Genomic DNA, 62148 nt, shown 5'->3' with positions numbered 1-62148 from the left:
GCATCTTCTATGTCAAGTCAGTTGAATTCTGTAATTGTTTATATGTCATGTATGTGAGAACAAACAAACTATCTTTGACCATTGTTCTTTCAATGGTTATTTTTCATTCTGACAAAGTACTGGTACAAGTCTATGTCTGCCTTAGAGAGCCACCAAATACCACAAAAAGCATATCCGATTTTATATGTAGTGAACAGTGCAAACAGTAATTTTTACTTTCCACTCAAACCCTCGGCCAAGGTGTCTGTGTAGCTCTTGATTTACATCCAGCATGAGCCGCATTGTTGTATAAAGTGTATTGGTTGAAATACAATATCGGGTTATCATTTACTAAATTACATACACCCATTTGATGTTACCATGGTAACTGCAATCTGTAGTGTTGTTTCAGCCATGTGTCAAAGACTGCTCAAGTTCAGCATCCATGTACTACACTAGTCCCGCAGCATGGCTTGATGTTGAGCTATGGCCGCCAGCCACAGATACCCCTGCACATAGAGTACCGCCCACCGCGACAAACCAACGTCCTTGTACCTGCTAACCCCTATCTTCATACAGGTAAGTAGCTGTTTGTTTTTACCAAATTTGAGAGCTTTCACCAGCCACAAATAAGCCATTGTACATCTAGTAAATCTGTATTGCAAGCTCAACTCCTACATGCCCCAGGTTAAAATGTATTTCTTGTGTGGGAATATCAAGTGGTAGTTGGTAGATATGCATACCAGTATAGGCATGAAATGATAAGTATAAGAGGTGCAATGTTCTCTCTTTTAATTATATTCCCACTGTGAGGATTCTGAGTTACAATAGGTCAATCTCATTAAAATCAGATCTTAGTTCTCACTACCGCTAAACAAAGATCTGAGGACGTCCCATTACGGGTCACGTCAGACCGACCTTGCATGATCTTTGACCGACCAATGGAATGACCAATCAGAGGGCAGCTTTCTCGTGCTTTACGGCACTAATTTCAAACTGGTGACTACACTTCAAAACATTTTGACAAATTCTCAATTACAAATTTGAAACCTGGACAAAAGAAGGTTAAACCCGTAACTATCGTTCAGAGTTAAAGTTTTTGAGGTTGCATGATTAGAAATCATATTCCGACTGTCACTTTCATAATCTGGTAAGCGATGCTCTGATTGGTTGGATGAACGGTCGTTCGACGTGACCCCTAATGGGATGTCCTTAGATCTTTGTCTGGCGAGAGTTTGGGTGGTCAAGGCTTGGTGATTTGGTTATTATGTGTCTTTGTAGCCCAACAATGTGGATCGTTGCTCACAATATCTATGATTGGATTGTGTTGTCCAAACTTGATTAACTACAGGCAGCCGTCATATATCTAGAATATTGCTGAGTGTGATAAAACAAACACAGTTTTACTACACATGTTGAGTATGTGTGTTCTGTTGTTGCTGTACTTGTCCTTTACTTGATATCTTTTATTTCAGAAATTCCCCACTTTCTAATGGTGTATTCTAAAGCTCCCCCAGATCATGATCACAAACTGAGGGTAAGAATGATAGTCTTTTATCTATGTTATTATAGAGGCAGATTACGGTTTTACCTTTATAATGACATGTGAATTACTCTGGCAGGAATGACCTGCATTTGCTATTGTTGAAGAGTGATATCACTTACCACTGGTAGCTCATCCGTGTAAGAGTGGAAATGATTGACATTTGTGCCCCTTGGTGCTGCCAGAATTTGATGTTCATGGGTTTGAAAGCCAGAGTCTCTTTATTCTTGCACTTGTCATATGGAACCATATTGTAAATACATATGCTTACATTTAATGGTTACAGGGTCATGGGTTATAGACTTAGATATATGAACATAAGCTGTTCAGTGAGGATCAAGGGTGTCCCTCTAACACATGTGGGGCAAGTGGTACAGTGGTATTCTTCAGGGAGAAATAGAACCATTGGTGAAACCATTTTGTTCTTTACCCATGAAGTAGGGAAGGTGAAGTTAAGCAACGTAGGTGTGAGCAGTCCTTGGATGTGTGACCGAGTTTAGCAGACTTTATTTGAAATAAGCTTCTGTTTACCAGCATCCGGTAGGATGAAATGGCAGTGTGACTGTATACTCCCCAGGGAGCTTAGAATAAAAAATTGAGTGCACACTGATCTATTGACTGGGATGATAATAATGCAGTGCTTCAAGCATACATTGCGTATGGATTTATTAGGTTAGCAATCAGGTTGGTAAGTGGACTATTATTGTTGTGTTGTGATTATTATTGTATTTTACAAGATGTAAAACCATGCCATGAATGTGTTAAAAATGCTGCTTTGTATTCACAGTGGGAGTTGTTCCGCCTCCCAGAACTGGAATACTATGATGCTCTGCTTGTCCGACTGTGTAAGGAAGACCTGAAGAAAATAGTTATGACATATGAAGCATATCGGGGTGCCCTGTATCGAGAGCTGGAACGGAGGAAGGAGGAACGACAGCGAGAACAGCAGGAACGTCAACAAGAACAACAGCAACAGCAGCAATTAAGAATGCTCACACAGAACATTGAAACTAAAGTCTAGTGTTAGCCTGAAGTTAATTTATTGGTCTAATTTTAAGTTAAAATGACAAGTTCATTTCAATAATGACGACATGGCATTTCAGATGTTGATAATGTCACATTATTTGGCACCTTTTTAAGAAAATGATTATAAAGATTTAAACACTGTAATGGTTATCATAGTTGTGCTGCTAATACATTTTTCATAGAAGTTTAATATTTATTTAGATTTAGTTGATACAGTGTGTATGTTGCAAGGTAACAATATTACTTGATAAAAATGATTATAGAAATGTGTGGGAAAAATATGTGATACAAAATTTAGGTTAAACTGATGATACATATATTTGTAGGTGACTACTGTATGCTATGCTTATTCATTTACACATAATTAATATGACATAATTATCAGTTAAATACTGATACCCTCATTTGCACATAGAACGGTAATACTGAGAGCTTAACGCTTATGGCCATTTTCATTGGAAATACTCAAGTGTTGGGAGTAGAGACAGTACTCTGAGAAAGTCTCCGCTATATGCATCTTACGCTAGTTTGTGGTTATGATGTTGTGTAATCTTGTTTAAGTTATGGTTGTCTTTCACTCACTCACTCACTCACTCACGGACACAAACTCACTGACATACACTCACTCAGTCACTTATTCACTCACTCATTTATTCATTTGCTGTAAACTCAGCATGAGGTAGGAAACTGGGTTGGATGTGATGTCCTTGTTTGTTTCCTGTATAGGGTTATTGGTAGCTTAGTGGGTTTGCGTTTTCTTGTCATACCAAAGACCTCGGGTTAAATGTCTGAAGCTAATCCTTGTTGGCTTGAAAATTGCTAAAAGCAGTATATAACCTTTCTCTGTATTCTTGCGTTTTCTAATGACTCATTTTTGTATTTACATGCATACATTCTTGCCTACAATGTCTAACAGGCACAATTGTCGCAATGAAAATGGCCATTTGTTTGAAAAAGTTAGAAGTCAGGAAATATTTTATGTGTTAAAAGAATAAAAACAGGGTTGACATATCTGTTGCATGTACTTATTCTTCTGTGGTAAGACATGGATTAATAGTCCACATGGTATCTTTTCTATATACTTTGTCATTCGTCAACTTCTAAGAAATGCCTGTCAAACAATACATCTGTATCTCTCTCCGTCAAGATCTGGTGAAACCTCTATAGGAAGTCGCAATAGGTAGTCCTTGAATGAACTTTGATGATCCAATTGAAATGAGGGAAATGTGGTGTATAAGCTTATCAGATGTCAGCTTTCTTAAATAATTCATCTCATCTTATTAAACTGGCAGCTTAGACAGCACTTTGTTGACAATTTTACTAATGGTTGGCTTTGGAGAAATTATTCCTGAGCTGAAAGAAATTCTTATGTTGTTGGTGGAAAGAAATTACTGAAACAACAGGTTATGAAATATCCCCAAAATAGCTTGGTCATTCATGTTCACCATTCTGAATTGTCAGTTCATGTTTGTTTTCTACAGAAGTTAAATATGCTGCCTGGAATGGTTCAATAACTTGTAATGAGAATTTAGAAGTCTCCCGATAATTGGTTGGTTCACCTCATGTGACCTCTTGATTGGAGTCGTGACGGAGACAGAGAGAATTATATTAAAAGATGTTATAAGTTTCATGTGATGGGAGCCTCATCATTAAGCCATACTTATTAAGAGAATGTGGAGAGTGGGGTTTTCACTTGCAAGCTCCATGTCATCTTATTCATTGTCTGGTTTAATCATACCAATGTATGGGGCTGGTTAATTTATATGACCACACCTTGAAAATCAGTATTCATTTTATACATTCATCATCTGCCCAAAGTGCTCAGACTCTTGCATGGTGGCACAGTGTTCTGGTACTTTTCCACATTTATTGTAATTACCCAAACAGAAAATTTGTGTTAATATTCCAAGCAGTATTTGATTCATGAAATTGTAATATGAAATGTAATACACCACCATGGAGCCAGCTAAATCAAACAAACATGTTTTAACTTGGTCAATTGTGGCACATGTGTACCTGAAACCAAGTCTAATACAGCCAAATCACAAGAAAAATGAGGTGAGGCAGGAGGTTTTTCAAACGATGGGGATGATAATCTGATGATTAATATATGATGGTCCAAAAGGTCCTAGAATATCAATTGAATCTAACCAAACTGGATTTATACCATCTTATCCATCATTGTGTTTGGTGAGGAGAGTTTGTGAGCAAATACTGGTATACACGGACACTATCAAGTTTGTCATGCAACTGAGATAGGTGAGCTACAGGATCTTTGGCTACATACTTTTCCACCAATAATGTATGTAATTAGACATCAGCTCTTTTTTTCATTCATATTTTCATTCTGTCTGTTGGAGACATGGTAAAGGTCACAGAATTGTTTTCTGTATTTTGCTTTTGCATGGATACAATGGGAATTATCAATACCCACACGCATTATTTTAGTGCAAGTTTAATTTTCTTGCATTTCTTACAGGACAATCATGTCTGTAAATCTAATGAATATAAAAACATAGTTTTTCAACTCTGTGTGACATAGTTTTCAAACTATCTAAAACAGTAAGGATAAAAATTTATGGATGAACAACTTCTTTAATACAATTAAGACCGACGATTCACTTGCTTGATAACGGTGTTAGAACCTACACCGAAACATGGCTCTTAATTGTTCGAAAGAAGTTGTTCATCCATAAATTCTTATCCTTACTTTGTACTTTAACTTCTAAATGCCTATCAAAGAAGTTGTCTAAAACAGTTTACCAGCAATGTCGTACATTGGTTCAAACAATACTGCAATCCATTTCTCCCATACTGCCCACATTTGACAAATTACAAGAACACATGGTGCTTATCAACCCCTAGTCCATCTTCCTGAGGTAAAAGTTTCCACTGGCCTATAACAAAGCCTAGTTTCCACCCTACTTTTCTGTGCTAAAATATGAGTGGACTAATGCACATATTGATAGTCCAGTCAGATAATGTTTGCAAAAACATCATCTTTGTTTTGAAAACATGGTCACTGCTATAGCAAGAGCCATCACCTGTCAAATTTGTCTCTGAAATTATTCCAAAAAGTAAGCTAAGATAAATATTTTCATAGTGTTTCAAAGTTTTCAAACAACTCTCCTAAGTACTTTGAGTGAAAACTTCATTGTTTTTTAACTCAAAGGACTCATTATTTATCGCAGTGACGCAATGCTATTTTTAGATGATGCCCCGCTGAGCGATTTATGTTGCTGAGATGTGCAGTGTTTCTTGGCACTGTGTAGTCTCACTAGTATGTATGGGGGTATGCGTCTGTTATTGTAAGAGTGAAATGAAGCTGTAATAAGTATCTTTACTGGGTAATCAATCATTTTGTTCGCCTGTCAGGGATGAAATCTCAGATCTTTTTGTTATCCGATCAACCAGGTTGTCTGCTATGGTAGTCATCTTTGTGATGTCATTCGAAATAAGAACAGTGATCTGATTGGATATTATGTTTTCATCACAAGGGAGACAACTCATGTTCTACACAGTGTGGTGCCATGATCAAGCCAAGAAAAGTAGGCTCGAAATGACATGGGTAGAAGTTAGGCTCTTATATAGGCTAGTGGACACTCTTGCCTCAGGAAGATGCCTCTGATCTAGAATTTTGAATCAAGTTTCTTATTTAAAAAAAAAGAGTAGTTATCCTATTATGACAATTAGGAATAAATATCAGCATTCAAAGGAGATGCAGTAGATGAATGCGTCTCATTTCATAGACAACGAACAAGAAAATCTCAGTCATACAACAGTATTTATTAGATGCATTGGGGGTATATTACTACAAGCATTGGGGGTATATTCTGATCACCTCAGATTAATTATTTCATGCTCGTGTTGACAAATTCAGGACTTGCAAATCAAATTTAATGGTGTGAAAATAACAAGGTTACAACAGTTATTATTGGTATAGGTCTGTCATGCAGTGACCATATAGGACCCAATTTTTACATACCGGTACTTGTATTGAGAAAGGATGCATTTGTGTAGTAAAATATTTTGCACACATCATGGTTCAGGGAGATATAGTTTGGAGAAGATGAATGCAATAGTAATGCTGAGTAGGAAAAGAACACCAAAATTTAACATAACAGTAAAATAACTTTTGCAGCAAGAGTGCTTGAATTAGTCTATTAAAGAGTCCTGTTGGTTTTGTGTGTGATGATGCCATGGTGTACCAGTAGTCCTTGCTGTAAGTTTGTTGTCAACAACTTGAGCTGTTTCAAACAGACTAAGTTACACCCAATCTTTACATTCATAACAGAAGGCTATGTGACCATTTTACACATAAGGAGAACACAAATATCAAAAGGTACTAAATAGCATGAGGTCTTTTGATGAAAGTCATATTCTTGGTCTCAAGTTATTTTTTAAATTATTTTAATTACAATCAAACTAGTAAAGGTTTGTTTTTAGGGGCATTCTCACATGTATTTAGTGAGTATCTTTTCAGTATATTGTAACAGTTTTTTCTATTTATGATACTTTTTTACAAACTGTAAAACGTGAAAATAACACATATGAATACTATGATAATTATGTACAATTATTGATGATCCAATATTATTTTTTCATTAGGTTACTAATGCATTAACTAATAATACCTGTATGTAACACGGATTAAAGTTCCTTATCAATTTTTATAATGCATTTGATAGACCCTTTAGGCACGCATTGATGCATTAGGAAGCATGTAAGATCAATGGAATGGTACACATTAAATGCAGTATAGTCTCCTATTAAAGGTTCCTGTGATGAACAGTGTCATGCATTTTTTTCTGACTGTTAAAACACCTGGAAAAAAGTTAAAAACCATAGTGTGCATATGTTTGCTTCCACCATGTGTCCACATACCTTTTGCAGATAGGGACACATGACATTGATCTCATTTTGATAAATGTCTATTAAATACCACTGTACCTGCTTAAGAGTTGGTACAAGAACATTATTTGTTCCTCCAGGTGGTTGCAGGTACTAAGGCAGACAAGCAGAGGAAACAAGTGAAAGGGTAATCAAACTAACTGTTGCAATGGAACCAAACATGTCATATGATAATCGACTCTGGTTTTTTTGTTTTTTTTTTCAACATGGGTGTGTCACTATGTACAGAAAGCTACATCTTTCCGAGGCAAGGGTGTTAACTGACTATAAAAGTCCGGTTTCCACCCTTGCCGAAGTAGGCTGGTGTTATGGAGTTACATTTTGGCTGGGCTCACGAGTCTATGCATAGTCCAATCGATATCGTGCACCGAAATCGAAATCCGGTTTGTAAAATGCAGATTTCTGTCAATTGCAGGATTTGCGAAACATGTGCACCGCCAACTCATTGTCAACAGATATTTTCCAAGTCTTTTCATGTTTTAATCAAGGTTGAAACAAATGCAAGTGATAAGAGAGGTGGAAACTGATTGGTCCATAGGTCCAACAGAACTCGTAATAACCACTGGTGGCGGCGGTCTAGCCCAGGAATTCCAACCTAGTTCGGCAAGGGTGGAAACTGGACTTTTATAGTCAGTTAACTCCCTTGCCCCGGGAAGATGAGAAAGCTAGTACAGTATGCCGTTTATGAGTATGTCTATTTAATGTGGAAATAAGTAGTAAGCATAGAAATAACTGCAGTGTGATTCTGTTGTCATCCTTCAGTGGAATTACATTGAAGGAGAGCATAATGAACTCAGGATTGCCATAGCCTCCCACCTCAGGTTTTCCTTCATCTAATTTCGTACATGATGTTTTCATTTGCATTCGGTTTGATCTGGCCAGATTCTGGTAAAACTGACAAAGTGTTGTCCTCGCTTAGAAAGAATAATGTGAATAGGATTGCATGAGATCAAATTCTCATGACTGTTTCGAGTGTTTGGCCAGCCCTCACATGAAAACATGACTCATTTCTCTAGAGAAGGATATAATGAGATGGGACTATTGTGTTTGGTGTACAATCAAAATATCTTCCACCTGTAGACATCCATCCTTTGAGTTCCTGAGTAATGTTTGTTGGTATTACAATGTTCTATTAAACATCCATCGTTATTTGAAATCAGTCAATCTGACAAGTTGACAAGTAACTAGTAACTAAACACTGGAACAATGTTTCTCCAAAGTGGTATATTACCATAACTTCTCTTACCTTTGGTTTTGTCTCCTAACATTTGTCAATGTTTTTCAGGATTTCGAAAATAACAACTTTTTAGTTTACTTCCCGTAGGACATCTCTACAAATTTCAGGTTCCCACAACACAGGACCTTTCATCAGTCTTTATATATATGGGGTGTTTAAGAAAAGATTCTGTACTGCATTTAGGAACATTGATATAAGTACTATGTTATAATTATGGAGGAAACAGTATGGCTGTCCTTGCCAGTCTGATGTAAAGCTGGGGTTTCCATTCCACAGTACTTGATGAAACTGTCAGATAGGCTTCCAGCATGTTTGTGTGTACATTGAAGATATTGTGGTTATATTCTAACAATGAAAAACAGAAGGTTTATTTCGTCAAACTTCTGGATAATGTTCTGACTTACTGAGGTGATATTTGTTTTGTTCTGTAATTGCCCTGATGTAAGGTCCTAGGGGTCAAGAGAATATTCCTCTGTGAAGGAAGGCTGCCAACAAGGTGATGTGTCGTGTACATTATGTCTCCTAGTGGCTGGTTCATCAGGAGAGTAGATGTAACATATGTAGTATGGAGATGACTATGCTGTGTGTTTCAGTCTTTGAAATACAACACAAGTTCATACTGGGCTTCAGTCAACAAATATACCTTTTTCTGAAAAAACATGTAAACATATTTCTTTTTTTTACAGAGTATCTTCATCAATATCCTGAAAGTAGGAAAAATATAAATTATTGATTTTATTCCTTTAATAAAACTATTGAAACAATGTAGGATGATTACAAATTCATATTTACAACATGTTTTGGCCTTAGAAATGTATGATTTATGACAAGTTTATCAAGAATTTTAGTGAAATAACAATACAATGCCAGTTTGTACATGATGTCAAATCTAAATTTTTGTACTGTCTGTAAATATCATAAGCATATCTTCGTGTGACAGCGGTCTTTGAAGCTGTTTGAAGATTTGGTCGTTCTGCGGGCAGAACTAAGTTTTATACTACAGATGAGAATTGTATCATATTTTTTCACCTTCCAATATGTATCCACCCACACTAGTGACAGTGTTTAACATGTTTGGGTGTCGTGTGACTGTTACCTAGCAGTGCAATTGTGTCTTTTGTATTCTTGTTGAACGTGCGGTAGAGAGTGATGTTTGATGGGCCGGTTGTATTGTGGTCACAACTTGGTGTCTATGAACCTTGTTTCACAGGGACTGAATGGGATCTTTGATAAATCACCATGGATGTTTTTAAGGTTTTTCTCTATAACAGTTTACAGTCCTGTGCAATGATTCCACATATATGTTGAATGTACATGTGATTTTCTAAGAGGTTTTTCCTTTTTGATAAGTGTTTGATAAGTTTTTGTGAGGGTAAACTTGACTTTCACCCTATACAGATGTCTTAAATGTCACAAGGTTTTGAAACTTGTTTATGAACATTAGAGATTTTGTAGAAGTTAAGCTTAAGAAAATCTGGTGCTTTTTAGTATGTACACATTTCAACATGGCGCTATTTCTATGCTATTCAGTGTAGAAAAAAATAATATTATCAAATTATTTTCTGCAGTTTACCTAGGTTTATTTCTATAGTGTAGCCAAAATGTAATTTCTTTCCTAAGCGAATACTTGTACGGAAATTCAGGTTATTGTGTTTTATTATGTTCTGAATAGAAAAGTAGCATTTCCTTTGTAACCACGGTGGTGTGCATTGGCGTGCATCCGTAACAGAAAGTGATCTTTTTACCAAACTAGACATTGCATCAAAGAAAGATAGAATGTGTACTGTACATCAACATGAAATTATTTTAGCTACACTGATAGAATAGCAGTCATGGGTTCCTTAACCTGTGGCAATCCTTTTCATCTTTGGTGTATTAGGATAGGATACATTGACATCACAAATAATTTGCCAAATAGAATCATGTTAGCGTTTTCAGTGCATTGAATGCTTGTGGTGTGTTGTAGGTGCTCCTCCAATGTGAGGCATTCCCTTTTATACCTTATTTATAATCATAATAAGGCCCAACAATTTTAATTGTTTGTTTACAGATCCTTTCATCCCAAATACCTCAAGGCAGGAGGGAACAAACATGCTCCTTGTGCATATTACCATATGTATCTTGTGTACAATGAGATGAGAGATGATTGTACAATATGATACAAAAGATAAACAGACATGATTATTTTATGTCACAAAATTTAACTCTCTTTTTCTTTTTTACTCAGCTTTCAGTGCCAGGCGGGTCTGTAACAAGTAATTAAATTGGTTTGGTCTAATGGTCAATTATTGTGTTGTTGTTAGTGGCCGTGATTGGTCAATCAGCAGCTTGTTGAACATGACCATGTTTGAGTTAAATCTTGTGTATTGTCCTTTATCTAGTACTCATGATAAGATAACAAGTTATTTATAGTTGTGTGGGTCAGGCATTTATTGTTTTTGGAAATAGTGCAGATGATATGAATTTCTGAAAAAAAACCAAGAATAGCTGTAAAATTACTAATGTGGCAGAAAGTGATATTTATCTAGCTCACTTGTTTTCAAAATATTTTATTGCCCAAAAAGACAAAGGGATTAGGCACAAATGCACCACTTAAAGCCACCTCCTCCTAGGGACATTGTACAAGAATATTGACTGTGAAGTACCTCCTTCCCTCCTTCATCTTCCCGAGGCAAAGGTGTTAACTGACTTTAAAAGTCCAGTTTCCTCCCTTGCCGAACAAGGCTGGTATTATGGAGTTACAGTTTGGCTGGACTAACGAGTCTGTGCATAGTCCAATCCAAATCTCGCAACGAAATCGAAATCGGGTCGTAAATTGTCGTGAAGATTTAGGTCGATTGCAGGATTTCCAAAGTATGTGCACCGCCAACTCGTTGTCAACAGATATTTTCCAAACCTTTTCATGTTTTCAATCAAGGTGCTCGCGTGATTTGATGCACTTCGCTATGTAAGACCTGTTTTATTACAATATAGATCTTGATTATCGATCCTATCGTCTTGACTGGGCACCGCCATTTTGTTTGAAACAAATGCAAGTGATGGAATCGGATTGGTCCTTATATGAGAGGTCAGAAGGGACATAACTCATAATAACCACTGGTGGCGCTACGAACGAGCCCAGGAATTCCAGCCCAGTTCGGCAAGGGTGGAAACTGGGCTTTTAAAGTCAGTTAACTCTCTTGCCCCAAGAAGATGTCCCTCCTTACGAATTTTGGGTAGTTAGTAGTCAAATTGTTAAAGCGTACATCATGCCAACGTCCTGTGTTCAAATCTTACATGTGTGAAGCCTATTCTCAGTGTCAGTCTCTCTGCTGTAAGATTGATTTGTATTGCTAATAGCAGTGTTAAATTATACTCACAAACACACTCACTCAGCAGCATGTAACACATCTGTTCTGTACAATGACTGGAAATACAACCCAGATTCAAAATAACCATGCACTATGTTTTACATTTTTCACCCAAACCATCAACCACTTTACAGTTTTTAGACTGGCCATGCACGTGATGACTGTATTCATCCCTGACTTGTGCTGTAGTGTGTGGTGCCACCATGTCATCTGTCAACACCCACGTTGCCATCGCTGTAGGTACTTACCATTCCAGTTAAGATGAGGTACCGGATGTTCTGTCACCATGGTTACATGCCCTGTAGTCACCTGACATGTGTACAGACCTACCACATTCTGGGAGGAGTTAGTGAGTTGGTTTGAGAATTTATTTCCCAAATTTACCAGTTGTTAAATTTTTGAGATCTATGAAAATACTGTTTTCCTTGTTACTTTACGAACAGGGCTCGTTCTACACAGCAGTCGAAACGCCTTTGTCTTTGTTAAAGTATGATGGTATGACAGTCGTAATGTAAGATTGCTCTGTCGAATAAACTCCATGGAAGAATACACTAGTTATCTGGTTCTTCTGAGATAAGATTATTTAGTGGTTGGTGTAAAATGATTCATGAGGTCTCAAGAGACAGAAATAAATAATATTTTTAGTGATTTGAAATATCCTTCCTTAACATAAGTCATAGCAAGAAAATTATTAATTCTAATTTTGTAGTATTAACTTTACAAATTGATTTCATCAAGCCCAAGACATTCTATGACTAGCAATTCGTTATTAAGATCTGGTACATTATATAAGATAAGGAGAATTTATGGATGTCAACTTCTTTATTATGAGGAACACAACGTTGTGTTCCTCATAATAAAGAAGTTGACATCCATAAATTCTCCTCCTTATGTGTATCTCTTCTAAATGCCTTTCAAAGACTTGATTGTATAAGAGATTGACCAGGTAGACAATATATGGTGCTACAATGAAACCATTCAGTACCCTGATGGTATTTTACTGTAGGACATGTACTGGGAACATATAATGTGCCAGTGTGGTTATCACTGTTACCTACATTTCGAGGCAAGTATCATTAGTTATTCTCTATCAGGGCTGTTAGGTGGAAAAGCTTGACCCTATTACTGTGTTATTTGTATAGAGATGTTTGTAATTTGTAGATCTTTGCCACAAATATCTTGGTTCAGAATAAAGAGATTTTGTTGTTAACACTGTTGATGTTGTCTGTTTGAGTATTCATTGTTCCAAATGGGCATTTTGCTGATGTAAAGGAAACTTTCTGTCGAAGATTCACAGAACACAAGGTTTTCCAGCCATCTAAGGTGCCAAAATTCACTTCAGAATTTACTTTGATTTTTGTTGCATTTATGGTGGTATTAATGTTTTCCCTGTTTTCAAGATAAATTTTAAAAAGTAATAAAAAACAATCCAAGATACATTTCCTCCTCATCCATGGTGTGTTCGTAATGCAAATTATCAATTTGATAGCCTTGTTATTACATGTTATTAAAGGTCATGAGGGGAATTTATTTACATTTTGTTATAATAAAATGGAGACTGGTCCAGTCTAATCACCTCCCTGACATTGATTTCTGTTTGACCTGTATAACCTCTGCCTGATAAAACAAGGGGTGGTGCTTACTCAGTACAATTTTTTAGGTTATCTGTGTGTATTACACTCCAGAATTAGACGGTCAGGTAACGGCAAACAGGCGTTGTGTCCCACGGCCTGACCTCACCTAGCTGACCACATGGTGGGAGATGACATGCACATGATCTCAACTACAGTCATGTGAACAGCTGAAATGATTAAAGGTTGTTGTTCAAATACTACCAATTTTGATAAGAATAGTTGGTAGGAACATTTAATTTATTTTACTCACAGTTTGAAATCCTTGATAAATTATTACATGGTAGAAAGTAAAGTATTTTTATAACTTTAGCATCCAATGTTAATGGGTGAATAATTAGAATATGTTCTTATGATGTTTATGGTTAGTTCAGTCTAGAACAATATTGTATGCTCTCTCCTGCTGATGAACTGAACATGGCAAGCTTGAATGTCATCATAGATACAGTTAGGGCAATGTTACGACTTGATATGACACAAGTAATTCTCACAGCATTGATATACATTCAACCTCACTGTCGCAATCTGATTACACAACTAGAAATTGGCCCTGTTTGTATACTCTGCAATAGAAGTTCCTGTGACATGATATGAAACAAGAACCTGATCGAAGCAGACGCATACATCTGAAAGAATTCATATTTTCAGACAATGGACCAGTAAAACCAGTTTGCACATTTAATGACACATGTCTATCACAGAAATGATGTTATGACAAGAGAAAGATGTAAGGACAGAATTGTCAATTCACACGTCTGAAGCGCATGTCCCTCTTTCTTGGATGCATACAATGCATTTGCTTCGCACTGATCGGATCAAACATCTAACATAGTTTTGTGTTATGGCATCCCATATCGCCACCAGCCTGTTTCTCAGTTCCTGTACTGTAGTCGGAGCATGTGGTAAACGTCGGAGACCGCGGTCCATTTCATCCCACATGTGTTCGATTAGAGAAAGATCTGGAGAGCCAGCAGGCCATGGGATCACATTCATGTTGTTCTGTCCAAGTGCTTGTCCAGGCAACATTGGGTTGGGCCTCCTCCACAACTCAGTTCACTATGACGTCAGTGTCCTCATATTCGGCCATTGCTGTGAAAATGAGACTCGTTGGTATCCACTCATTTGCCGTCAACGCACTCACTTTCTACATAACTGCAGACGCAATCAGCGGTGATTGTTGATCAGAATTGGGTGTCTGGCTGGTCTCCTCACAACAATCCCGTAACGTCTACGATGGCGATGTACAATCTGTGCCGATAATTGACAAAGGCCAGGGATGGTTCTCGCAATGATTGTTGCAGGCTGGAACCGATTTTGCAGATGGGAGGTTCGAATCCAACAATCTTGAATGACACTCTAATCCCTACAACACACATGCTTTAATACCCTGGTTTACATCATCAATTGCATGGTTCCTACATGAAAGACACTTTTTGCCATCAGATCATATTTTTCTGCTGAGGTTGCGTTTGTGCTACATGTTTTCATATTTTCGTATCCAATTTAAACACAGAAAGTTTTTTCTTGTATGCAACCGGGTGTCACAGGAACTTTTTTGCTGAGTATATTTTGTTTGTTGTTAAATTGGCAGTTCCAGTGTCCCAGGAACTTTTGCTGCTGAGTGTATTTTGTTTGTTGCTAAATAGGCAGTCGTTAATACTCCGGCATATCACAGCAGCCTGTAAATACTAAGGTGTGGACCAAACAGACCAGTGATCAGTGTTATGAACATGTTATCCTATGGGTCAGAGTCAGTCGACATGCAATCAACCAAGTCACTGTGTCTAACCACCTGAAATAAACTTAGCGGTAGTGAATACTAAGATCTGATTTAAATGAGATTGTTTAAAACAAAATCTGAGGTAAATTTTAGTTATTGGCATTAAGTGAGTTCAGGGTGAGTGTTTTGACTTTTTTTTTTCAATACTCCAGCAATATCATCATAAATGGGCTTCACACATTGTACCCGTGTTGGGGATAGAGCCCAGGCCTTCGGTGTGACAGCTACCCCACCGCCACAAGTGAGTTCTGAATGCATTAACCTCTAATCCTCATGGCATCTGTTTGTTTCCTTGTTTTGTTACACTTTTTGATATTAGAATAGAGACCCAATCTAAGTAGGTTACTGTACAAACAAGTATAGACGGGTTTATGAGATATATCTCATTGTCTAATCATAATAACAATAGATTTTACAAATACCAGTAATAGTTTCTAAATCCCTGAAAATAATTACAAAGGATATAATTAATTGAATGTATACATAATTACAGATATTGCTCACAATGTTTTTATTCCACATTGAAGACTCAATCCAGTCTAATACAAGGGAAGAACAAGGATTAAATCATCACAAATAATGATGGGTTATGCTCAAGAAACTGTGCAATGCTGACATCAAGGGGGGCAAGTATGGGGCATCAAGTATAAATAAGAACTGTCGACAAATGTTTAGCTCACCTTAACTGAAGTCTGTCCTAAACATTTACATTTTCAGCATTATGTTAAAAATCACATAGTCTATGAAAATAAATTTTGTATGATCAATGCAATTGCATCCATTAATTGCTCCTAGAATTCTGACTTCAAACATGACCGTCTTGCAGCCATTTTGAAAATGTCATTTTGACCTGATATGTCCCTGAAATAGGCTTATATTTCACAAATCAATTTTGTCTACAGTCATAAAAAAGCATTTTTTTAAAACCTGATGATGACAACAACAATTTAGGTGAGCTAAATGTCCTTCGACTATAAACCATTTAGTGTTTTGATATGAAATAAGATTCATGGTAATGGCTGCAATCCTATAACAATATCTATAAAAACACCTACAGATATCTCACTTAAACCTGATGCTGTCAAGCAGGAAGACTTCTACACAATCACAGAACTGGGGTTGAGACTGTAAAGCACTTACGGTCATAGGCTTTGGGTGGAAGATGCTACAATGGAGGAATGGGTAAGGTCACTAGTGATGTGGAAGTCCTTCATAACAATTCACATTACACTGTACTTTGAATAGAAAATACAGCAATACTACAAGTAAGACAAAATTAGGCCAACTTTTGTAATTACTTCGATCACAGATCCTAATTTTATAAAAGTGCAGAGAATAAACGGAAAATACTTGGCTTTGATTTAGCTGATCATATAGACATGATAGAGTGAAACCCTGTTTCTTCAGACGGTAACTGTCCAAGTTGAATTATCCAGAAATCATGATCATGCTGTGATAACCTTAAATTATATATACAGACATTCCAAATAGTTTGGTTTGGTCATGTTGGTAAGCAGGGGTTACAGACAAACAGGATTTCAGCATAAATATTTGTTATTATTTAAGCAGGGGGTACGTCATGTATTGTACCATGTTGTACTGTATATTTGATATTGCAAAGGTTGGACATAGAAGAAAGGGATAAACTGACTGTTTCTGAAGGAACTTTGGATGTGTTTGTTTGCTTTAACTCTTGGTAAAAACATTTTGGGTACTTATTTTTCCTTATCCAACTGCAGGGTTCCTTTGAAATAAGTCTGTGACCCAAATAGGTTGGCCTTCATAAAGTAATATCTTGAATATTCCACGTTACTGATGTGTAAGTTGTTAGTGATAACTGGTGACAATCAAAATGCCAATTAAGATTAAGCACTACCAGGTATTTTTTTTAGAAATCTGTTATTTTGAATACCATATGTATAACCATGTTAGCTTTTTTAAAATGATATAATGATAATTAATTAAGTTTTAATTCTAATCCCATTTTCTAATCAGACTGTGAACCATACTTCTGGTATTACCATAAGCACTACATGAGCTAGTGTTCAATTGTTAATGCCATTTGTTTGGAATCTGATATCCACCATTATGAATTAATTTCTACATGCCTACAGAAATTGTCAGCCAGGAAAAAGAATCAGAAATGTTGAATTTGAATGACATTTGGGAATAAAGATGTTTAATATTAAGTCATCAATAAATGTAGAAAATATTCATCATGCTAGATACATTCATATAAATATATGTCATGTAAATGACTTTGACATAAATTGTCAATAACACAGATCATCACTACAAACAGACTACAATTTAACTAGATATATGTACACAACAATGATATGGTATTTACAAATGCCTACCCTATATGTCACAATGGGAAAATAACTCTGCTCCAGGACAGAGTGCTTCTTTCTGAAAGACTTATCTCTGAATGTAAACACAACTTAGATAACATGGCACTGATATCATATATGCTGGACCATTCAGGGATGGAGCCTCAAATTAGTCATGAAAAACCTATATCATAAATTGATGACATCTTTCTATTAAATTCAAGACGGAGGAAACCAACCAGTCTTGGCAGGTCTTAATACTGGCCTAACAAACCATCATAACTTTACGTTTTGTCACAATCTTGTGAAAACCCATGCATGTAATCTCAAAGTAATGACCTTGTTAGGATCAATATGACACGACTGCTGCACTAAGATATTTCATCATCATTTGTTCATGTCACTAGTGAGTGAGTGAGTGAGTATGGTTTTATGCCGCTTTTAGCAATACTCCAGCAATATCACGGCAGAGGACACCAGAAATGGACTTCACATTGTACCCATGTGGGGAATCGAACCCAGGCCTTCAGCGTGACAAGCAAGCGCTTTAACCGCTAGGCTACCCCACGGACTCTTCATCACGTCACTAATTAAAGACAAATATAGGTTGACTTTGACTATGTTACACTGAAGCGTTGTAACATTTTTCTTCATTTTCGTTGTTAATATGGCAATGGGTAATATATTACCAGTCATAGCTAAGACTTCTTGCAAACCAAAAACATAGTACACTCTCTTTTCAGGATACACACGTCTTAGCACACTGGTCCACACTGCTGCAGGGATGCTCACACTCTAGGCAGAATACACAGGGTACTGGAATAACACTGTAGGCCACATGTTGGCAGTTAGGAGACTTCATTGATGACTAATGTGACTCGCTTCTTCCCCTTCCTGGACTCCTTGTGAGACTCGACTGCTTGGCTTCCAACAAAAGAACTGTCAGGATGAGCCATGCGAGCTACGTCTTGTCGGTCATTGAGGTGATCCTGCGGACAAAGAAGATAAACATGTTTATATTGATGCAACAGGGTATATCTATTTGTAGACTTTGCGCCAATAAGTGTGACTATTAATTTATGATGATGTCCTCATGCGAGGTTTCAGACAACAGAGGAGTTCCTAGTTTTTCCTTCAGGCTGCGCCATAAAGTAGCTAAGATATGATCATAATCAATGCAGTAGTTTGGATGTAGTGTTTAAAAGTGCTATTAAAGTATTGTAGAGTAACTATGTCTTTGTTGTTTGTATTTTAGTGTGGTCAACGCATATTTTAGTTGGCGAACTTGGGTAGCTTTTCTAGCACAGTGGCAGCAATACTCCAGTTACATCGCGACAACTTGTATTTAATCCATTCTTGGCCAGATCCCATGTCATTGGAGTGTGATGACATGCAGTCAACCATGTATCCATGTCTGCCCACCCAATCCAATTAAGTCGCCTTTCAATACAAGTGCCTGGGACTTGTTTTACCCAGAGCCCCATTGGGTATGTCAATATAACATCATCCATTGTGTGTTAAAATATTTAGAACACTTACAAATTAAGAGTAAATATGTATTATCTCTCCAGATTGACAGAGCGTCTTCACACTTGGCGTAGTACCACGTGGGGATTCCAGGGAGGAATTGGTCCCACAGCAACCTATGCCTGTCGCAAGAGTTGACTTGATCAATCGGATGGTCAAACTAGGTGGCATGATGGCATGTCATCGTACCCCAGTGACGTGAGACATTTCTCATCATATCAATCACTGTTTTTTCTGGTTCAGAATTTATTATATTCAGACCACTGTCATATAGCTGGAATATTGCAGAGTATTGCATTAACCAACAAATTTGGTGAAATGTGACATCCTCCCTGTAATGCCACAATGACTAAAATGTCGTTAGTCACAGAACACAATATTCTTATGAGGCATTTCTATGTCACTACACCTCACCTGAAATAAGTTAATGATTGACAGTTGTTGATTGGCATGTTTTACTCACTTTGATTCTGTGTAGTTTGTCGTCTAATTCCATTTTCTCTGCTGGGAGTTCTATGACTTTTCGACATTTTTCATATATGTTATCGATGGCCATGAGAATTACACCATACTCTGTTCTCTGAAATGAAATAGTTTGGGTTAGTGGTAATCATTTACAGACCTGAAGAAATCTAGACTTGCCCTATCACAGATTTGCTTGGAATGTGTTAGATATTGTCTGTGTTTATATAAGAGACTACCCACCCTCTTCCTGAGGTCCCCCTTGGTGAGGGCGAAGTTGAGCTCCTTCTCCTGGTTGGAGTCGGTCTTGGTCTCCTGGTTCTCCTGGAGCCGGGCCAGCTGGGAGTTGATGGACACCTTCTGCTTGTTGTGGTCCTGGGACATCTCGTCCAGCTTCAGCTTCAGATGCTCCAGCTGGGGACATACCACATACTGGTTACCATGGTTACACTGCTTCAGGGGTAGTCCCCTTCCACGATTATCCACCCCTTGTACACCCGATTCACCAAGATAGTATGCCACCCACCTGCACCACCCATCCCTGTGCCCCACCTTCCACCATGGTATGCCAACCCTCCTTCCACCCTGTGTACACCCAACTGCCCACTCACCACCCACCATTTGTACACCCACCCACCCTATGTACGACTCCCACCCTCTGCCCCCTGCCCTGTGTACACCCACCTCGTCCTCCATGGCCACCAGATTGTTGACCAGGTCCTTGTTTGACTCGCTCAGCGTCCGGTGCCTCATCATCAGCCCCTTCAGCTTGTCCTCCGACGAAGGCAGATAATCTACAAACAACCACAAACTCAACTCTCCTCATATTATTGTATACATCACAGCCTACAATATGCTGTTTACAAAGTGACCTATATATAGAAGCCTTGATACACTAGTGCAAACTGGTATACCCATTCTTCAAAACAATCTTGATAAAAGCCTTTCTGGCACCTGCGGAATAGGCTCAAAATACTACACCTTACACCGGTGAGTGGTAAATGCATCTACAATTGAAACTTAGATCCTAACACTGTCATTTTAATATATAATATCAAGCAAGATCACTTGCTTGGTAACAGTATCTACATTAGAACCTCACTACACCTGTAACAAAGTTGGTCATCAACACTACCTGTCATATGATTCCTGTCATTCCTGTTAACTTCAAAATCACAATGTCTATGATTGGCATCTAGATGTTTAAAGAACAGGAAGACATGAGAAAGGATGCAAATGGCAATTACTCTAGATGGCGGACCAATGGATTGCTGCAAAAGGCGATCACTGACATTGAAAATTATGTGTAGACAATTGTCTTTTGGCCGATATGGTAGTTATGCCACTGTCTAAAACAACTTTCACTTGGAACGACATTGACTGACCAACTGACTAATCACTTGATCTTCTGACCTAATATATTAATGCACACATTCAAGAAAAATGTTTAGATATTGCTTTTAAGAGATAAGAATACTTTTTTCGACGATAGAATTTAAGAATGACATCACATGATGAAGAGGTTACATTAGGTTCACTAAATACAAGGTTTATTCCAAATATAGGATATTTACCATCCCAAAACACATTTGCGTGATAAAATACAACATTCCCAGAACCAATCCACTATTGTAAGACTTGATGCTGACTCATCACCATGACTATATGTCCAGGACTATCACGGTGGGTTTATGTTTTATTGCTACATTAACTAAAAATGATCAATATGACTTTGTCTCCTCCCATCTCTGCCTCAAAGTTACCTTTTTGGGTCAGAACAGGCCCCACAATCCCCATGATAGTCGTTAGGGTCAACAAACATGGGAATCGGTAGTTACGATGTGGACAGGGGCCTGTTCCACAAAGCAATCCTCTGAAACGATCCTTAGTTGTGGCCCAGGCTGATTGTATGTTACTGTAAACTGCCAGCATGGATTGATGGTCATGCTATCAGCCACTGGCTGACTCATCCAAGCCACTTTCATGTACGATGGTATTGCTGACTACAGCATTAAACAACATTTGCTCACCCTCTGGCATGGCATCGATAACTCTCAACAGGTACTCTTCATACTTCTTGTACTGGACTAACTGTTCCTTCAAGAATCGGTGTCTGCAATTAAACAGCAAAAGTACTGTCAAGGCCTCACTTTCCTGTCATATGTAAACCACTTAACTAGCTACATGGTTGGGTACCTTAAAACTACATTCTGCAGGCAACATTAAGCAACACTTTGGTTATATTTTGACTTAAGGATTCGACCAGACAAAAGCCACAATCAGAAAATGAGTGAGTGAGTATTGTCTTTTAGCAATATTCCCTCAATGTCACGACAAGGGACACCAGAAATGGGCTTCATTGATCGGAAAATGAACACAAACTAGTTTAAATTTATTTTATTGTCCGACTTATCCGTCTTTGATAGAAAAGTAAATAGTATACAAATACAAAAAGCATACAAATTAAAGTAAGTTGTTATTTATATAATAATTGATTAAATGCATTGTTGTAAGGGCCAGTATAACCTCTCCTAAAGAACGAAAACCTTCTCAGATGTAAGTTATGGTTCTGTAAATAACAGTAACTATCCTGCATTATAAACAGCATTTGGTCCTACTAAACTAACCAACTAAAACTACTTTACATGCAAAATGACAAAAAAACAATACTGGTCCACAAAGAAAATGTCTTATTTTTATTTCAACCAACACTATCTGAAAAGTTTGCAAAGAAACGTAAACCAAAAAATGCAAAATGTGTAACCTAAGTGTGAAAACAATCTATCATAATATGTCTGTCACTGTCCATTCAAAAGTTTTGAGTGCAGGCACACTTAAACACTTAAGGCACAGCCTTAAACTTGATGATGCACTTGAGCAAAATGTTAGTATCCTGGTGAGGTGAGATGGGGTTTGACGTCGCATCCAAGATTATTGCACTTATACAGCAACATGCATGAACCTCTGTGTGTGTGTGTGTGTGTGGTGCTATCATAGTGCTATCCCACTGAGATTCCATGCCATGGTTAAACATGAATACCCCACTCAGGCGGAGTATACTGACTCTGAGCCGACCGGTCTTTGTTTTAGCCCCTTTTAGCCACCAGACAGGGTAACAACAAGTACCATCTTTTAACGTCTTTTGGTATAACGTGTTTGGAGATTGAACCCTGGATCCTCCACTCTCCAGGCGGACACTCTACCCCTAGACCATGAAGGTTGTCTCAGTCTCTTAGTGAGTCACTAGACAAGATCCATCCTCCTGGATAACAGTTACTAGCTGACTGAATGTAAACCAGTGCACAAACCTTGCTTTCAGGTCTTCCAACTGCTTTAGAAGCAGGTCAAATTCTGACGTCTTCTGTATTCGTAACCGGACTTCCTGCTGATATTTTTGTAATGCTCTTCTTCTTTTGGCTTCATTTTCTTGGATAAACTTTTCAAATTTAGAAACTCTGTCTTTCATCTGAACAAAACGATCAAATGAAAGAGTCACACAGCTATTTATTAGCAACACATGAAATGCAAATAGTCATTTCCTTACTGAAGATAACTGTATTGTCTAGTAGGGGATACTTTACTATGGTCATATTATATCTTTTTCATTAACCATGGATTTTCAGTCTCCAATAAATTATAAAGATTCACATTTCCCTAAACAGTTTTGTAACTTAAAGGGGAAGTAAAGTCAACACAGCAACTTTGCAGATTTTAATACTTAAGGGCATACTTAATAAAATATGCTTGACCAAAATTAATTAAATTTGACTAACAGAAATAATGTAGAAGAGACAATTAAAAACGAAAGGTGAAATCGTCCCCCAAACAAAACATTCCGCCACTGCGGGGATTCCACTTGCTGGGGTTAAAACGGGTTCCCGATGTTTGTTGCGCTGTGCAGTATCACGATCATGATGATCGGGCTGATGCCCAGTCTGCCTGCTTCTGCCTCTGTCTGCTCATCCATTTCATTACCATGCCCATAAGTTATGTTGCCTTAGTAACAACATTGAAGATGCCTTCATTTGTTTTCTCTGGGGATTTAATGTGGACTAGGACTGTGGGCAGCTGTTGGTTTATTACCCAAACAGGATGTTAGTAATAAAATGCTAGTTACCAATTGTTAATTGTTATTTTGATTATTCACAATGTCAAGATCAAAGGTCGTTTCACACATTCAACTATGCTCTTATTATTGTAGGATTAACAGAAATAGCCGAAACAGTAAATGTATAATGTCTAAAAATCACAAATAGATAAACACCGTGCACATATCAGTTAATGAAAACAGCTGTCACCGCTGTGCTTGTAGTTTTAGGTCACACACCCAAATAGATTTTTTTTGGAAGCTGATTACGGAGTGCGTGATTTCAGCACTTGAACTTGGACACTTAAATGCTTTCTACAAATATTATTATTTTTTCTCTCTTGGAAATTAACTAAATGCATCTAGGAAAATTAATTCACAACAAAATGGCAATAATTTTTTTTTACTTTACTTGCTCTTTGAGGGGGTCAAAAGTATTTGAATCTAGGGGCCCCTTAAATCTCTAAACTTGGCCTTCTTTATTGCTTTATTTTGAACACTCCTAAAGATACAGGGTGAAAAAAACATTTAATATACATTGTAAATTGCTCTAATTTTTATAAAATTTTCATTCAATTTTGAACTGATATGATACAAAATAAAAAACTTACATAATTCTACATAATACAATAGTATACTAACCTGTTGTTGTTTTTTCTGGACATGTATCTGTCTCTGTGAGCAGGCTTCCATCCGTTTCTTGAACTCATACCGCTTCTCTTCAAGGTCGGCCTGGACCTTCTCTACCTCCACATCTTTCTTGAGGAGAAGGGTTTTCTGCAAAGTGTTGATACCAGTCTCGATAAGTTTGTCCCCGGATTCCTTGACCACAGGGAATGCAGAAATCTCATCTTCATCATCTCTGAAAGTAATATGGATACACACATACAGATAATCAATTTAGCCTTTTATCTCTACCTTGTTCAATATCCATAATGCAGAAAACTTTACCAGTTCATATACAGTGTTTTCATAAAATCACATTTTAGGAGCATTCAGTATGGAAATAGAATGAGAACATCAACATGTCAACATTTCTTTGAAAATATTACAACAATAGTTTTGACCTGATTCAATGTACGAGTTAATTGAATTCTCCATACTCTTTATTTTTAGAAAACAGCTTAACATGTGGCATGATCTATCAAACAGAAACCCAGCACAGGAACATTTATAAACAAAAACATTTGAGTCAAAGAGTTAAATTTGCAGCAAACATGTTTCTTTGTCGAGAAACAAAAGGCAAGAGCTGATAGTGAATAAGGTGTTCTATGAATGTGTATACATGTATTAAGTTTGTATTTCCCTTTAAACTTGTTTTAAGTTAAAGTGTGCCACTCACAATACCATTAAAGAATATTTCTGTCTCCACATATATCATGATATATGCTTATAGAATTGAGAGACAAACAAATAATCAATAACTGTTGAGCGTGTAATTTAAAAGACTTAATAATCTAAATAGAAACGGATTTTATTAATTATATGAAACATAATTAAGGAACAGACAGAAATAAAAAGAGCTGAAGTGTGATTTCAGAATAATCAACGTTTAGAAGAGTGTTTTTATCCTCGCTTCTTAAACACACGGCAATAGGAAAGTTTTATCAATAGAATAAATAATGTACACGACAAAATCCCCCCGAGTACAATCTAAATCACAGGTAATATCACTATCGTCACGCTTGCATGGACCTGTCGATAGATCCTCCATGTAGAACAAAGTGACCTTAATTACAACAGTGTAGCTTCATCAAACATTGATCGCTTCCTCTCACCTGTCATTTAATTGTGTCACGAAAACATTCCTCTTTTGTTGTTCCAAGTCTAATCTATATGGCCCCGATGCTGCCATTTTTGCACAACTCCAGATTTGTTGTTTTTTGTGGCCAGTAAATCACGGTGCGCTATGAGTTTCCGAGTATCAACATTTCGCCGCCATTGCAAAACAAGTTTATGCAAATAGGAGCACCTTGGTGATCAATGGTCATGTGATTCGTACGCCGGTCATGTGATGCACTAACGTGAGCGTTCAGGGCTCCTAGCTTCAAAAAAACCATTTTTTCCCGGATTTGATTTGATAGTAATAATAGACTAATTTGATTTTATACCATTTGAACGTAATATGCCATACAAAATGTTACCTGCTTATTTACATGTAACTCTGGTGCTGATAAATGACAGGCCTTGTCATAAATAAACCAAGTAAAAACTTGAAAATTAAGTTTGACATACAAATTATAAAAGTTATCTACACGTTACTAGACTGAAAACGATCGCCTAAATGCTGAAACTATAATAACACTGAACAACCATTTCTTGTTTGTTTCATTTTTAGCCACCATAAATGGGTGTTATTTTCTATTGTCAAGCAGTTTCCATCACCGACAAATGCATAGATTGTTACAAGTAGTGTGTGTGTATACAACAGAGGCTTATTCTATAGATATTTTAGATGAATGATAAAGATAGGTTTAAAGTAATGTGTGTACCACACCAATTTTACAATGCCAGTGTCAGATGTTTTGTATTTCCCGTGATGCGAATAACCAAACTCCTTTATGGAAGGAAGGGCGGTCGGATAGCCTAGTGGTTAAAGCGTTCGCTCGTCACGCCGAATGCCCGGGTTCGATTCCCGACATGGGTACAATAAGTGAAGCCCATTTCTGGTGTCCCCCGCCGTGATATTGCTGGAATATTGCTAAAAGCGGCGTAAAACCATACTCACTCATTTATGGAAGGAACCTGGTCGTGAACAGTATGTACATTGTGTCAATGTATTTAATATTAGAGTGTGACGTCACCATCTAGAGTGAAGTCAGTTATCTCACGCCAAACAAAAATGTCTGCCTTTGAGAGTTTGAAACTTACTTTTACACAAGTGCTTCACATAGAGTTTTAACAACCCTCTTATTATTACCATCTGCGTGATTAATACAGATACATAGTCTTATACATATTGATATTAATTCAGATCAAGTGATCCCTTAATGTACTCATGTAAAAATATCACGGTATTAGACAGGACGAAACATGGAGAAACAAGAAGTTTAATGACTTATTCATTAATTTTACCTCTCACTATGCAAACTGAGATACGCTATATAGATAAGCCTTCTGTTTACAAATGCAGAAAAGACAACAAGTTGATTAGTTATAAGTACTATCAGTGATACTGTCAGACTTTGGACGTCTCGACAACAACATTCAGCCTCCATGTTTTTATCTCCAGAATAGCTGTATCAAAGGCCACAGCATCCCATAGCGTTAATGAAGATGAAGGTGGGTGTATCATTGTTTATTATTTCTACAGTTAATTGCATTATGCATTGTACATAATTATGAAAATAACAAGTGCTTTCCATCATTGTATCCCTTATGTCAAACTACATGGAGTGCACCCCTCAATGATGCATGAAATAAACTGTTCAAAACGGCGTTAAACCAACCCAACTCACTCACTCATGTCGACCATGCAAGCATGTAATCCATCCATCTTGACACATTTATATATTTTACAACTCGGAACTATCAATGTGTGCATGTTTGTATACAGGTACTGGTATTGTTAAGTTGTGTGGTGTTGGCCGCTTCTGGGCTGCGGGTGTCGACCCTGACCGCCCACAAGCAGCAGAAACTGAAGAAGACCAGGATGACTGTTCTGAAGATGCCTCAACCTCAAGAGAAGGTTGACCTTGACCTTTGCCCGACATGCGTCAGCTTCACGGAGGAAACCATTGATATCATGATGGATATCCTTCTCAGTAAGTCTATCAAATGTGTATATAGATTATTTATAGATATTTCCCGACCGCCTCTGTGGTCTAGGGGATAGAGCGTCCGCCCGGAGGACGGAAGGTCGGGGGTTCGATCCCCGCCGTGTAATACCAAAAAACACATTCACGGTCAGTTTCTTATTTGCCCTGATGTATAGTATTGTAATAGCCAAGATTACATACCTCTGTGCATGTATTCAAAGGACAAAATAACTACACCCGTGTCTGTACACTTAGCTTTCAACGGAGTGATAACTGCCGGTGTCGCTTTGGGCTTCCCATCCATTTAACTGATACGACGTGAAATAACTGACTGATAGAAGGCGTTAAATCAAACTGACGTAGCCACAACGAGTTATTTCCACTTTTGTGTTCAGGAGTGATACATCTGAAATCCAAACCCAAGACCCTAAGAAGCACCTTTTTGGTCGTTACGCAGACCATTTTACAATTGGTATTTGCGATAAGAACATCTAACAAATGACTTTAGTCTCTTTCAGTCCGTATATGAACTTACCCTGCTAAATATCGGGTTTCTTCCCTTTATGCTTCAGATATTGGTATTCTGGACTCTTGTGGGGTTCTCTGCTCTATCGTTGAGCAAAAGACAGGAAGCCAGGCTATAGGCGCCGTGTGTAACATCCTGTGTGACGTCGTCGGCATTGACGACTTCGTCAAGTTTATCACAAAGTTAGTATACTACTAAGAAATATATGATATATTTACGTCAAAATGGAACCTCGTGTATGACATACACTTTCTTATATCACATCTAAGATGTGAGCATTCGAGTTTCTTGTAAGCCCGGTAAATCGTTTCATCAGATAATTATAATGCCTATACTGTTACACTTTTCTATCAATATATATGTCATCAATCACGCTGAACAGATGAGTTCATTCCAAGAAGTAGTTAGACTGATGGATGATAATGATCAAAATATTCAGAACCATAAATTCAATTTTCATTAATCCTTGCTTGCATCTGACATATTTGCATCCCTTAACAGGGCTGACTTAGATCCCATTTACTTCTGCGAATTGACGAAAATGTGTCCAATCTTCGACCAGGGAGATGCGACCTTGACAGAGCTTAACATCCTTCCACTGAAAGGACCCCCAGGTACCTCTGTCCCTCTTCGCCCATACTCATTTCGTCTATTATACAGCAACAGACGTTTTGGCGTAGGATTTTTTGTGCTCATCTAGACCTCTAAGTTCAACATCCAGTGATGCCATGGATTTCATCAGACATGTTGTCGGTCATTTTGGATATCAAAATGGCCGAGATTCGTCACTATTGAATTACAACGACAACGTTTTTCATCATTGTCCTTCGAAATAAAGTGAAATGTATAACACCTAAGGGCCAATATATTAGGTAACAATCATGCGTTTTTAATCGGGACATTTAACTTACTGTTTTATGAACAGGTGATCGCACTATAAGCTTCACGTACAATTCAACGAACGGCACCGGCACAGGACAAATCAACATCAACATCACGACTGTGGATAAGTTCCCCGTGTGTGAGTTTCCCTGGTCCATCTGAGCCCGGATTAGTTGCATACATTCATACACAACAAACCTTCAGAAAATGCTACCAATGCTAATTGACCAGTGCTATTTTCTAATCATGATGAAGACCAATTTTAATTTGTCAACCTGTTAAATGTAAGCATTATGTGATAGGAAAGCAGAAAGGGACGCAGCTCTGGGCCCCGTTCCTCAAAGCGATCTTAGCGCTACGATGATCGAAACCCTATGTTAAACTATGGGGCTTACGATCACCTTAGTGCTAAGATCGCTTTGATGAACGGGGCCCTGGGCGTTAACTATATTTTGGTGAAACCCACGACCATGGGTATGGGGCCGACAAACCAAGAAATATACAGAGGGTGAATCTTAGATTCGAACCCACTATAATCAAGTCCTGATACGGTTTAGGGACGCAACTGTGCTACCTTTTACCTCCCTTAAAACTGCAGACACAGAGCACCTCTGGACCAGTGTACCTTTCGACAAAGCGACGTAGCAAAACGACGACAGTGAGTCTCATGTTAAAGCATGGAAGATACGACAGTCGTAGGGGAAAGATCGCTTTGTGAATCGGAGCCCAATTTCGAAAACAAGTGCATAGTAAATGGGTTTTTTTGGCGTGTACTTTATATTGTCAGGTTTTAATGTGGGTTGTGTTTAAAAAAAGGATAGATCCACTCCCTCTTGGTCCTATAATACTATTATTATCACATCTGTGTATGTAGCGAGCAGTTTGCTGATACAGAAGCAACCCCCGGGGTTCTACCCCACAGCCTTGAAGCTTTCGGCTGAGAAGTCCCCCGACTGCCACCCCCAGCAACAGAAGTGTGAGACCTGGAAACACGGCAACTATACACTCACAGTGTGTAAGTATACACCGTAGAAGGAAGGCTGGCAGACCTAAAGTAACGCGTGACCTTACTACGCCACATTGGAATGCCCCTTGCCCTAAAAAGCGACTATGTTGTCGTAAGAGGCGACTAACGGGATCGGGTGGTCAGACTCGCCGACTTGCTTGATGCATATCATCGTATCCCAATTGCGTGGATCGATGCTCATGATGTCAATCACCGGTTTGTATAGTCTGACTATATTATTTACTGACCACCCTCAAAAAGGTGGAATATTGTTGAGTGCGGCGTTAAACAACAAACAACACAAAAACACAATTAATTAATCTTGCAAAACGATGATAAAAAACCCAGGCGACGTTAAAACTGATGATGTAAGCCTTCTTTAGACATCAAGCAGCGCTAGGGGTGAGCCGTCAATTGCTACCTTTAATCGGTGGTTCACTGGGGATATGTAATCAGTGTGGAATGTATGTATGAGGATGCTTGATAAAGATTACAGAGAGTATTTATTTGTTAAAACCTATTTACAAATTGCATTGATATAAAAGTAAATCCGTTGTTTAGAATCTCTTAACTTTAAATTATCTTGATGCAGTAAAGCTCCGTGTTTCTTCTGTTGCAGCTGTGTGTAATGGCGAGTGTTTCAGTGAGCATCCCCACAGCAAGGTGTATGACCGGAAAAGCATGAACTTCACCATTACAAAGGAGACAATGGGCAGTCAGCACTGACAATACACAATATTCACAGTAGTCATAACGTCAATATGTTTTTTTTAAAGAAATATAGGTGAATACAAATGTGTTTATAAATATTGTTTCTATCTCGGAAACAAAATACTAGCAAATAAATAATTTACGAGCAGTTACAATTTGAAAATGTCTTCGAAATACACGGTGATGACTTGAAAAGCAATATTTGTAAACTTATTATTAACAGATTATCAAACGCCGTCCAGATATGACGACAGTTCTTAACAGTCACACATTGTAGCCAACAGATCCCAATTTATAATAAAGTATTTCTTTCTGTGTGTATTTTATTTTGTCCGTTTGTGACCGCAATGTTGTAAGCTGCGTTCCGTCTCTTCGTGTCACTAGTTGACGCCACGCAGAGAAATCCCAGAACCAGCATATCAATGCTGTCGTGGAGATCTGTCTATGACGTCACATCCTTCGTATAGACATATCTATGACGTCACATCATTGTCTCTACAGACAGGAAGGAAAAAAGACGTATTTCAGCCCACACGGTCACTTTTCAACACTTTATACATTACTTTGGTGCTTTTGGAGACTCTACATTTTAGCCTCCGCTCGTTTCTTCGTTGAAGGTAAGACTAACAATGCCCGTGTTCTTTTACCAACAATAGAAGGCCACTGGTAAAACTAGTTTTTGGCCGTGAAATGACGAAAATATTTAAATACTTTCGGTTTTCTAACCAAGCAATTTTCTTTTTCTTGTTATAACAAAACACACACAAAAAACAAACAAACAAAACAGGCCATGTACCAGAATATCAAATCATGTGTTTCCCGCAATGACAATTTAACCAATAAGAACTCTTTTTTTCCATGTAAATCTGGTATTAGACAAGGAGTTGTCGCCTTTCCTGTTTGCAATATTTTATAATAATCTCGAAGCGGCACACGATTCGTGTACAGATGTCTAATTGAAACCAGACGAATTCTATCATCGAATCGAAAATATTATCACAATATTTGTATTATTGCATGAATATGATGCAATGTCATGAGCCACAAATGCTCATGATCTACAACAGCTGTTGGGCTCATTTCATTGCTATTGTACACATTGGGGGTTTAAGTTAATAGCTATGTTCTATGTTTTTTACCAAGGACGGACATTAAATTTATCACTAAAATGTCAATTGCGGTTTTCTGAAAGTATGGTTTTACCAGATCTTCTCTACGGATGCGAAGTATGACGATTTGACAATATCTTCGCTATGAAAGATTCCATCTATCAAACATAGTTAAAACGAGAATGATATGTTTTGGGGCAAAATATTCTCAGGGAAATCATCTAAATTATCTTTCCTTTTATATAAGTGATTGTTTAATGACCACCTATTTGAAAAGTGTAAACATACATAGATTACATATACACCTACAAATTAATTAGGCACCACCCTGTTTTTTTTGTGTTTTTTTTAATAAGGCATCATTCACGTCAAGCCTGAGCTATGGTGGAGAATTAAATGTCTTGTGTAAGACGAGACTATTGACTACTGAAAACACAGAGAATGATACAAATGTTCAATATTTTCATTGCCTCAATAACACAGTTGCGATAGTAATGTAACTGAGCAAAATTGATAACCACGAAAACTATGAATCTGGGAAGTTCCATGATCAGGTATGAACGACCATTACTGTCCAAAAGCGTTCATCGTTATCTTACAAACATAATCAGAATCCTGAAACACTAACGAGTGTTACCGCCCTGTGCCTGGATGACAGATTCCACCCTTCTCCCTAGTCCTCCATTGCGTCATCTGAAACGATCAAGAAGTAACTGCTTCCACTCCTGATACAATGCAGCCTCTAAAGCTGCCACATTCTGCACTGGTGGATCCACTGCCTGCAGCCGACGTCCAAGAATGTCCCAAACATGTTCCAATGGATTCATCAGGGGCTCATAGCGGACCAAGGCAAAGTGTCAATGGCGTGTCCTTGCAGAAATGCAGTCAAAGCACGAGAACGATGAGATGTAGCGTTGTCTACCATAAACACAGGTCGACATGGAAGTGCCTGGTTGTCAAAATGTGGATTGAGGTTACACACAACCAAATGTTTTCCCATAGACTTCTATAGTAACGTTATATATTTTTTTAAATAACTAAGCATTCAACAGCTATTACCTGTACGTCTATATACAGTTTGGCCTGAGAGCAGCAATAAAAACATAAAAAAATGACTAGCTTAGCCAGCTCCTTTTCCGAGTACAGGAAGCTAAACACACCACCCCTAGTTTCGCACCAAATGTCACCTACTTGAAAATGACTGTGGTCACATTCAACATAAATCATCATGTTGACTAAATATAGACAAACATGGTTAGTTTTAATAACTGGATGGATGTACATTTAAAAGACATAAAAATCTTACAGAATATCCTCCAATCACAGCCTGCAGATATCTCTCGATCTGCACTGAAGGCTCCTACGAATACTGTCCAAACTGGTTCTGATTTGGTGTAGTAGAATCTTGAGGATGTCCTTGATGTAACGATCGCCGTTGAGATTGTCTCGTACGTTTACCATGTCCAGTTTACAGTCATGAGTTGTTGCTCCCCACACCATGACGGAGCCTCCACCATAAGGGACAGTTGGTACAATGACCCTGGGAGTATACGCACCTGTGACGTACATCAAGACCAATCGCTTTCATCAGACCAATTGATCCGTCGCCACGTTCATATATTCCAATGACGTCGAGCTATACACCAAGCCAATCAAAGTATCTGATGATGAGCAGTTAACAAGAGACGTCTGATGACACTTCGTGACTTCAACCCAAGTTATTTTAGCCGCTTTCGGGCAGTTCTGGTGGCCAGATGCCTGTTGGGAGGCCATTGTTCTTTCAGAGCTTTACCAGTGGCAAAGGGTTGTCGCCTCACAAGACCTGCTGGAGTCCTGCCTTCCTGTACAATTGTCTTTCGGGGTAGCCCTGGTTATGGACGGTCCTTTACTTCAGGTGTCTTCGGTGTTTTCTTATGCATCTGCTGATGGCAAGCCAAGTCATAGCCAAGGTGACGTCCAATGGGCCCGTATGACATACATGTGTCTGCATGCAAATAATTTGGCCACTTATATACCCTTACTTGCATCATTATCAAAGTGCTTTTCGCCAAACTCGAGGTTTCATGCTTCACTTTCATATGTCTTTGTGTTTGGGCGACACAGTCAGTTATTGCCATGACTATACTCGAGATCGACAGCTATTCTACGAATGAGTATCATGAAACTTGAATTTCTAAAGACGGATCTAACACTGTAACATATTTCATCAGTAATTTCGACAAACATGGACTTAGTTACATCTGGTGATCACAAAAATTTAAAAAACTTTACTTATTAAAAACATTTAGCCCATGAGAAATAAAATGACATTAACCTACAGTACTGCAATAATCTTGAACGCGACGTTAAACCCCAATTTCACCTCACCTCACATTATGTGTACATGTGTATGTTGCAAGATATATGTTTGCGACGGCAGTATTGAATTGTTGAAGTGTACATACGTCATGTGATAGGAAGTTGAAATAATTTTGGCCACATGGAAAACTTTTAAATATTGGTTTGAAACCATCAGACACTTTCCAATGGCTGACAACTTTTCGCGTTCTTACACTCGCAAGTCTTGCACTTCCGACTTGGTTGATGCATGTCATCGTATCCCAATTGCGTGGATCTATGGTCATGATGTCAATCACTGGATTGTCTAGTCCAGACTCGATTATTTACAGACCACCGTCATATACCTGGAATATTGCTGAGTGCGGCGTAAAACAACAAACAAACATACAAACCTGATAAACTGTATAAGAAAATTAGACAAAATGGCTTAGGTTTTTTTCAAGAAAAAACTAGAAGGTCTGCGATCCAAATTGATTTCTAATGTACATATTTTCAACAAAGATTTGTCCGTCCGTTATAACAAGCACATATATACATTAACATGAATAATCTATTGTACTACATTTATATGAATGGATTTCAATTTCAAATAACTTAGTATTTATACGCGTTAAATCAGTCGACATTTGGATACAATCAAAATACATGACCGTTTTAACGTATAACAACAGCACCGTAAGCGGCACTCATATATATTTATCATTAATAACTCCATTTTCCCAATGAAATAGGGACGGTCGGGTAGCCTAGTGGTTAAAGCGTTCGCTCGTCACGCCGAAGACCCGGGTTCGATTCCCGACATGGGTACAATGTGTGCCCATTTCTGGTGTCCCCCGCCGTGATATTGCTGGAATATTGCTAAAAGCGGCGTAAAACCAAACTCACTCACCCAATGAAATATGGGTACAATAATAAAAGCTAAGCCACAGAGCCTGACCCAATGGAGACGAATATCGCATTCAAACCCACGCCCAGTGGACACAAACAGGACGCGCCCCTTACACAATCACCCTGCGACAACAACACGCTCTCGCTCACGTCATAGAAACGACGAGATCACGTTTGTCTATGACGTCATCCCATTCTCTGTGTTTAGCGACAAGGTATCATGTTGAACAGCTTAGCCTGTGGTCAGTAAGTACGACATGTACACAAACACTCATTGATGCTCCTTCTGGCAGCATATCCGTGTGCTTATTTACGCACTGATTTAGCTTAATACGTTTAGTAACTGACAACAGTTCATATATACTCTGTTTATTTTTAGTTGACGGGTGAAACCAACAATTCTACGAGATGATTGAGTTCTGGATTACGCCTTCATCACTCCTCGCTGGAGCGTACGTTGCTTGGAAAGGTAAGAAGATAGAAATATTTCCAGCTTCATATTTAGAAACATTATCATAGATGCACCATATTGGTTTGAGCAGTCATTTATTTGCCAAAATTCGCCCCGAACATATCCGATAATGCTTGTTCGTGATTTTAGCTATTGGGACATGTCTGATATTTGTAATACCAATATTTCAAAGTTTAAGGAAACTTTAATATTTAAGATTTTCAGTGGGCTTAATAGCGCCCTAATCCAACCTGGTCCTTTCTGATTGACAAGATTCCAAATACCTCATAACTCCTCATAACTACATAAATCCCAACTTATACTTTTATAAAGTAACTTATTCAACTGATGATTTGAAAAATGGTTTCGATATTAAACGATTTGTACTGAACGTTGAATCATTCAAATTCAATAATTCCAGGTTACAGTTGGTTTCGACGCAAACCAAAGCAAGTTGTGCGATGGGAGGTTATCCCTCCTGTCACCACACAAGGCTCTATCAGATGGACAAGTGACACCAGCAGTAGGTCCTCCACTACCGGCTTGAAGTCATCCTGTCACAGAGGTGGATTCTCGGATCCTTTCTTAGAGATCAGCTCCAGGGTTCCAACAGCCAGTTCTACACGGGGCATCGATTCTAATAGATCTCGTTCAATTAAACATCATGCCAACAGATCAGCTTTGAATAAGGACTCTCTAGGAAGGATCTGGCCCCATGTGCCATCCAGAGTTCAGTCAGATCCAACTCTGGCGTCGGGAGAACCAGCCAAAGAGACGAAACAGGGATTGTTGATGGAGGAAGACTTCACGGACATGTACGAGATCCTGTCTCGAGTTGGGAGGGGGACCTTCGGCTCGGTGTACAAAGCGATGAAGCTGGACTCACTAGACATCGTGGCGGTTAAAAGGGTGCGGCATGAAGGTGATGTGGACAATGCTTTGACAGAAGTGGATATACTCAAGTCACTTCAAGACTGCCCTAACATTGTCCGTCTGTTGGACTGCTTCCATCTCGAGTCCGAGATAATCATCATCATGAACCTGGCCTCCGGTAGTCTCAAAGATGTAGCTATTGGGTGAGTGTATTTGTTGGCAGACTCCAGTTCGTTTGATTAATATAAAAAAAACTGATATAGTCTTTGTCTCGTTTAACAAAGTGCACTATCCATACGATGTCAAAGTTTAAAAATAATGACAGTCATATAACAGATATTTTTAAACGTTCCTTGATATCGTATATCAGCATCATGCCATGCTTGTGGGTTTCACCAGTGTGGTAAACGACCAAGTCCTGCATCACTTCGGACTGTCCTACCACATCTATCAACTCAAATTGTAGTGAGTGAGTTTAGTTTAACGTCGCTTTTAACAGTATTCCAGTTATATCACGGCGTGTCAGCTTAATGTGGGAGGAAAGCCCGAAGTGATGCAGGTCTCAGACGTTTACCACTTCGGTGAAACCCACGAGCACGGGTATGGTGCTGACTAACCTAGAAACATAATCGGGGCGAACCGGGATTCGAACCCACAATCATAGGTTTCCTGCGTGCCCAAGGGACGCAACCCTGCACAGCGAATCGCGGCGCCTTAGACGACTGGGCCACCCGTTCTCAAATCGCATCCCTGTTCAAAGCTGCGTTAAACTCCCTCACTCACACCTTCATATTGATTTATATTGTTCCGCTTCATTTCAGACACAGAGATTCTGAGTACATCATGAGCCTATTTCTAGACATCCAGTCGGCAGTTGGCTTTCTCCACGACAAACTGATCGCGCACAGAGACTTGAAACCTGCCAACGTACTTCTAGAAGGAAACAAAGCGATTCTCGCGGATTTCGGCTGCGCCAAGAACGTCCAGGGATTCTGCGGAAAGGAGGTGTATATTACGAGCACTGCAGGAACCTATGCCTACATGGCACCCGAGGTTCTCAGCAATGGCTGCCTGTATTCTGCCATCAAGGCTGACGTGTGGTCTCTCGGATGTATAATCTACTATCTGCTGACAGGGGAAGACCTCTTTATCGGCGAGTGTGTTGAGTTTACCGTCGTGGAGCATGCTGAAACCGTGGTGGAGTTGCCGGAGTTTGTAGACGTCAGTGCCATCACTTCTAGTCTGGGTGACAGTATGAAGGCAGCCCTCCAATGTGACCCCGCAAACCGACCTCCTGCATTTATGCTGTGAAGTTTGGACACGGGAACAGAGAACAGTCTCTGCTGGAACATTTGCCATCGAATTGTACTACTCATAGATAGCTGATGCTGTAACGAAATAAGTTTAATCTGTTTTCCGTCTTCTTAATACACTGCATATATATTTTCATAAAATTTCTTTTGTATTTAGAAACTATATTTAAATTTCATTTAATCAATGTTTATATTCAATATTTAATTTATTTTCTGAAATTCAAAAAGTTAAATATATAGTTTATTCTTTAAATATATGATTTGGCCTAACTTGTTGAAAAACCTAACTAAATTGTCAAACATATATATATGCAACTCTTCCGAAATGGTAGATTAATCGATTTCAACATGTATATAATTGTGGTGTTTTGTATTGTTTGAAACTTTATTAATTTAATCTTGAGATATATATTAATCTGATAATGTAACGATGTCATATTTATACAAGAAATGTCACATTTGATAATTTACACAAGTGTGTTCTGTTTATTAAGCTCATATCCACAAACGTGTATGTTTATATGATTTCGAAATGAATTAGATGTCCAAAAACAAAGCTCGTTGTGTGTTGTTTTAGACATTGGCATTACTACTAGAGTGTGATCAGGTGACTGAATGTTAGAAAACGTTTATATCAGTTGGGCCTACAGTTATTCACGCCCACGACAAGGTATTCACAGGAAATGTGAGCGCGATGAAAAAACCTGAATAACCTGAGCCAGTCGTTGGAATCTAGAAGCTTTTCACTTGAAAGTTCTACTTTTCGATATGCAAAATAGATGATCACAATAGAAATATTCGCGATTTCAAGCCGCGACACCTGAGCTTTGTGTGGGTCGAACCTGGACTCGTTTTGGGTCAAGTATGTCAACACGGTTTTCGCTCACGGACGTTTACGTCCGCTTTGGGTTACCTCCCTTTATACTGGCGAGTCGAGTGTTGTCACGGATGAGTCATCTTAGCTTTATTGATCGCTACCGCGCACGGCAAAGTCATAGATACAGTATTATGCTCTAATTTCTTCAGCGATCCATTGTGGTCTAGTGGTTAGGATTCCTGGCTTTCACCCAGGCGGCCCGGGTTCGATTCCCGGCAATGGAACGTAATATTTTTACTTTAATATTTTTTCAAGGTAAATCCAACTGGAAAAACATGTATATTGTTAACGACATCACACAAATCCATGAACAATAAAGACATTAATATGTGTTTATTTTGAATAACGGAAAAATTGTATATTATGATAATGTCTTTCCCATTAATTTGCGGTTTTAGATACACGAAAAATAATATGTAAATGAACAGCAATTACCTCATTCACTGTATTTATACCGTTTTAATCATTGTCTCCTTGACACAGAGTAGTTTTCTTTAGGGCAACGAAGTAACTTTTCATATATAAATATGAATTTCGTCTCTCTGTTTCCTTCTCTTAGTAAGATAGTGAACCGGAAAATGTATCTGAAATGTTTGAAACTGTAAATAACAGACAACAGAAAACAGACGTAAATAATATTTATATGACAACGAATTAAAACAGATCGAAACATTTGTCATATCTACATTTGGGCATCACTATGCTGATATTATTCATATTCTGAATTATGTAATTTTTAATGTTGAGTTTTTTAATTAAAAGGCGAAATTTCAACTTAATTTTATCTCTTAATGTGTGCTTTATTTAGATGACGGGTGGATTATTCAGCTTTATTATATACGTTATGATGATGATTAATATTCTGCAGAAAGGTGAAAAAAACTCCCTCCTTCTTGATCCGCGTGTTGCTACCATGGTATGTGTGCGTGCGTGCGTGAGTTCATGTATATATCACATATCACATATGCAATATCACATATGCAAATATAAACATCTAGATGGAAGTTCACAGCGCAGTAGAAATTATAAATATACACAGCTACGCTTATTTGTAATTTTTAATGCCAGATTTACACAAGTATGAGCACATACATGACAAATACCTTGATATGAGTGATTACATCTCAACATATATATTAGAAGGTCGTGTACACTTATTGTTTTGGTACTGCCTGCTTGTATGATACCCACATATCAATCGGATTGACTTGCCTCTGATGAACAGTGACCACGGGGATAGTAAGTGTAGCACGTGCAACGGAAGAATCCTTTTCCACTGGACGTCGAGTTCAAGATTATTGCACTATATAGCGACGTGCATAGACGTTCCAGATTAGGTCCAGGGGGTCCGGATTATACATGTATTGTGCAGACACTAGTACATACATTAGCAAATTTCCCCACCCCTGTGCCAGATTCAAGACATACTCTATGATGTTCAAACAAGGCCCCAGTTTCTCCTGTCACGGGGCGCGCTCCCCGCTGTGCTAACACATTGTCTCATGAGAAGATAACCGAACAAAGGAGGCAAATGTGACCTTGAACAGGTTCGAACCATGACCCGTATTTAGTGTCAGGTGTTACTTATCACGATATACTATCCGTTTTCCAGATATGTGTCAGCATGAGGCATATTTACTATGACACACTTTGATAACGGTTTTATTTCTATGTAGATGTCAACGAGTTAATGTTTTATCCAGGGCGCGGTTATAATGAAAAGAGTTTTAGAATAATACTAATTTATGTAAGGGTAAGATGAACAACTTCTTTATTTTAATTAGGAGCGACGTTTCGGTGTAGGTTCTCAAGCAGGATTCTACCGAAACGTTGCTCCTAATTGCAATAAAGAACGTGTTCATCCTAATATCTTATCCTTAGTACTCCAACTTCTAAATGCCTCTCAAAGAAGTAAAAAAATACTAATTCTGGTATTAACGCCATAATTTGGAGACACTTTCTTATTGTTTGTGCATGGCGAGTGACACCAGACCGATACAACCATATTCCCCGGTACATTTGTCTGAAATCAGTAAAACAAATTTAAGATTGCGACAGAAAATCAAAGAAGGACATTATGATTTGTCTCCTATTGGCAGGGGGTGTTTCATATCAGAAAAGTAGAAGCAGGTACAGCAGTTGTCGTCAAGACATATTGGGTGTAACTGATGTGATGTAGTGTGTTCATAACTGAACAGGAACAGAAACAACTGTCACCTTGTCATCCTTTACCTTCAAAAGAACTACGAGTCCTATGAAGTGACAAGATAATACTTTGTTACCCGATTTGAACACATTTAAGGAAAAGTCATAGATACATGCCACATACATACAGACACAAATACAGGTTAACATGAGTGAGTGAGTTGGGTTTAACTCCGCTTTTAACAGTATTCCAGTTATATCGCGGCGTGTCAGCTTAATGTGGGAGGAAAGCCCGAAGTGATGCAGGTCTCAGACGTTTACCACTTCGGTGAAACCCACAAGCACGGGTATGGTGCTGACAAACCAAGAAACATAATCGGGGCCCGGGCGAACCGGAATTCGAACCCACAATCATAGGTTTCCTGCGTGCCCAAGGGACGCAACTCTGCACTGCGAATCACGGCGGGGCCTTAGACGACTGGGCCACCCGTGCCACCCAAGTAAACATGAAATGCAACATGATATGAATTAACATACGACGACGATATCACTGTGCATTAAGGTATAATATGAGCAATAAAAGATCAAAAGCTACATATGAATAAATGCGTACGGCTTCTTTTAAAAAAATGGTGGTCTTATTTACCAGAAATAAGATTAACAGGTTAATACTTAAGTTACCAATAAACAATAAACCGATAGATAATTGAAAGACAGCTTAGGGATAAAAGTATATGGCTTGTCGTAAGAGGGGACTTTAAAGAGTGATCGGACGGTGAGGTTCTGTGATTGGCTGATTGTTTCTTAGTGGTCAGATGGCGTTGGTCGTAGCTCATTCTTCATTTCACTGGTTTGGTTTAACAGACTGCTTTGATAAAGCTGTAATAACTGCAGCGTTAAACAGAATTTTACTTATGTAGCCACTGATTCACAGGATTAACACTATCTGTAGCAGAATAAAGACGTTATTCACCAAAGCTGCAGTCACTCCAGCGTAAGGTACACCACTCAAGCGAAAAGAGTGAAAGTTATACATTGTACTTTCTGACAGAAACTGCTTGAGCAATTTTCCAGATACCAATCGGGAGTACTTGTCATCGACGCTAGTATGCACCGCATTTATTCAACTTAAGTAATTTTGAATACTATTATCGTTATGTAGAATCGCTTCATTCAAAAGATTAATTTTGAATATATTGGCTGGTGCCTTTGACATTGCTTTGATAAATGCAAAAAACGTCGTTTTTATCTACAGTCACAGGTACCGTATATAACCCGGTTTGATTTGTTTAGCTATAGTATGTTACAATACAGACACAGAATGACTCATGTTTAGAAAAAGAGAACCACTCAATGTTGAAAGAATACGCGAGACTCTCAAGGCACGCTTGTCCTGTGCATTATTGCGAACATGATTGAGTTACACCATGTCGCGTTGTTACTGAGAGGTTGTTGCGATGATAGTTTCATTCCGTTCTTATAGGCGGTAAGTATTCAAACATCAGCTTTATACCCTAAACTATCATTAATGGACATGCCGTTAACCATGAAGTGGACTAATGCTGGTTAGTCATTAACAGTGTTGGTGAATGTATATACTAGTACATGTTAGGTTTGTGGCGAAAGATAAAGGAGATTATCTTTTAAGGGCACCTGAACTTTGAGTAGACTGAGCAATGGAGATAGTATGGAGACACATATGTGACAAATCACAATACGGATTATCTGGAAATTATGGTCATGAGCTAATCCCATTAAGGCAAACGTGAGTTCTAAATGATTTTAAGGACCCTAAATAGAAACGATTCAGCAAGATTCACTCTACGGTATACCGTCCTGAATTAGATTGGATTTCATTGAATCCGCCCACTTAAATTTTCACATTTGTGGAATAAAATATTCAAAACAGTATATTTTGTAATCTCCCCTTCCATTTTTTAACCAGGTTTCAGCATAGTAATAAAACAGAGACGATCCATATATCAGAAGGAAAATACATCTTTGTACTTTCACCGAAAACTTTTAAGAGGAATGCTTTGACATCCTTCTTGATAGTTCAGATTTCAATGCATGAAATAAAACGTAATAAACTTAGCCCCTATGGCGCAGCAATTCACCCAGCACAAGTAAATAGTTTAGGCCTTCAACTGGGCATTGTAATACCCTGGTATGGGATCCCTACATACACGGCAGAACTAGTATTTCTACATCGTCTTCAATAGTGTTGTTATACACCGGCCTGCAGATAGTCGAGTCTGAATCAGACAAACCCGTGGTGCGTATTAAGAGCACCGTCCCACGCCGTCGGGACACGATGTCAAGCAATCAGCCAAGTAGCCGAGCCAAGCCACCATGTCCATTTACTTATGGTCAGCTTCCTAGAGCATCTTGAAAGGTCTCCGGGGTTTGATCTTATGAGAAGATCTTTCATAATTTTATTTTACTTCAAGTTAAAGAAAAAAAAACCCATTTATTTTGACGCCCTGAAGAAATGTGATCCCCCTTATGATAAGAAACAATAAGAAAAAGGTTCAGCGCAAACAATCCATCGAGCGGTTATGGAGATCATATTGCCTTTAGAACATCATCTTCAGCGGCGAAAGAGTCGTGCTGATAATGATGCATGCACTGAAAACAACTGAACCTTCTTATCATCATTATTATTTGCGCATTATGTTAGGGTGGTTATGAAAGAAGCTTATAAAGGGCTTCTGACATGAACCTTTTTGTCGGCCGCTTTAAAGAATATAGCAAAACTTGACTCTGACGACTTTGAAGAAAGGTGAGACCCTGTTTGTCAGGAACTCTCACAAAAAATATACCAAGGCGAAAATGTGAATGTTCCGCAAGGTGTAAAACAACGAGAGTTGACAAACATGTACGTGTTAAATGACCGGAATTGACACATGACAAAACGACAGAAAGATAATACACCAAGGCAGGGGAGATGCAGTCTGTGTATACAGATATCAGTTTGGTTGGATTTTCAGATGGGGAAATCATTGTAAATTTCCATTCATTAGATCGAGATAGTTATGTCCCAACAAGACTTCCATACATCAGGCTTTATAAAGGAATAACTCCGCTAAGCGTCTCTTCCTTGCTGTGGATCTGTCTGGGATATACATACAATGAATATCAAGGTAATTCACACTAACGATTTCTATGTTTCTTTAATAGTACAATATGCACTTGTAGAAAGTGACAATGTTTATTTGTACTTTGAATAGACAATGCCTTTTATATAATAGTCAAATTTATCATATGTCAATTTGTAATAGTTATTTACGCGTTTATGTTTTATAATACATTTGTTAGTTTGAAATGATCAATATTCCTAAAACATTCCACACACTGCTTTGACTTAACATACTTCTCTTTACAAAAGTGCAAAGGCATATGTACATGAAGTGGAGAAATGCACAGGGCATTGTCTGTTTCAACTAAGGTGAAGAACGAACAGGTGTCAGTATTTTTCTAAAAATAATATATGTTAATTGGACATAGGTAAGGATTGTTCTCAAGATAATGGTATATTTCGTATGTGTAGCCTAATTGGCCAAAGCGCTTGCTCATTCGATTCCCGTGTTTGGTGCAATATGTGATAACATATTCTTTGTGCCATTATATGGCTTGACTAAAGGTAAAATTGGTGTAAAGCCCAATTCAATCACTAAATCCAAACCGATGAACTTGATTCAGAACATGTAATAATTATATTGATTGTTAAATAGGTACAAAGGTCATATGTCACACGACAACCAATCAGCTGGCGTACTGTGGTTACATTAACCCTCCCTAATAACCTTACGTGTTATTTGTCATGGGATATGTGTTGTACCTATCAGCCACACATGTTTAGAAATATTCCAGTAGCTCAAGACTTTGGTTTCTATAATTCCCTTTTGAGGTTCAATCGAGCATGCCCTTTCTACTAAGATTTTAAAGGGAACAATACGACTCTTGCTCATAAGTTGTTTGATGGGGGTTACAGCGTTCAGGCCTTAGTAAAGCTTTTTAAAAATAATGGTAGACATGTGGAGGACGTTTTCACATTTGACGTATCAGTGATAGCAATTATGTCTGGTGCAATTTCCTATTAATGTGCCATTGCATGACAACCGTCTTCGTTATGCCTGATTGACCTATCACGGAACTGATAACTAAGTCAGGAGTTGGACACGAAATGTCAAGAGTGGTCACGAATGATATATGTACTAGCGACAGGAGATCACTTTGACGAACCAGATGGGGTGAATGCTGGATTGACACACGTGGGTCTGATGGTTCTCAGAAACCATTTATCGAGAACATTGCAAGATGAAAGGGAAAATCTCTCATTGTCCCTTTACGCATGACCACTGCGATGGGGGCATAATTGCCATTTAAATACTTAAACTACAGTGGATGCAATGCAGCTCCGGACAATCAAGCAAAAAACCAGACCTGTCAAATTTGATTGATAATGATATTTCTTCAATCTCATTAAAATCAGATTTTAGTTCTCGCTATCACTAAACAAAGATCTTTGTTTCGCGGGAGCGAGAACTTAGGTCTGATTTTAATGAGATTGATATTTCTTGAAATTAATGCCTCCACAGGTTAACTATGATAATCTCAAAGACAAGGGAATACCTTGCTTCATAAAACACTAATACAACATTGTGAGTTAATTATGACAAACAAAGCAAATATTATCACGAATAGCACAATACATAGATGCACGGCGTTCTAAACGTATTCCCTGTGAAGGTCAAAGGATTCTTTGGTTTTAGACAGTTTCTGATGAGAATATTTTCCTCGCCCTGTGATCTGCCAGGTGTCTGAAATAGGTCGTGTCCTAGAATAACTTCATAAACAATTTCGTGACTAAGATATAACCCACGCTTGAAACATTACACTTTTTTCTGTGGAGCCACATACTTACTACAGAGTGATTTTTGTAAATCAAGAGCATTAACAAACACAATGATGAAGACGAAATATGAAGTGTCACTAGCAAAGTGCGATATCCGGTTAAGACAGAACTAAGGCTCAGTAGCTCACCTGGGCTAATTACGATTGAATCAACGAGTAAACTTATAATTGCTCAAACAGATTCACAAATGTTCCTGACCAAAAGTAATGTTTTTGTGTGGGTCACAGTCAGTGCCCAAATATATCATAGAAGCACGCACGAAACGGATAAAGCCTCTTAACTCGACTTGAAAATTGGAAACACGGTCACAGGCTTTGAGCTAAGATAACCCATATGATATACAATTATGTTTGAGTCAAAAATCTTGATCCAATACCCCATTTTCAGGCGCCTATAATGTAATATGCCTTACTGTTAGGTTTAAAAAGAGAAAACGCAATGAGCTCTGAGTTCATGGCTCTGAAGATACATACATGTATGTATATATATATATATATATATATATATATATATATATATATATATATATATATATATATATATATATATATATACACACACACACACACGTGTGTGTGTGTGCGTGCGCGCGTGCGTGCGTGTATGGATATATATATATCCCGGGTCTCAACAGGTCCCCAGTACCCCATGCATGTCTCCCTGTGGGGATTCCGGGTCACAACAGGTCCCCAGTACCCCATGCATGTCTCCCTGGGGGGATCCCGGGACTCAACAGGTCCCCACTACCCCATGCTTGTCTCCCTGTGGGGATTCCGGGTCACAACAGGTCCCCAGTACCCCATGCATGTCTCCCTGTGGGGATCACGGGTCTCAACAGGTTCCCAGTACCCCATGCATGTCTCCCTGTCGGGATTCCGGGTCACAACAGGTCCCCATGCTTGTCTCCCTGTGGGGATTCCGGGTCACAACAGGTCCCCAGTACCCCATGCATGTCTCCCTGTGGGGATTCCGGGTCACAACAGGTCCCCAGTACCCCATGCATGTCTCCCTGTGGGGATTCCGGGTCTCAACAGGTCCCCAGTACCTCATGCATGTCTCCCTGTGGGGATTCCGGGTCACAACAGGTCCCCACTACCCCATGCATGTCTCCCTGTGGGGATTTCGGGTCTCAACAGGTCCCCAGTACCTCATGCATGTCTCCCCGTGGGGATCCCGGGACTCAACAGGTCCCCAGTACCCCATGCATGTCTCCCTGTGGGGATTCCGGGTCACAACAGGTCCCCAGTACCTTATGTCTGTCGTAACAGCCGGTTAAAATAGGTATGTCTGGTCACTTGACTTACTGCGTTACATCGTGAACCCGACGGTGTTGACTGCTGCTTATACATGCGTCCAGTCACTGGTTTGCCCGGTCAATTATGCCAATACTCACATACTCGCTCTTCCTTTGCCTGGCGATGTTTTTAGATTGTGTGATACAGGTATTTTATCTTCCTTTTTAGGGTGTTGCAATATTTTTGGCGGCCATGGTGGGGGCACAGTGCCTCCCTAGCTTCTCACAACATCCCCGTCATTCCAAGAAGACACACCACGTCACCATGACAAAACAAGTCGCGCCCTTCGGAGGTGTAGCCCTCGACCTTTGTCCAACCTGTGTCCAGTTCACTGGAGAAGCCATTGATCAACTCCTCAACATCATTCTCAGTAAGTGTCCTCTGTGGGGCTTGTGACAGGGAATGTTCTGCTATGCCAATACTTAATGCGTACTTAATGCAAGTCTCGTGAGGTTACCATGTCAGAATAATTCCCCAGTACCACGTATTTTTCATATGAGCCGCCTAATGAGGATTGGGTGGTCACAATGTGATGCCACCGTCATCGTTGGTCATTTCAACCACTGGTTTGTCTGGCACAAACCTACGTACAGGCCATCGTAACATAGCTTGAACATTGCTGACTGTCGTTGGTGTATGACGTAGTATTTTGGCCTTCCCTCCCCCAGGGAGGTGCTTCTGAATTACTGGTCAAAGGGCGTTTGTTAGTTAGTTTGTTGTTTAACGCCGCACTATTCCAGCTACTAGTATATGACGGCAGTTTGTAAATATTCAAGTCTGGACCAGACAATCCAGTAATTGATATCATGAGCATCGATCCAGGCAATTGGGATACGATTACATGCATCAACCAAGTCAGTGAGTCTGACCACCCGATCCCTTTAGTCGCATGGGTTGCTGAAGACCTGCTCTAATCCGGATCTACACGGGTCTCAAAGGGCGTTAACTCACCAACATACTTGTGCAACTGCAACATATATCAACATGCATGCAGTGCAATTCTATAGTAAAGTCACAGTTGGGACCGAGTCTAAGGTTCCAGATTGCAGTATGTATTTTTATCTCGAATTCGTGATAAACTGAAAATTTTCATATAGTGAAACGGTTGGGACCGGAGAATAGGTACGAGATATCGGCACATTCGAGATAACGGGCTTCGACTGTACATACCTGATCTGTATTTTAAAGTGTATGACACCCAGTAGTGGTTTCAGGGAGATATTTGATTCAAACTCTTTTCATATAGTTGTGCACATTATATGTCTTGAAATACATACCTTGACATCTGAAGCAAGAATGTAAGAAAGTTATCACTGCAGGGATTACATGGAGAACAGACAACCTAGTCAGGTTGACTCACGTGTATGTTGTTTCCTGCAGATCTTGGGGTTGTTGGATCCTGTGAAAAACTGTGCGCAGCTCTTGGTCAGAAGACCGGAAGTCAGGCCCTGGCGGTCGTCTGTGATCTTCTCTGTGACATTGCTGGTATTGACGAGTTTGTGAAACTCATTCAGAAGTGAGTAAACATGTATAGGTGAATGGGTCGAAGGCAATACAGGTTAAATATAGCAGTGTAGTATAGTCCTCGCCACATGAAATAGCATCATGAAATATCGCAATTATTAACCAACGAATATATCTACATGTTAGCTAATACTTATAAAGTGAAATCAAGCCAGTCAAGCGATAAGGAATATTACGTACAGTACTGACAAAACATTTCCATCCATTTCCATTTTCCTTGCGATAAATCATTGGTTTTTATCAAGCGGTTACAATCCGTGTGAGGATCAGCAGTAAGGTGGCTGCACGTGTTTATATTTAGCAGTGTGTACCACTCGAAGAAGTTCAATTTAACTAAAATTACTACAGCTGCATGTTCGTTCTGGTAATGTACGTTCATTGCTATTGACCTTGTTCGAGATTTACGCATGTTACACAACACATAGTTAAATAAAATATATTTTACTTCTAATGAAAAAAGGCACAGTTGCTTTGAAAAATATAAGTTAGCATTAAAGAAAAAAAAAGGTGCCTAATCTCTCCACAGAGTTCGTTATGAGACAACTGTTTTCTTCCACAGGGCTGACCTTGACCCAATCTATTTCTGTGAACTTCTTAACGTATGCCCTATTTTTGATGATGGGGATGCCAAAATTACGGAACTTGCAATCGTCCCAGCATCAGGACCCCAAGGTAGGACGGCAACTGTCGCAGATAAAGAGAGGATATTTGTATTCTTTTGTCAAATAACATGTTTATTTCAGCGAGTGAAATAGTTGATATTTATGAGTGGCTCAATCAAGAGTGAAATGATCAACTTCGTTAGGTCACGAGAATAGACAAACATGTCATCTGACAAGAAAAGACAAATGTTCTGTTTATTGTGTATTTTCTTACTGATTTCAATGATCGTACTGTGAAAACCACTGACAATAGTTGCGACATTAAGTGTTATCTCACTCGAGTGACATATAAATTATACATATTTTAATATAAATGCAAAATTTATACAACAAAATAAATAAGAAAGTGTTCTACCTCACCAAAACAAATAATGTATTCGTTGTCCATGAAGTTGCCCACAACACCATTACACTACTTTTCTTCTTGCATTTATTGGAGAAAGCAGTTTCGAAGTTATTAAAACATTTGTCCGTACTATGTTACAGCTGAATCAAAATTAAGTAATACTGTTCCTGTGCGGAGGTGATGCTTGATACTGATTTTTTATTCAATTTGCTTCAGGTCAGAAAACAATCAACTTTTCTTACACGTCCAAGAACGGAACCGGAACTGGAGAGATCGTTGTTCTTGTAGAGACACTTGATGGGCTTCCAATTGGTGAGTTACCAGCAGTCCGGGTTAGAATAGAACCCTAGGAGCCTCTGCTCATCGCTCGAGGCAACTTTATGGATTGGGTGGCATCGTTGGTCATATTACTAGTATCTATTAATTACAGACCCGCGTTATATCTGGAATACTGTGTGGCGTGGAGTGAACAAGAAACTAACAAGATTACACTACTGACGACGCAGGTCATAACTATGACTACTGGCCAATATAATACTTTATAAGTTAATGTAAAGAGACGCCAGAAACCTTTAACTCGACCTTAAAGATGATGTAAACCCCTGTTAAATACTGATCTTTATTCTAGCCAAGTTTTGGCACACCTCTTGTCTTGAACTATGAATAACAATGAATAACTCGATCATTACTAACAATGGAGTCATGACTACACCTTGTCGGTACAAATACGTTATAATTAGGTGATTTTACAGAGTAGTTGCATTAACTTGACAATAAAACTTTAAGTTTGAGGCAGAATATTTAGCCGTGGTATGGCTATCGAACTGACCATAGCTCGTTACATTTACGATGGTCACCCCGACGTCGAGTAATCTTGGTATCACTGTATATCCTACAGTAAAAAACTTACCTGTTCATCTTTCTCCGCAGAGGATAGTTTCCTGAACCAGAAGTCTCCAGCAGGCACCTACCCCACCCGTATGACCCTGAAGGCTGAGCCTGACCCAAACTGTGACCCATCCCAGGGACCGTGCGAACAGTGGCTACCAGGAAACTACACCCTACGTGTTGGTGGGTGCAACGTGCAATTAACTACACGGGGTCTGGTACCTGTCTCTCTACACCTGCCACAATAGCGAACTCTTCGAAAACAACAGCATGATTTACTTTTCGGATTTTGATAAGCCTAATTACTGATGTGGGGTAGTCTACTGGTTAACTCGTACGCTTGTCACACTGAAGGCCCGGGTTCGATTCTCCACATGGGTGTACAATTTGTTAAGCTAATGTCTTATCCGATAGTAAAATGAATGCGAGGGCTGCAATCTGCAAACTTCGCAATACAACTTCGCGAATTTGGTGCCACATTAAGTAAGTATTAAGTTTGATCAATACTTATCAGAACATTTTCCATTTAGTTGTTTTTCCCCACATTTTGCTAACCAGGCTAGCTTGTTCCGGAAACGGGATCAAAATGAAAATTCAGGGCATAGCATATTACTAATAATATCCGCAAAACTGAAAACTCATAATGTTAATTTATCTCTTGATAACATATATTCATCAGACTGATCAAGATATATTTTCCCTTTAGATATCTGCAATGGCGAATGCGGCAGCGACCATCCCCACAGCAAGATCTACGACAGACGCTCCATCTCTTTCCGCATCACTGCATAGATATATTGTGTTGTAAGGATTTAGTTGGAATAAATATGGAAAATGTAACTCCCATCTTGATATTTATCCTTGAACCGACAACCCTGACATTTGATGTTATTGTCACAACTCCTTCCCCAAAGTGTATAACCGTTTCGACACCTGAGAGAGTGTGTATTTCACCCATGCTACTACTGTTTCGATCCCCATTGAAGGATTTGACTGGATGAGTTACTTTACTTTGGTGAGAGGCCATTGTGATGTCACTAAAACATTCTTCAAAATTATACTTGTTTACAAAGTTTACAGACACGCATTTGGCGTAAAACATATATAATGAGAAAACTACATACCGGCCCCTTCGATAACAGGGGATTTTTGGATTTCTTCTTGTGTACAGGCCTTCTTATGTTCCACAGCCAAGATAGGAATCTTGGAGATACCTACTGTCGCAGGTGACTGGGATTTCTGCCACTGAACATCGTTTTAGATCTCATATTATGACGGAGTTTCAGTTGACAGCCAGTTTCGTGTCCATTGACATCAACAGAGAAGAGAATGCCGAAGAGATATTTCCTACTTGGTTGTGTACATGGTTCAATTGCAACCTGTATGCATGGAAAGTATTCTTCTTAGAGACCGACCCGTGAAGATCCGGGTTAGAATAGGTCTTCAGCAACCCATGCTTGTCGTAAGAGGCAACTGATGTCAATCACCGGATTGTCTGGTCCTGATTCGATTATTTACAGACCGCCGTAATAAAGCTGGAATATTGCTGAGTGCGGCGTTAAACAACAAACAAACAATCAAACAAATCTTAGAAACCGGTCACTGCAGTGGGACACAGGGAGTTCGTTTTAACTGAACCGTGCGATCGGCACACATTTATGCATACATTTCGAACCCTAAATTGTATATCTCTGATATGAGATAGTTTAATTTTGAAGTCAGCTTTATTCATCGAAGTATGATGACGTAGTATTAGCTGCAATCCAATATAAATACAGCATACACTTGTTTCTGCTCTCCGAGATTTCAATCTTGTACTTTAACTTTTTCAAACAAAGGAGGCAACTCATACCATAAACCAACATAAAAATTGTACCAATGCCAGGTGAAGACCCCTCACTACCAGCATCGTATAAGCCAATTTCCCTTACCTCTAATTTATGTAAAATTATGGAAAGAAAGTTAACAACCGCTTGACTTATTATCTTGAGAAAAATGAATATTATCCAGAATTCAATCAGGGTTTCGAAAAGGTCGCTCATGTTTAGACAAAATTAATGCCTGGTGTTCAAAATGGGGATTCTAAATATCCCACTCAAAGTAGCAATGCTGATCACTCGTCGTAAGATTCCTTCAAAGGTTGGGGGAACATCGTATGAGTATATTTTGATCAGAGACGTTCATGGTGAAGACATATTTCCCATCTTTGTAGCCGTTGTAACATTGTTATGAATCTAATCAAGTGTGTGTCCAAAACACAATGGGTAGCTGATAAATCTACAAAGTTATTGCCATGTAAAGTACGTATTCTATCAAGACTTGACTATGGCTGCCAAGTCTCCATGTCTGCTTCTAAACGCCACCTGATCAGGCGTGATCGCATTCAGTCAGTGGCCTCAGAATTTGCACTGGAACTCCAGTCTTAGCTCTTCGGGTTGAGTGTTCCTACATGCCCTGCTCCTTCGAAGTCAACAGATATCACTTAAATATTTTCTGAAGATGAAGGGTATGAGCAGCTATCATTCAGTTACTGATATTAGTTTAATGAGTGTGTCGATTATGAATGTTAGACATGGCAAGATTCCGTTTGGCTTGAACATTCAGAAATTGGCAGCACAACATGGAGTTGGTCACTTGAATCCAGCAGATGAACCCACACCTTCTAAAGCTGCTCCTTGGCTTTTCCTTAAGACAGGACTTGCTTATATACTCAATGTTGTTAAGAAGTCTACGAGTCAAAATATACTGAGATCAATTTCTGAGGATGTTATATGAGAACACTATGTAGACTTTACACACATTTATACTGACGCCTCCAAGTATTTTGCAATGGTTCGTACAGCTGAAGCTTTCTGGATCCCTGAAATGTACTATCTCCGGCGTGTTCAGTCGCCATGCTTACACACCGGTTTTTGCATCAGAACAAGCATTGTCATGGGTGGATAAATATGGTCACGAAGCACTCATTTTTACTGATTCACTGACAGCTATTAAGATTATCTGGGGTTAATGGGCCCAGGAATGATATTGTTTACGAAATTTTGAAATCATACACAATTTTGAAAACTAAATGTATCTCATGTGACATTGTATGGGTTACAGCTCATGTCCGTTGGCAGGGTAATGAAATAACATATTATCTTGGGCGTTTAGGATTGATGAAGGAGGAGGTTTATAAAAACTTCAGGCCTTGCCAAAGAGATTTCGAATACTTAGTATGCTCTTGCGAAATCGTTCTCCATAAAATGGCAACAATTCTGGGATGTTGGTTCTATTGGAAGACATATGCACAGACCCTGTCCATCAGTTACACAAAACCTCATTTGATGCAAATAGACCTTTTTCCTGGTCTAAGCTATACCACTACCAGCACCACCACCAACATCAAAATTACTGCAAATCTTCCATTGTCTCTTGCCTCCTTAGCGAGTTTAAATCCCAACTTTCTAGGGTTCTTTTTTGCTTGCTTTAAACACACCATTCGCAACATTATCTTTATTATAAAATGGCCATTTTTACATTGCCTTCACCAAATTAATATATGTGCATTATCTTTTATGACTTTCCCCGACAGACTGTTATATTTTTGGTGACCATTCCCTTATTCCCTCACATTCGGAGTGAAAAGTTGACTGGAGTTTGGAAGAATTGAATAGGATATGTGAATGTATGTGGAAAACCGGAAGTGCAACTTGCTTTTTGTTGTATGTTTGAGATGCATGTGAAAGTTGCATTCTATGCTACCACAACCCCTTCCTCTATAGGCAGACGTACGTATCACGGCCTTGTGTGATAGAAGACAGTACCGAACCAAGACTGGCGTCAGGTACTGAATTGTGCTGGATGGCGGCCTATTGGGAAAGAGTGAGTGAGTGAGTTGGGTTTAACGCCGCTTTTAACAGTATTTCAGTTATATCACGGCGTGTCAGCTTAATGTGGGAGGAAACCCCGGACTGATGCAGGTCTCAGATTTTTACCACTTCGGTGAAACCCACAAGCACGGGTATAGTGCTGACAAACCTAGAAACATAATCGGGGGCCGGGCGAACCGGGATTCGAACCCACAATCATAGGTTTCTGGCGTTCCCAAGGGACGCAACTCTGCACAGCGAATCGCGGCGCCTCAGACGACCGGGCCACCCGTAGCCCCTATTGGGAAAGAAAACACACAAGTACAACAGGTTGTTGTTTAACGTTGCAGTCAGCAATACTCCAGCTACATTACGGTGGCGTGTAAATAGTCAACAGGACAAGAAGACAAATCAGAGACTCTGATAATCCAATACAGTCGACCTTTAAGACAAGCAATGAGGTGTTGAGTACCTATGAAACAGGTGGTGAGGCTCGGAGACCTGGTTGATTGCGTGTCATCGCACCCAAATGTCATCGGGCGTTGCTCATATCAGTCACCGGTTTATCTGGTACAGACTCTATTATGTACATGCCACCGGCACATATCTGGAATATTGCTGAGTGTGGCGTTTAATAACAAACATCGATCTACAAATATGAAGCTTCTGGAACATTTTCAGATCATCGGATATTTATAAAAGAATTATTTGGCAACGAAGCCTTGTGCAGAAAGAGGGTTTTCGCTATTGAGTTGTTTGTCAGTTACATTATCACAGTTAATATTTAATGACAGCTCAAAGTGATGAAGGGTATAAATTCAGTTCACATCCATATTGAACCTTTCAGGTAAGCCGCTGACTTCTGAGTACCATTCAAAGGTCGTAACATGAAAGGTTAAAAGCAACGTATTGCGTATGTGTTATAACATGGAGATTATCCACTGACGATTACGAAGCTACTACTGAAGATATTTGATTAGAGGCGAGGTTATCCATTGGTCATATAAACTGGGAAACATGAAGCATTTGCTGCACATGATACTGAAGAAAGATAAAGTTTTAGGTTTACAAAACAAAAAACACATATTTGTATATATAATATATATTTTCTTCCATTTTGCTGATTCAAAAACGACTTCAGTATATTCTAAAGTAGTAAAACCCCTGGCTACAGCGCCTTACCATACATATGTAGGTGTAGTAGTTCACTGTTTGGACGTATTCGGTCTGGCTATATATATTTATACATTATAACATGTTGATGTATTTCGACAACATTGGTCGTAATACTTGGGTAGCATCTGTTCGTAACATTTTATTTTCGCATGGTTTGGGATTTGTATGGTTAAACCAGCCTGTTGGGGACAACATAGCTTTCATTGGGGTGCTTTAAACGTGTCTTGTAGATGAATTTCGTCAAAACTGGATGTCAACACTCAACAGTAGTACCCGATATATGGTGTATAAAGAATATAAAACACTGTTTGAACCTGAAAGATATTTGAGCATTTACAATGTACGCAGTGTTTTTATTAAATTAAGATGTAACGTTTTACCTTTACGACAGAAGGAGGGTAGATGGCAATCTATTGAATCATGTTTACGTATGTGTCCTGTTTGCAATATGTCTGTTGAAGATGAATATCATTTCGTATTGATCTGTAAATACTATACTGAGCTGCGAAAAGTATATTTGCCAGAATTGTGTTGGAAGTTTCCAACTATATATAAATTCAAAAAATTATTGTGTACAACTCAGGTTGAGTTATTAAAACGTCTGCAATATTATGTATATTATGCGTATAAACAAAGACAGGAAGTAGTAAAATCTATGTAATGTGCTTCACATTGTATTGTTGTCACTGCAGAAAATGAGTTTCTTTTCACAAATAAAAATATTCGTAAAAGGCATATATATACTTGGGCTGCTACTTACATATACAAGACGTTTTCTCATGACCATGGGTATGGAGCTGACAACCAAGAAACATTATCAGAGGGAAGAACACTAACTGCAAAATGAAATCGTTATTGACGTAACTTCTGTGAATTCCCACTCAGGAGAGCCAGATATAAACGTCCCTACCGGGCTTCCATACACCAAGCTTTATAAAGGAACATCTTTGCAATGCACCCCTTCCTTGTTGTAAGCCCGGCTGGGGATATTACTTGCAATGAACGTCAAGGTAATTCACGCATTGGATTCCTTCTTCGTTTTCTCATGTCAAATCAAATCTTACGTAATTACAACAGATGCCAAGGTTGATGGTAATGGTTCAGTAATCACACTGTTGCAGTCAGACGAAGGTAGAAAAATTCACAAGATGAATTATAAATATAATACCATATAGTTTGACACATTATTATAATTGCATTCAAAAAGTGTTTTTTGTCTTCTTTTTATTTTTACTTTTGAAGATCTAGATAAGTATTGTGTGATCCTTATTTGTTAGATAAATATCTTTTGATGAAAGTATAAAGTTGAATGTCCATGTCCTCATTCTCCTCTGTGGTCCGCAATATACCAGAGATAAGCCGTGTTTTGAGTTTCCCAGAATAACCTCATAGCCGACCTCGACGTCAGAATACTCGACTTTAGACAGCTGAGATAAAACTCAAGATTGTGCGAAACATTACAACCAAAATGCTAATTATTGTACCGATATATTCATACATCGTTGTTGTAATACAGCTTTTGAAAAAGACGAATGACATGATCTGTTACTTGCTGCCAGTCATGTCGAAAAAGCCAAAGTGGGCTAATAGCGAATGCAGGATTGATGTTGTTTTACGTACACAGAAGTCAATCATGTCCAGTTTTCATTTGCAGCGTGGACACACTATCAACGTAAATGTTATGCCACAGAACTACGTCTGAGAACACTTATCAGGGAACAACTGGGATTTTATCGAAAAACACAAATTGTCCCCGAAAATATTTGAAAAAGAAATTATGCTTCAGACAGTGGTAAAATGTTTTGTCTGCCACTAAAATTACATTGCTGCAAGGTGTTTTTCGGAAAACAATATTGAGACTCATAGGTTCAATAAAAGAAATTACTGTTTTGCAGCTGTAACTGAAAGATATTCCCGACTTTAATCGTCTGATTGCAAAGGTTATATGATCAAGATAAATAAATGGTTATCAAAATCACACAAAGAAAATGTATCCCAAGACTCATTGTGACTTATTACATCTCAGTATAAAAGAAGGTGAAACTCAAACGACTGTCACTTATGTCATTGGTTCACTTCTGTGTGATACCCAGTGTGTCATGGTGATAGGGGAATGGTTCTTGTTGTAGGGTGTAACAGTATTCCTGGGGGTTCTGGTCGGAGTCCAATGTCTGCCAAGCTTCTTCCATCACGCCCAGACACAGGACATCCAGCACACCGGAAGTGAAGCCAACGGCACAGGCGTACACTGCGAGACATGTATACAGTACTCTAGAAAATTCGGCAATGATCTCCTTGGCATCATTCTCAGTAAGGGTTCAATGAATACCATGTGTAGGCATCTGCCATATAATAAGCTTGTCCTCGGGGAATACCGTCTGATGTAGACAGCATCGTACACGGCTGCACAGAGGGTACATCCAACCTTATTCCCCGAGGAATGCCACATTTACCTAATTTGAAACTAAACAGAGATGGAGATCCGAAACGTTTGTAGACTACAGTTTGTATATGGTTGGGCTCTGTGCATCACGTACACCTAAAGTCAATGTTCAAAGAAGCAGCAAAAATCATAAGAAATATCTACTAAAAGCAGAGTCCATTGTACGATTCCGACTAAACCATAAGCATGTGTTAATGAATCACTGTGGCACCCATCACGATCACATGCAAAGGCAAGTCATATGTTCACCCGAAAAACACGGGATCATGATTATATGGTACACGTCAAAATAGGGAATTGCATCGGACATAAATTTGACCAATATGATTCAAGTGTTTTAGTTGTGTGATAACATAATGTTGGCTGAACAGCTGTTTAACATATGATATTATCATATCCAGCGTAGAATCTGCTTCATTTCTTGCAGATACAGGTACTCATGGCTCGTGTGAGAAGCTGTGTGCAGTGCTCCATGACAAGAGTCTGAGTCCAATGTGTGATCGTCTCTGCGAATCTGTTGGTCTAGTTGAATTTGCTAAATACTTTCAGAAGTGAGTTAAACCACATAACCCGGTAAAAGGTAGGTCGTTAAAGAAAAGAGTGAAAAGGTAAATTGGTTTGATTCGTCAAATGACAATACAGTGTTGATGTCTTTCCACACGTGTTTCTTAAATATGCATGTTTTCGTTCCATAAATTTCCAACCTAAAGCAATATTAACATTGAAATTCTTGAATCAGCCACTGTACTAGAACTGGGTGCGACTAAACATTAAGACATTCGATCCCTTCAAAATCAATACGCTCTTATTTCCTCTACCTCTCTTTGGGATTCCGGGTAAGAATATGAGTCTCCCAGGTAGCCTATGCTGATCGTACGAGGCAACTTAATGGATCGGAAGGTCGGGTTTGGTGAATTTGTTGATTGAGTGGCAACGTAACTCGACGGCGAGGTATGATGCTCAAACTACTAATCATGGTTTGTCTGGACCAGACTCGATTGTTTACAAGCCAGCGACATTTACCTGGAATATTCGGCTTTAACAAATTCACAGACAAACTGTGAAACTTGTTTTACAGGCATATAAATGTTACACGTGCTTGAACCATCTCCTGTGTTCATTGTAGGAATACTCTAGAGCTATGATTATTTTTTACTCTGCAGGGCGGACGCAAACCCCTTCTACTTTTGTGAGCTTATGACCTTATGCCCCGGATTTGACAACGGTGACGCTGAAATCACAGAGCTGTCAGTGGACCCACCAGTAGGGCCTCAAGGTATGTCCGCCATTTGTCAGAGCCTAATTCGGTTCGTCCACTGAAAGCACTGACTTCCTGTCTTCTGTAGAGAAAAGCTTTGTCTACATGTAGTGCATCAGTGTTTGTGTATTAAACTTATTAGTAGACACGCCTTTCAGTATAATTATCCAAGAATATAAGCCTAAATATTTTGTGATTGAGAAGGTAAACTGGCTTTAAAATTAGGTGGATCAACCCACCTAATGAAGACAACGTCCCTTAACTTACTCAAACTAATGTTTCATGTTCACATCATACTTGGTTTGATTAAGGGAATGCATATATAGGTACTTTAGTTTAGTTCAAATTGTTCTAATTGGCAGTCACCAATGCCCTGTTGTTGTCGATGGTTCCAAGTGCTGGAACTCGTTTTCTGTCAAGTAAGCTGTGGGAGCCGATGTCTTTAAATTACATTGACGTATGAGTAGATGGGTCTGACGTGATAAAAAAAACATTCATAAAACCATTTAGAACCGAGAAGGCGAAACTTATTCAGTTACGAATGAATACAGTTGATAACCAATGCAGATGCCATCGCCAATACTTGGGGGGGTTGTATACACCATGATTGAGGACGCAGTGTATGCAGATCCCCAAAGGAGTGCCTATGTGCTGCCTGAAAGTGAAGATTACTCCGCTTTGTTCGGTGCCCTATCCTGGCAAGTTTGTTGAAGGTAAAACCAGTCGTACCGATTTAGTTTATCGACGTATTACAGGCACGAGAACTATAAGCTATTCTTACACCTCCAAGAAGGGAACAGGAACCGGAGAAGCTGTTCTTCTTGTTGAGACAATTGATGGATATCGCATTGGTAAGTCCTCAAAGATCACGTATTGACATATACTTTTATAAGCGTAATCTATTCTTAAAAAAACAGTGAGATAGACGCAGTTCTTTAATGAAACAGCGAATCATTCACTTCATTTATTTCTTTAATTCTGCTGACTGCGGCGCTAAACATCACGTTAAATCTTCATTGGCAGAAAAGTTAACCAATGGTAGTCCAATGCGCCGCATAAAGAGTTGCGTCCTTTTACTATGCCAGGAGTCGGTGATGTTTCGTTAGCAAACAGCATCACTTAGGGTATTTTTCCACGTTTAGATGCACGAAAAACTGAAATACTGTTCAAATCTCACCAGACATCTTCTTTCACAGACGATAGTGTCCTCATCCAGAAGTCTCCGCCTGGCACCTACCCCAACAGCGTCACCCTCACGACTATCCCCCGCCCCCACTGTAACCCTAACAAGGAAGCCTGTGAAAAGTGGGTTCCTGGAAACTACACACTATTTGTGGGTGAGTGTCTCGGACACCATAACTCTCATATATGTACATTATATGCCGTTAACTGTTGCATGACCTTAGCCATAATTGCTCATGGTAGTCTTCTGTTCGATTCGGTTCGATTACCTATTCGATAACTCTCATATATGCACCTGATATGGGGTTAGCTGTTGTTTGACCTTAGTTTAACTGGTGCTTTTAGTATAGAGTCAGACAGGCCATCTGTTCACAAACTACAAGGGGTCGGTTATGTAACCTAGTATAGTCACACTCGTCACACAGAAGGGCCGAGTTCGATTATCCACATGGGTACAATGTGTGAAGCCTATTTCTGGTTCCAAATCCCGTGATATTGATGGAATATTGCTAAAAGCGGCGTAATATCCTATTCACTAACTCATTTTTTGTCATTTTCGGCGGCGTAAAACATACTAACACAAACAAAAAGTGTGACTTGATATTTATATATATAGTCTGATTTTATATATAGTCGATTCTGTGACCGTAATGTCATTTAATATCATGCCATTTTCATCTTTGAGACGTGGACGGCGTTGACACCAGTATTATAAACATCTCGCCATTGCGTTGCTAACATTGTTACGGATGTTTTGTCTAAGACTCGATTTTAAACAGTATCTAATCCTAAATAACAGTTGATCTATCAGCTTCATCATCATACCACCATTCCAGGTATCTGCAATGGCAGGTGTGGAAGCAACTTCCCACACAGCAAGATCTACGACATGCGAAACACCACGTTCGTCATCACTGCCTAGACAAGTACGGGTGTATGGTGGAATAGATGAGAAAATGTGTCTTTCGTCTTAATGTATATGTTGTACAAGAGCCATTATGTTCTGATGATTCCTCTGGATCTCTGCCAATTTGCAACATTCAGACAAAATTGAAGTTAAACTGAGTTTAAACAAACTCATGCAAAGGTAAACTAAACGCGCAAAGCTTATTGTACACATCTCTTATACCATCGCTAGTAGAAAAGTATTTAGTATACACATTGTATATATACATTGATGCATGAACATTAGCTAAATGGTGGACCAAAATTACTTTTTCAAAATGGCTATTTTGGCGAAACCATGAAGATGAGATGAGGTGAGGTGAAATGGGGTTTTACGTCGCGTTCAAGGTGATTGCACTTATATAGCCACGAGCAAGCACGAAATGTGTGTGTGTGTGTCTGCTTGTACTAGTCCGGACTATTTCCGGCTTTAAAGTGCTAACCCAGTTCAACATGGATACCTCACTCAGACATAGTATACTGACTCCGAGACGACCTCCTTGTTGTATCCCTTTTAATACCGGCACCAGGCAGGGTGACAAGTACAAACCTTTAACGTATTTGGTATGGCACGGGCGGGGATCGAACCACGGACCTTCCTTTCTCCGGGCAGACGCTCTATACATTACACCAAGGAGGCTGTCCGCATGAAACGCAGATGTAACACATTCGTAATGCACGTTCACATTCGAACCTTCTGCGTCAAGATAAATACATACTAGTACATTTTCCATATTACTACTTTGGTGGCCATGTTTGATTATTGAATTATATTTCTGTAAGCATTTCTTACCGGTAAAGCAGGACATGCTTGTCCTTTTCGGGAACACCTGGTGTCATCACTGGTAATAAAAGCTTGTGCTGTCATTTATGAGATCATATATATATAGCTAATGGCGACCGCCTCCGTGGTCT

General features: G+C 38.9%; 6 protein-coding genes and 1 non-coding gene across 8 annotated transcripts in view; 6 read left to right on the top strand and 1 right to left on the bottom strand.

The window, feature by feature from the left end:
- The window catches only part of LOC139443461 (scaffold protein salvador-like), a 15271-nt gene extending 8281 nt beyond the window's left edge, over nt 1-6990 (top strand). Inside the window, exons 4-7 of the mRNA XM_071224445.1 lie at nt 1-16; nt 392-558; nt 1455-1516; nt 2310-6990. The exon at nt 1-16 is cut by the window's left edge and continues 171 nt beyond it. Of these exons, the coding sequence (XP_071080546.1) occupies nt 1-16; nt 392-558; nt 1455-1516; nt 2310-2543 (479 nt within the window). The 3' untranslated portion in view covers nt 2544-6990. The remainder of the gene's footprint in view (nt 17-391; nt 559-1454; nt 1517-2309) is intronic.
- Nucleotides 6991-15962: 8972 nt separating this feature from the next.
- On the bottom strand, nt 15963-25797 carry LOC139443563 (uncharacterized). Its single transcript, XM_071224538.1, has 8 exons — nt 25645-25797; nt 24509-24728; nt 23088-23245; nt 21810-21892; nt 20464-20573; nt 20023-20193; nt 19781-19897; nt 15963-18779 (listed from the first exon to the last, which is right to left on the bottom strand). The coding sequence occupies exons 1-8, from the start codon at nt 25719-25721 to the stop codon at nt 18639-18641; spliced, it is 1077 nt and encodes a 358-aa protein (XP_071080639.1). The 5' UTR covers nt 25722-25797; the 3' UTR covers nt 15963-18638.
- Nucleotides 20711-31068, top strand: LOC139443564 (countin-3-like). Of its 2 annotated transcripts, none has more exons than XM_071224539.1 (8): nt 20711-20769; nt 27099-27148; nt 27423-27630; nt 28197-28332; nt 28652-28764; nt 29076-29171; nt 29907-30047; nt 30658-31068. In XM_071224539.1, exons 2-8 carry the CDS (start codon nt 27137-27139, stop codon nt 30762-30764), a joined length of 813 nt encoding a protein of 270 aa, XP_071080640.1. In that variant the 5' UTR covers nt 20711-20769; nt 27099-27136; the 3' UTR covers nt 30765-31068. The 2 variants fall into 2 exon arrangements, with proteins under 2 accessions (XP_071080640.1, XP_071080641.1); XM_071224540.1 differs by lacking the exon at nt 20711-20769 and adding an exon at nt 24716-24734.
- Nucleotides 31069-35494: 4426 nt separating this feature from the next.
- On the top strand, nt 35495-37721 carry LOC139442004 (cyclin-dependent kinase 5 homolog). The gene is made up of 3 exons (XM_071222756.1): nt 35495-35555; nt 35959-36613; nt 37232-37721. The coding sequence occupies exons 1-3, from the start codon at nt 35495-35497 to the stop codon at nt 37719-37721; spliced, it is 1206 nt and encodes a 401-aa protein (XP_071078857.1).
- A 1031-nt stretch (nt 37722-38752) lies between these two features.
- On the top strand, nt 38753-38824 carry Trnae-uuc (transfer RNA glutamic acid (anticodon UUC)). The gene has a single exon. It is a non-coding gene; the product is annotated as a tRNA-Glu (tRNA).
- A 4982-nt stretch (nt 38825-43806) lies between these two features.
- On the top strand, nt 43807-51218 carry LOC139443004 (countin-3-like). Its single transcript, XM_071223930.1, has 7 exons — nt 43807-43888; nt 47127-47328; nt 48339-48474; nt 49042-49154; nt 49707-49802; nt 50421-50561; nt 51085-51218. Exons 1-7 carry the CDS (start codon nt 43877-43879, stop codon nt 51168-51170), a joined length of 786 nt encoding a protein of 261 aa, XP_071080031.1. The 5' UTR covers nt 43807-43876; the 3' UTR covers nt 51171-51218.
- A 5146-nt stretch (nt 51219-56364) lies between these two features.
- LOC139443301 (countin-3-like) lies at nt 56365-61751 on the top strand. The gene is made up of 7 exons (XM_071224276.1): nt 56365-56415; nt 57535-57715; nt 58276-58399; nt 59012-59124; nt 59862-59957; nt 60303-60443; nt 61125-61751. The coding sequence occupies exons 1-7, from the start codon at nt 56404-56406 to the stop codon at nt 61208-61210; spliced, it is 753 nt and encodes a 250-aa protein (XP_071080377.1). The 5' UTR covers nt 56365-56403; the 3' UTR covers nt 61211-61751.
- Nucleotides 61752-62148: the final 397 nt, after the last annotated feature.

Source organism: Haliotis cracherodii, unplaced genomic scaffold (assembly GCF_022045235.1).
Source record: "Haliotis cracherodii isolate W230 unplaced genomic scaffold, xgHalCrac1.p SCAF_5, whole genome shotgun sequence".
In the NCBI taxonomy this organism is placed as follows: domain Eukaryota; kingdom Metazoa; phylum Mollusca; class Gastropoda; order Lepetellida; family Haliotidae; genus Haliotis; species Haliotis cracherodii.
Note: the sequence above shows the minus strand (reverse complement) of the source record. Positions and strands in the feature narration are given on the sequence as shown.

What these genes read in the sequence shown, in the direction of transcription:
- LOC139443563 (XM_071224538.1), bottom strand. Translation starts at nt 25,721, where the DNA reads ATGGCAGCATCGGGGCCATATAGATTAGACTTGGAACAACAAAAGAGG. An exon ending in TGGTGGCCATGGAGGACGAG is followed by an intron (nt 20,194 to 20,463) that starts GTGGGTGTACAC and finishes GTATGTCCCCAG; the next exon opens with CTGGAGCATCTGAAGCTGAA. An exon ending in AGGGGGACCTCAGGAAGAGG is followed by an intron (nt 19,898 to 20,022) that starts GTGGGTAGTCTC and finishes ATTTCATTTCAG; the next exon opens with AGAACAGAGTATGGTGTAAT.
- LOC139443301 (XM_071224276.1), top strand. An exon ending in TCTCCTTGGCATCATTCTCA is followed by an intron (nt 57,716 to 58,275) that starts GTAAGGGTTCAA and finishes CATTTCTTGCAG; the next exon opens with ATACAGGTACTCATGGCTCG. An exon ending in TTTGCTAAATACTTTCAGAA is followed by an intron (nt 58,400 to 59,011) that starts GTGAGTTAAACC and finishes TTTACTCTGCAG; the next exon opens with GGCGGACGCAAACCCCTTCT.
- LOC139443564 (XM_071224539.1), top strand. An exon ending in TGTGGATAAGTTCCCCGTGT is followed by an intron (nt 29,172 to 29,906) that starts GTGAGTTTCCCT and finishes CTGTGTATGTAG; the next exon opens with CGAGCAGTTTGCTGATACAG. An exon ending in CAACTATACACTCACAGTGT is followed by an intron (nt 30,048 to 30,657) that starts GTAAGTATACAC and finishes CTTCTGTTGCAG; the next exon opens with CTGTGTGTAATGGCGAGTGT.
- LOC139443004 (XM_071223930.1), top strand. An exon ending in ACTTGATGGGCTTCCAATTG is followed by an intron (nt 49,803 to 50,420) that starts GTGAGTTACCAG and finishes CTTTCTCCGCAG; the next exon opens with AGGATAGTTTCCTGAACCAG. An exon ending in AAACTACACCCTACGTGTTG is followed by an intron (nt 50,562 to 51,084) that starts GTGGGTGCAACG and finishes TTTTCCCTTTAG; the next exon opens with ATATCTGCAATGGCGAATGC.
- LOC139442004 (XM_071222756.1), top strand. Translation starts at nt 35,495, where the DNA reads ATGATTGAGTTCTGGATTACGCCTTCATCACTCCTCGCTGGAGCGTAC. An exon ending in AGCGTACGTTGCTTGGAAAG is followed by an intron (nt 35,556 to 35,958) that starts GTAAGAAGATAG and finishes CAATAATTCCAG; the next exon opens with GTTACAGTTGGTTTCGACGC. An exon ending in CTCAAAGATGTAGCTATTGG is followed by an intron (nt 36,614 to 37,231) that starts GTGAGTGTATTT and finishes GCTTCATTTCAG; the next exon opens with ACACAGAGATTCTGAGTACA.